We start from the raw sequence: 70,132 nt of genomic DNA, 5'->3' as shown, positions 1-70,132 counted from the left end.
CCCCGCATGCCCATTCGGTCAGAGCAGATCTGACACGACAAGGTGGCAGGCGATACGCCTCGAGCCCAGCGACGATATCCTCAAGCCGTTTCCTTTATAGGTCCCGCAGGGTGACGTACGATGGGACCCGTCGTATTAAATGTCCCCACGCCTTCCTGCCAGGCGGTGGCAGGGATTGACGTACTCAGTACGACAGGTGTGAGGGGGGTTAGTTGGAAATGACAGGTCACGCTCCCTCTTAAATGCAGCATCGGGCCTCCCACCGATTGACACCTCACCATGAAGCCCTTGTGGGGTCCACTGGCAAGGGGCTTTTCAGGTCCTCGGGGAACTCTGGGTACTCGGAGATCAAATGTTCATAGCCCCGAGCACCCCTCCCAGAAATGGCTCTTCTCGGGTCCTCGGGGAACTCCGGATACTCGGGGGCCAACTGTTCATGACCCCAAGCACCCCTTCCGTAACTGTCTTTTCTCGGCCCTCGGGGGATGGTCCCTGAGGGAGGGCGCCACGTGGCATTGTGCTGTCCTAGCCTCGGGACTCGGGAACCCCTGATTCCCAGATCACCGACAGCCACGTATCTCAGTTATGAAAACTAAATCAGGTCACATACATAATGCTTAACATAAAGAACCAAATTCATCTGATCAATTTTATAATGGTTCCTCAGACACCGAATATTAAAATGTCCCAAGTTTATTGCCTTTAACAATAGGAGCAGGCGAGGCAGAGCACTTATGCATATTGCATTTCTTTAGTACTTTGTGAATATATGTCTTTGCACCTATCTTGGTGAATATCATTACAAAGAACGTAAGAAGCTTCACCGAGATCCTTCTTATGACTAAGATGGTGAATTTTTCTCTTCTAAATTTTACTTAATGCAGTTGTCAATTTTCTTATGATTTGAACCAAAACGAAAGGAATAATTAGTAAGTCCTTCTTATTAAGCGTTGTTTTGAACCTTTTGATGTTTTCCCTTAGAGTTACACTTTGTTGTGTAGACCCATTTACAGCCTACTGTCTTAGCTCTGTCGGAAGTTTCTACTAAGTCTTATTCATCATTATCGCTCGTAGACTTTAATTGATCATTTATGGCATTGAGCCACTCAGGCAAACGTTCTTTATATGAGTTAGGATTTTTTGGGACGGCTGAGGCCCATCGTTAGGTGCTTCATTAGGAATTTTAGAAACTTCAATAGCTCCCCCCCCCCCCATTTATGCAATGGTTAAAGTCAGAGGAGTCTAAAAGGGTGGAGAAACAGTTCCTTAATGAGATACTCTATCCTCCCTCTCGAAACGTGGCCAAAAAGACAACACCATAGTTTCAAACAAGTCTCGTTATTCACATCACAGACATTCAGAGATATCAAGAACTTATTCAGAGGAAGCAAGACTAAAAATTACTAAATTTAAACTTAATGATATAATTATTGTCTCCAAAATTACATTAATAACCATAATCATCTAATGGAAAAGCTAAAGAAAGATTCCTCCTGCTGGAAGGAACATGAAAATATTATTAAGTTGAAGAATGAAGCCGCTATCTAATATTAATGGAAGTGATCTAATGGCTTCAACCTCATCTTTCTTCTATTGACAATTCTAAGACTTTGCTCCCCCTCTTTTTACGATTCTTACGGTATGGAATGCATGTAATGAGTTGGCAACATGTACAATGGCACATGAGTCAATTCACCATGAGATAAGGGAGAAATTAACATAAGGAGATTCATTAATAGATGTTATTATATTATTACCCTTTCTTTCAAGCCACTTCAAGAAACTAGGACAGTCTTTCTAGTAATGTTCTATCTTGTTGCAGAAGTGGCAACCATCATCCTTAGTTTCTTCAGTGTCATGGGTAGAAGGACCAGGTGCCTGGGGTGCCCTCTGCGCTGCCTTGTTGTGCTTAGCAAAGAAAAATAACTTCTTCTTAGATTTATAATCCGCTTGGAATTTTCTTTTGTTTCTAGGGCTGCTTACTTGATTAACATAATCTTTATTTTCAGCCCTCAACCTCTCTTCCTCTTGGACACACATCGTGATCAAGTCATTCATGGTCAATTTCTCCTTCTGAGTATTGTAGTTGATCTTGAAAGAAGAAAACTCAGGAGGAAGAGAGGTCATAATGAAGTGGACAAGAAAACCACCAGAAATTTCCATATCCATGTCCTTGAGTTTGGCAGTCATGTCAGTCATCATCATTATATGTTCTTTTATGCTGCTAGACCCATTATACTTAGTGTTGAGAAGTTTCTGAATAAGTGCACTAGCATAAACCTTAGAGGTGACTTTGAATTGCTCCTCCACGGATGCTAAGTATGTCTTAGCTTTCTCTGAGCTAGGGATTGCTCCCCTTATAGCATTTGAGATCGAGTTCCTAATTATCGTAAGTAACATGCGGTTGGACCGCTCCCACTTTTTAGAAAGTGCATCATATTATTTCTTTAATTCATAATAATTCTACACACCAACGGTGGGATCAGTGGGAGTATCAACCCTGAGTGCATAGTCAAGGTCCAAAACACCAAGGATAATTGTAACTTTAGCTTTTCAAGCGGGAAAGTTGTTTCCCGTAAGTTGATCTATGCCATCAATTGTGGCGGCAATAGAGGAAGCATTAAGAGCTGAAAAAAGATTTGACAAGATTAAAGAATCATCATGAAATAATATTTTCACGAAATTAACCCTACGTTGGTCTAATTAAAAACATGCAAAGCTAGATTCCAATCCGTATCACCGTTGGACAGAAAATGGAAAAGAATTCAATAATTCATAAATGGCACATAATTATAATCAATGTTGGTCAGAAAGTAATTATGGATCTTCATAAAATTTAGCACATGATCACAACAACATTGGTCAGTATACAACATTTTGGCCAAAAATAACATCAAACTTCTCTAAATAAATTTTGCTGTTGGTTCCAATTCACCCAAAGAAATGGTCGTAAATTTCGGTGTATAAAATTTCATTATTTGGGCCACATTAGTCAATTAAACCAATGCATAAAAGGAAAACATTAAGTTCACTGGGAAAAATTGAATGCATTAAACATTATTTATTTGGGCCATCGTGAATTTTTGTACATTATAAATCATTTATTTGGGTGATAATCATTAATAAATCCAGTGCATAAATAGAAAACCTTAAAATTCACTGGAAAATCTCATTAAAAGAAAGCCCAACATTCTTTTAAAAATGGCCTAGCCGGCCTTTTCAGCCGCTTGGCCCATAACTTGTGCTTGACCGCGTGCGGCCCAGCGTTGCGAGCGCTGGCCTAGTCTAGCGAACGCATGGCCCAAAGGCGCGTCAACACCCATGCCGGCCTGAGATCGCGTCGCCAACCTAATCAACTCGCACGAGAGATCTCGGCCGCCCGATTCGATCCGACGGTTGTCCGGCGGATTCGGTCATAACAAAACCGCACCGAGCATCGGTTCCCAAACCCTAACTCCATTTCTTCCCTCGTTCCCCGATTTATCTACCCGCACCTGAGAGAGAGAGAGAGAGAGAGAGAGAGAGAGAGAGAGAGAGAGAGAGAGAGAGAGAGAGAGGCGGTCCGTGAATACTTCAGCGACGGCAAGCCGCCAGCCCAAAAATGAGAGAGAACGAGAGGAGAGCAGGGACAAGATGGATCCCTCATGGGTCGGTTCACCGGAGCACGCGTGCAGTGGCGCATGGCTCCGTCGACCCGATCCTCGGTGGTTTCATGAGGGCGGCGAGCACGTGCGGCGGAAAAAGGGATGTGCTCCGATGGATCTAGAGTGCACGCAAGAAGATGACATGGCACGAGGAGGTCCAGGCAGGAGGATACACACGCGACTGTTGCCGAAGGCAGGGACGAAGCAACTCCAGTGGCCCGACGGCGACCAAAAAACACCACAAAATTGTGAGTAAACCCACCTTCATTAGTTCTAGGATTCATGATTTTAGGGTTTGGGTGGTTCCCAATAGGAATTACGCTCGGACTAGGGATCTAGGGTTTCAGGCAAAAGGGGAAAATATGGGGTTTTCTTAAGTTGACCTCTCCCCTCCTTCTACATGCTGCCCGAGGCTGAAAGCATGCCCACAAGCCCTCAATCCAAGCTAATTAACACATAAACGCATGAACACATGCATGTATGCATGAAAAACACCTAATCCGAAGCTAAAACCCCTAAATCATGAACATGCACACTTGAACTTATCCCAATCTAATTAGCCCAAGTCTAATTAGGGTTAAAATAGGTCAAACCGAGACTTAAACACCCTAATTCATGATCATGAGCATTAACCCGAGCCTAATATGAACTTAAAATACATAATTGATCATCAATACACTTAAACTGATCAAAATTAAGACTAATTAACTACTAATTGGTGTCATCCGATCATAATACAACATCATTAACATAATTCGGTTTGATTAAGGCTAGTTAGGCTCTGTTACCAAATGTTAGACCTTAATTCTCATCTAATTGACATGATGCTAGCCATAGGATCAAACACGAAACATTAGAGCGGAAGCATGATTGGTTACCCGAATTCGGTGACGCCATCTTGATGGGTGTTGATGGTGAGGTGCAGTGCCAGCGTGATGGAGATGACCGGGCTAGGCGATGTAGTGGTAGCTAGGCCTAGTGAAGCGCGTTGATGTAGTCATCGGCGTGGTGGTGAGGATGACGATGGAGGCGGCGGTCTTCACCCCGCTGTTGTGCACGTCAAGACCAGTTTTTGGATGCGAATATGGTGGTATCAAAACCTAGCACGAACACACTTATCGGCCAAGCGCCGTCATCCCCTCTCTATTTATATTGTGCGGCATGGGATGGGACCGCAACTAAGAGTTGGTTGCGCTCCCAATAAGAGCACGTGAGAGAACGGAACTCCCCCTCTTTTGTCGGTCGTCGGTTAGGAGTTGTGAGGGGAGAGGGGCCTGAGATCAATTCCAACAGGTTTCAAACAAACATTTATATCTGCTCGTCAATCCAGCCAACCGCCCACAGCACACCCCACCTAAACATACATGCTCCCACTCTATAGCCCAAGTGTGCTATTCGGCCGAGGTAACGTGATGTTCGGCCAACAAGTATTTTTCAGATTATGTAATGTGTAAGCGCAATCCATTTAAGCGGTTTGACTATTCCAACCAAGGTATTCTCTTCTTTTCTTTTTTGTTTTAAGTGTGTTTCCTTCTTATTTACTCATTACTTTTTTTTCTTTGACTTTACTTAGTTCATGATTCTTTTTATGAAAAATTACCAACTCAAAAAAAACATTTATGTCATTATATGCATGGGCAGATCCAGGGGTTTGAGCCTCCACCCCGGGAACACTTGAGAGTCCCTCTAAGCCCCTCTACAATTTTTTGGCATGGAAGAAGAAGAGAAGAGGAGGAGGTAGAGAAAAAAAGAGGAGGGGAAAGAGGAAGAAGAAGAAATTGAACTCTCCTAATTTTTAGCGCTGGATCCGCCACTGATTATACGTGTTTTTCTGAATCAGGTTGAGTGTTTTCGGCCCATGCAGGCGGAAACGAATAGGCCCTGGCTGACTGGAGTTTAGCTCAACCTGATTCCAACACTTCGTGTGAAAATTTTGAGAAACTTTCAGAGGATCCCTACATTTCAAAATACATTCTAAAACCAGATCGACAATCTGAAAGAAGATGTCTCCGACCTTTTTTTCTCGCAAGGGTCATACTCTGCATATATCCCACATTCTTAAGCAGCAAGCTGAACTAAAATATTTCCTCGGTTTGCTGTGTCTTTGCTGGCTCAAGAAATAATAATACACTTACTCCGTGTTGTCCCTCCTCCAAGATCTTCCTTTGCCTGGAAGTTTCAGACATCCTAACATTCGTATTCTTGTTGCCTGGAAGTTTCAGACAGGTGAAGAGGATTCTGAAGATTTTGATAGCCAGGTACGTTTGTCTGTTCTTTCGTTGCCGTCTCTTATTTGTGCTTTGACATTTGTTTTTTGTTTTATGAAACGATTTGACATTTGGTATTGTAATTCTTGTTATTTTCATGTTGTTTTGCAATAAGTTTGTCCAACAGACGATCCTGAATAGTGAGCCCATGAGATGCTTGTCCCTGAAAAGACTAGCTATAGTAATTTCATGCGATGTTTCAGATGTGCATTCTCTCTATGTTAAGTTCATTTCAGCAAACATGAATTTCCTTTTCTTCTTCTCCGTTTTCGATGCCTTGTTTGAAGTTTGTCAGACGTACAGTCCATGACATTTAATAGCAGCTCCAGGTTAGTTCATGGCATTTCTTTGTTTCTGTTGCACGGTTAATTGCCAGCTTTTGTTTGGAAATGATCAGAAACTTTCCTCGAACGAAGCGGTCATTTCTATAATGGGCTGTTGAAGAGTCTCAGCAAATAGTAACCTAAACATATTGGTAGTGGTAGACTTTGAACCTTGCCGGGTGCACCGGTGCATTAGTCTGAACCCTAAAGTTCTGAGCTGTAAGCTACGAACGTTTTTTTAGATCAAGTACAACTTCTGATCTCTCTCTCTCTCTCTCTCTCTCTCTCTCTCTCTCTCTCTCTCTCTCTCTCTCTATATATATATATATATATATATATATATATATATATATATATATATATATTCTATACTCCTAGGAGTATGTACTCCCATATGCAATATACCATCTAAACAAACACTTTATACTCTTTTATCATTTTTAGTATACTCTAATACTAATTCTAAGATACCCCAATATGAGTTGTATGAAAAAAAATTCAATGTTAGCCTTTCATTTTTGCTATATACTCTTTTTTATACATAAAAGAAGTATATACGCAAATTAAGATAAAAATCATGGAATTTCATAAAAAAATTCGTGTGATTTGTATTGTAATATCTTATAATTACTAATGAAGTATATTTAAAGTGATAAAGAAGTATAACACACGTGTAAAAGTGGTATATGAGAGGTGGGAGTACATACACCCAGGAGTATGTACTAGTTTTCCTATATATATATATATATATATATATCAATTTTATAAACGTGAGCACCATTGTTGAGTCTGGTGTAGACAGGTTCCATCACAAAGGCCTAACTAACTAGGCAATGCTCCGTTCACAAGCTACATACGTACAGTTGTTCTCCAATGGAAGTCCTAGATCAAGGCGTATTTCATATATATTTTTCACTGATCAAATCGTAGTCTGTTGAGAAATGCCTACGAACTCTGATAACCCCCGGCTTTCTGAAAGCTCTGAAGTCTGGAACCAAGTGCACGTAACCTTGCCATGAGCCTTCCCTGACAAAACTCTGAACATTTCATAGGAAAACCGCGGCGACGATGGAGTCGGGAGAGATCAGAATGCGGTTCGGCCGGTGCCCATACTGCCGCGCCATGTTCTACCGGAACCCCAATGAAGTCATCTACTACTGCAGCAAATGCCGCACTCCGATCAGAGGTGCTGCAAGAACCTGCAATCTCAGCGCAACACAATATGAGGTTTTGTTCCTGTCCCGCACGTATCTGATATTCTGATGCCCTCTACCTCCTTCCTGTTCTGCACGGCAGGCAAGAACCCTGAGCCGAGGAACGAAACCGACCATGCGCTGAACAGGCTGGAGATCCTCTCGGCTGACACCGTGTCGGTGTTCTCCGACGTGCTCAACGCTTGTCACAAGCAGGCTTCGGTTCTCGATGGCGACGGCGACCAGCCTCTGTTGTTCAGCAGCTCCACTTCTTGTTCCGACTTCAACGCGCACAGCCAGGACGTTGCACCTGCATCTTCCTCCTCGTCGTCACCGTGCCCAAACGGAGGATTCAGTCCAGCTCGGGTCGGCCATCCTCTGAACAATGGCGTCCCTCTTAGTGCTCGATGCGACGATCACCGCATTGGCTCAAATGAGCAAGATGAGCTCCGGCTGTTGTCTCGACGGACGAGGCGCCCGTCCAGCTCTGACTCGAGTGTTCTGCGTTACGGCGTGTTCATGTCAACGGATTCGGAAACGGGGGAGGAATCCTCCACGACAACAAACGCGTGCGAGCGGTGGGGGCAGCAGCGCCGGCGATCATTCCTGAGATTACAAGAGCTCCACATGTCGATTGGCTTGTCCTGGCCGGAGCAGTCCGGCGTTTCGGCGTCGCCGCTGACGGACCCGGAGTTCCACAGGGAACTGCTCCTCGCGCTGGACAAACTCCGCGGCTTGATCGCCGCCGTCGTACCGGCATCGAGCAGTGGGAGAGCGGAGGCGCGGCGCAACGCCCGCCTCTTCCATCGGCTGGAGTCGCATCTCCCGCGGGCGCTGCCGCCCGTGGAACAAGGCCTGCACCGTAAGGCGAGCAGCACCGGATTCTCGTGGTCATCCAGCGGTGGCCACAGCGAACGGCAGAAGCACCACTGCCGCCCGGTCCTGGGCGGCGCGCCGTTCGCAGTCTGCCTAGGCTGCTCCGAGCTGCTGCAGACGCCGACGATTGTGCTGCCGTCACGGAGGAAGGTCGCCAGGCTGAGGTGCGGCGGCTGCGAGGCAGTGCTGGAGGTGAGGGTGGCAGCGGGCTTTGCTGCCTTGGCTCACCAGACGACTCGGACGTCGTCCGCGCCGCGGGCGTCCGACTCTGGCAGCTGCAACAGTGGCCTGAGTGGCGCCGGTGCGCAGGAGCTGCCGCCGCAGCCGCTGCACGTCGCGTTGGGATACAGTTCTCCGAGCCTGCTGCTGCAGAGCCGACGCTACTGACCGATGTTGAGCGTTTTCCATCTTCATCTGCGCAGCTTCTTCTGAACTTTTGGAAATGTACAAGTGCACACACCAAAACTCAAGTGTAGATACACCTATTATGTTCAGAAAAAAATGGGTAAATTCATGTTTAATTTTTGTTCATTTGGAATCTTGAAAATTATCCTCCTCATTTTGCATTCTTGTTCTCTAAATATTTTTTGCATTCTTTTTCAACGCCTATAATAACAAAGAATTATCTTGGATTTCTGGCACAGCAGGAGCTACTGGATTTCTTCTTGTTCTTTTTGTTAGTGGAAATCTCTAATATATATTGTCTAGCAAGGCTAGCTATTCCTAGCTAGTACGGGCAATATCTTGATAAGCGAGTAGTCATGTTTGGTTCGTAGGTGTAACCGCAAGCAATGCTACGTTCTCAACCACTTGTCGTCGAGGGAAAGCGAATTTGGCTCGCCGAGCCGTTCCTTGCCGCCGCAAGCTAGCTTGCCCTCAGAAGCCAGATTTTTGTAACGTTGCCAAGTAGCTATCCTTGCTAGGACAGTTTTTGCCATAAAACCAAACGCACCCGAATTCTTCTGGTTAAATTTGAGATATTTTTTTGTTGCAATCCTCAAAGGCGTGGGCTCTTACCAGCCCAAATAATCCATTTCGGCCTTCTGCAAGGAACCACGGCTGATCCCTGATTTGTGCCCTAGCCGTCCCAGCTCTATAAAAGACGCCAATGTGCTCGTCTTTCCACCCAAACCTGCCGCCGTCGCCGCCGCCGCTGCCTCCATAAACTCGCAGAAAAGATGATAGGCCTGAGCTCCTCCGCGGTTTCCTCATCGATCTCTCTACGCCCATCGTTCTCTGCTGATCTTCTGACCCACCGTTATTGATCCTTGTGGCTGTTTCCGTCTGCCCCTCTACCCCTTTTCTCTCTGTAATCCCAGCAGGATCTTGGTTTTTCCTTTCCCTGTTTTTTGTTGCGCAAATGGTTTCATGTGTTTGGAAAGCGAGGTGTAGCTGTGTGATACTGACCAAATGATCACAAGGTGAACACCGGAACCGGATCCTGTGACGTTCATCTGCTTCGTTCATCCCGGATCGGACAGCTGCAAATAAATGAAGTCAGAGGGTACTGTAGCAACACCAGAGAGGCCTAACGTCAGAGGATCTCGAGCTCTTTCTTTCCTAGAGGGAAGTAAAACGCAGGATTTAATGCTGGCTGGCCGACGCAAATGGCCGTCCGGTTTGGCTTTTCTGTGATACTAGCGAGGAGGCCCGCGCAAATTGCGTGGCTAGATAAGATTTTTCTCTTAGAATATATTGCCAAGGTTAAATGAATATTTTTTAAAATTGTAATTGTAGCATAAGTAGTATCAATAATTAGAACACTTAGTTTTTCATGCATGGATTATATATTATTTTGGTGTAAATATTATATGTGGACTTATAATATAGGAATGTTATTCATTCCTATAACAATCTGCAGTCACTCATATTGCATAATAACAATCTGATTGGGAGTATTATGGAGACATTTAAAGGAAGCAAGAACCTCACAGAGCTGAAGGTAATTACTCTTCAACCGCTAATTCCTCATGTGGTTGCTGCGTATCATTGTTTTGCAGGTTCCTAGTTTTTGTTTTCTTTCTCTTTTCAAATTTTTTAGTCTTTTTGCAGTGCCTGCAAATACATGAAATTATGTTATTGTTTTTCAGGTGACCATCGTTATGGTGCAAGCACTACATATAGTACTGGTACAAACTTCATGCAGCACTTGATAAAGATTTTTGTTGGCCGTTATGATGTTGTTATGACTATAGGTATGTTGAAATATTTAGTTTTCAAGTTCATTGCTAACAGATATTAATTTATGAATATTTGAAATTGTTACCTTTTTTGTTTGAGATTGATGATGCCTTTTGTGTTTCCCCGATGAAAATTAATCAGAACATCTCTTTGTGCACAATGTTTTTTGCTGTATCTTCACCTGGACATTCCATGTCGTTGATTAGCACCTTTAGTCATTTTTTGTTCATGACTCTAGATAACGCCACATATAGTTGTCCATGACAAAATACCTGTTTAAGTAAATATAGCCCGATTTTGTTTAGTGACTGACATTGGCTCTTATTGATTGTCATTGCGAAGAAGACTGATAAAGGATATTGTCTTCTTTTCAGCATGAAAGGCCACTTAGAATCGTTTGGTGACATGATGATTCGAGTATGTATACTTTATCGCCCACATGTGTTCCTGTAATTATTTTTGCCTCGATGTATTTATTTTCAAGTTGAGTGATTGTCATTCTTGTTCCATTGCATAAACCTGCTGACCGGTTGATGTTTCGAAGGAGCATCATCGGCAAGCCAACTTTCAGCTTCAGCTCATGGTTTGGTATTCCACGGAACTTCAAGCTGTTGAGAAATTCCGTAGGGTACATATGCTCCATTTCGTTACTGTTTGATGTTGCTTCGCAAACGGTGTCGGAGCTATGGTATGTTACTTCTTCACCTTCTATTTGGCTTATAATGTACTCATTATCTCCTTGTTTGTTTCATTTCTTGGGCATAGTATGGCTTTTTCTTCTAGCATGCCAGGCGATGGGATTCCTTGATGACGATAAAGAATGGATAGAATGCATCAATGAGGCAGCTAACTGGGCAACCGGAACACAGCTACACCAGCTATTCACCACCATATTGAAATTCAGTTTATTTGCAAAACTGAATTTCAATATGTTTGCGCTTAATAGTTAGAAGAATTCTAAGCATTTATAGGTTTTCTAACCGTACAAACACACTTTTGCTTTATATGCTATTACATGACCTCTGAGTGAATGAATGGAGATCAATTACAAAGGAATGCTGATGTTCAAAGGGCTAAATACTATACTTCATTTTTTTCCAAAATTCCTGAGATGCAAAAGCAAGAAACGAAAGGGGCCAGCAATGCTAAACGAACAGGAAGGGCAATGCCATCATAGATGGAATTGTTTTCTTGTTCTCCGGCACTCCGTCAGTGCCCGGACTCTCGGAGGCCGGCCAGGCCGCAAAGCGTTGGCAGTATACAGCTATGAGTAATTAAACATTGAAGTTGTCAAGTTACTACAATGATTAACATATGTTTCAGAGTCAGAATGCTAAAGGCAAAATACATCTATGAGTAAGTAAATTTGCGTCTAATTTTTTGTCAAAACTAATTTTAGAGAATTCATCTTTTACTTATTCAAATAAACTTACCAGTCAACAGGCAGAAGCTGGAAGACCACCAAACAGCCAGCTGATCAGGATGCTATACCATAGCAGCCAGATGGTGGTGGTGCAGCCAGGTTGATTCCGGCGAAAAACTTGGACAGAGGTGAGATTCAGAAAAACCGACACAAAAACCAATCTGACAAAAATAATCTGACTGATTCTTCTACAATGCAGAACCAATACAGGTCAATAAAAACTCAGCAAGGAAGCGAAACTTTCAGATACTTCCGTAATGCATAACCAATAAGAGTCGACAAAGATTACGAATACCTAGCAAGAAACCTGCAGCACCAATGCAGGTTGACGGAGAAATAAAAGCAATGTAGAATTTCGTCATATCTTTTTTAATATATAGGCCTCTCAACCAAACATCCTTCCAACCATATCATACTCTGAAACCGATTCGAATACATGTCTACCGTCAAACAAAATTAGCACGATCGAACTTGGACTCTTTGTTTACACATTTTCCTTACCGTTAAAAAAGAAAGCAACAGAACTTGGACTCTGAAACCAATTCAGTTACATGTGCTTACCGTCAAAAAAGAAATCAACATCGAACTTGGACTCTTTGATTACAAAAATTTGTGGTCTAGATCTTAATTTTTTTCTTTTGTTAACTCTTCGAATAAATTTAGACCGTTAGATGTTCATAACAATGAGTGGTTAGATCTTTTTCTTTTTTCCCGATTAACATGGTAATTTTATGGTATTGAGAGCGAACGTGGAAGCTCCTTTTGCACCTTAAATATTAAGATAATAGATTTTCCTTGTTCCTTGAAGTCTCCAGTTTAAAATTCCGAATTTAATCTCCACTTTTCCGATCTCCGAAAGCCTAAATGCACAGTAAGATCTGGTCAAATCACACGGACGATAATTCGATTCTTTCAAACACTAGATCTCTATTTTTCGTGTATAAAGGTAAGAGGTCGATGCTAATTGTAGACACAGCAATGCTCCAAGAAAATTGCAGACCTCGCCGCCAAAGCAGGCCGCTATCCCAATACGCGAATGCTGCCAGTTCGAGCCCTCTACATTTTGAACGCCGGATTTTTTTTCCCCCGAATTCTACATTTTTTTGCAAAATTTAATTAATTCCTGTACAATTTCTACGTTCCAAGCCCTAAATGAACTGCAGTTTTCCATGGGCCGGATGTTCACTTGACATGGTGGCGCCTGGCCTCGGATGTTGCAAAACTAAAAGTCGTACGGTGCCAGGCCTGATGGTCAGGGCCCAAATAAGGCCTTGTATAGCATGTACTGATGCATGGTTGCAGGAAGGCCCAAGGAAGACCTTGTCCGGCACGACAGATCAGATATTTTATGGCACCCCATGTGAATTATGGGCCTAATAAACTGGATCTTCCTGCCCAGGTCCAATGATTTGTCAACCCAACAACTCCACCAGGTGCCAGGTCGCTGAGAGTTTTTTTATATCTCGAAAATAAAAAGTTATAAAAATAGATGTTCGTTTGAAAAAATTATAGAACTAAACTATTGTCGCTCTTCTAACAAACAACAGTTTAAAAATAAAAAAATATTTCGTACCATTGATCTTAAACACAAAACACTATCGAAATAATCATGAATATTTTTATAGTGCAAAGATACTATGATCTAGCTCTCCAATCACTTAGAAAACACCTAGGAATTTTGTGCTGCAACCTCACAACGTTTTCTTCTCTATTCCTCTTATATAACAGCAAGTAGGCAAGTCTTAAACTGGACCTTAATGTGGCCTTAATGGCCTTAATGACCTTAATGGCCCTAATGACCTTAGCATATACGTCACATTGATCTTTAGGTTGGGCGGAGATTATTACCCAATCCTGCTGGTCCTCAAGCCGGATGAGCATCTTGTTCTGACCAGATTTGTCGAAAAGGCTTATAATTATCATATCTTCCCGTAACGAATCCATTTGGAAGTACTCCTCTTTGTCGTTGTTGATGAACTTGTACTCCAACATAATCATACCTGCCGGAATTAAGTTGAAGTATTGGTTATTCCATTGCAAAGTAGACCAATACACTATGGGCGTGTTGCATAGTTTGTAGACAAATTGGGCAACACTGGTAGGGTCTAATTCTAGGCAATAGCACCCAGAAGATGGGTCGATCAAGCTCCTCTTGGAAACAAGACGGCGGTTTAAACCGGTGATCTTATCTAGGCCAAACTTTGCACCAGGGGGCATGATATCAGCAGGGTAATCAAAGCTCTGCCATAAGATGTTTGAGGAGTTGGATGCGTCTCTAAGATGAGATCTCCATTCTCCAGGAGCACAGCCGTAGTCTTCTTCTTGGACGTGGTACTGGCATGGGTCGACCAAACCGTTGATTTGGTGGCTTGGCTGTAGATGACAAAGTTACTATCTTCGGAGATGGTGAGCTTTGACATTCTGTGATGGCATTTATCCTGGATGATGTTTTAGAACAACGGAAAGGAGATGGAGAGTGCTGGGTACAAGTAGCTTAATATGTGCTGATATCAGCTTTGGAGCCACGGCAACGTTACTACTCATTGGCCAAGTTCAGCGGTGCAGGTCGAACCGAATGACTTGACTGAAGACCCAGGAGTCTATATTCTGTGTTGACCCCCAGATTACAGACTTACCCACGCGTTCTGCAAACGGGAAAAGGAATGCATGTACTGGGGCCTAATTTGTGACCAGTTCCTGCTTCTGCACAGCACTAAAGTAACAATACAATGTGCATAGGCAAAAGGCAATATCACAAGTCATGGTTCGAAAAAACAGAAGGCAGTATCACAAGCTCTATCAAACATATGGAAAGCACATTGAGCATCTGTATCACTGTATGGCAGCTCAGCAGGGTCGGCTTCCAACCAGACCCAATGCTCAGAAATGTGTTTTGTTCCATGTGGAAATTGTTATGCAAAAAATTGATTACCTCTCCAGAAGAATGACAAGGCATGTTTTGGTCATATACTACGAAACTGTATTACAACCACAAAAAAAATACAATTCATACCACTAAAAGTTTGTGTATCAGCTCATAGACAAAGAAAGTAATATTGGAACACTATTGTACAAACCGTATCAAGAAATGCAAGCCTTCACTCTTCCAGGATATGGGTCGCCTTGTCAAGCACGGGCCCTCAGTTCCAGGTTTAGTTGGATCTTTTTTGGCTGCAAGTTGTTCAGACTTCGGAGTATCTTCTCTGTCATTTCACAAGGACATTTTAAAATTCTGTTGTTGGAGCTTAGTCATCCCAATCTACATCCCAGCCATCTTTGCTATTGGTCTGAGATCTTGAAGAAAGGCCATTTGCTGAGACACTACTAGCAGGTTTTTTATCTGAAGGTCTTGCAGGTGCTTCTTCATCGTCCCAGTCATCATCCCAGCCGTCTTCCCAGCCATCTGTAGTGCTTGTGGTGTTCTCTACCCCTGAAGTGTTTGGTGCCTGAGCACCCATCTCAAGCTGCTGATATGGGACTCCATCATTGCCCCTTCTCCTTGCAAACTTACAGCAGGCGCACACGACACCCACCAAAACGACAGTGAAAACAAAAAAAGAGGCTCCATATATTGGATTCAAACGTGTTGCATATGCTGCGAACTGCTGAAATTGCTGTTGCCAATCAGAAACTGATTGCCCTATGTGTAAGACACAGTCCCCATTTCCATCATTTAATGTAATATCCCCACCATCTGGACTGATATGTGTTATGCCCACCTGATGATATAAATTGGACAAAATTAGCATCCACAAGAAAATTGAAAATGACAGTGCACGTACTAACACTGCAAATAACCTAGAAAGGTACCACTATTGCATTAAGATAAACGTGTATTTAATCCTTTTGGAATAAGATAATCATGTCGTGCTTCTACAAACTCCTGAATGAGCACATGAGGTGAGGATGGAGAGCCATGAAATCTGTAACGCGCTAAAGCAAAACCAACTTTGAAAAATACAAATCACCAATTTTGACCCAGACATCAGTTAGCAGCTGCCTAAGTATCAGACTGATGGGTTATTCAGGTAACTCTCACTATCTATTGGAATAACTTGACTTCAAGTATGAGAGCATACTACCAGCATACTCAAGGAAACGAGGTGCAAATGTCATGACAAACTAACTTACATACCTGTTGAACGACACCTTTGGCAAGATGTAGCAGCTTATTATCAATATCTATATTTGATGGTGCTTTGACATTAACATTGATGTCATTCTGCCCTTCATTCAGGACTATAATATGTGATCCAATTGAAGCTGCAAGAATAAACACAAGATTATTTTTTAGATGCATGAATGTGTAGGTCATATATATGCTGCATAATCAATACTATGATTTCCCTCCCCATTCATATGTCTTGAGAAATGTCACCGCAACACAAATCAAGTAGTTTATCAGATAAACACTGTATCATTCCCCACAAATTATCAATTTATGTACAAATATTTGCCTTGATCGACTGTTAACACTGTTGGAGCTACCGGTTTTAGCAGGAGACAAAAACTACCAAACCTGTACGGTAACATTTGAAAATAACCATTAAACATTTAGTATGTAGCCTGATGTCTTCTAGTTTTTGGAGGTGTAAATAGGTGCATCCCTAAGTGCCATTGTTACCATATTTTTCTGTTTTCATTCCCTCAGAACGACCTCTGTTATAACCTTGAAGCCTTAATGAGGAAAGCAAAACCACTATATGTCAACTAAGAGTTCTAGTAGGACGATACACGTTGAGGGTAAACCATAACATATGTGGTGACACTGGTGAAAGCCACTTTATGGCCTCATTCAGTGGTGGGTTAGAGCATATTGAGTTTGAAATTGGATAAACTTTGAAAATTCCAAAACCTAAGCTCAGGGATATCCAAACCTGTAAACCATCTCATTACTTCTCTCCTTGTTGAGGCATCCTTGACTGGCTTTAGTTATGACGATAGTGTGAGGCATTTCTCGTCAAAGATTAACAAAAGTTTCTCTTCACTTCTTTCAAGACTAAAAGTAGTCCAAAAAATACAAAACAATTTCCAAGGTTTCTATCATGCCATAGGCAGAAGTATAGTTTCCTTATTGTTTAGTCACATATTGTTTCTGAGTTTCTACCAATCTCCACGTCAACTCATGTCCATGCTAACCTTTACGGTTCTAAACTTCTATGATCGATTTGAGACTAAAAGTAGTAGGGGGCGATACCAAAAAATAATGTCTGGTCTACTGTCAACACTATGAACAGGAAAGACATACCCATGAAGGAAAAGGGATATTCAGTACAACTATGTCTTTCCAGACTAGAATCTTCAAGAAAAATGTACTCATACAATCATATATGCAATGCAATAAGCTACAGTCTTATAATTCAGCTTATTCTAACAAACCCATGAAATGATTATGATATCCTTATCCTGGCAAAGAAACTGAGTAAAGTTAAAAGCAGATACATGGAACCTTCATAAGCTACTAATTCAAGACAACACAATTTTGTTTCTGACTCAGACATCACTAACACAGAAATTGGATAGAATCGTTAAATTAATAAATCAGTGACTCAAATGGTTATACACTTATACTAGTGAATTTCCGGTGTAACTAGCAGCATTACCATTATTAGAAACCTGAAGGCAAGCAGAAAATTCTCCTCCAAATGAACACTTGCGGGACGCATCACACTTCTCCATGGCCTCCTTCATTTTGCCTGTGGCATCTTCCTTCCCCTGGCTTCCTGTGTCCTCCCGATCCGTGCCACCCTTCGCTTCACCTCCACCGTTAGGTCCCGGACCTCCCGGCGGAGGACTCCCTTTCTGCGCATCCGTCTCCTGCGTCAGTGGTGGCGGCGGCGGCGATGCAGAAGCCTGCGTGCCACCCCCTTCCTGCCCCTTCTCTGCCGACGGTAGCTTCGAATCATTCGGTGTCGTTGGCGGCGGCGGCGCATTCGGTTGCCTCTTGCTCTCAGCCTGCTGCCCCGCAGCTTTCGACTGCCCAGATTCCTTCGGGGCGTCACTCTTTGATGATCCGCCTGCAGCAACGGTGGTGGGTGCAGGAGCGCCCTGGAGAGATCCAAACAACCTCTGAATCCGAATTCTCTTCAAAATTTTGACGAGAACGCTAATCTACCATGCTAACTTAGATGATAGGATATTTTCACCTCGCCGGTGCTGGGCTTCTCGCCTTCCAGAACCCTACCCGTAGCAGCAGGGCTAGGAAGCAGTGCCGAAGCGAGGAGGAGCACGACGAGCGCGGCGAGTCCGCAGGCGCCCATTGACCCGGGCCGAAGCTGAGAGCGGGGCAGGAGCGAGAGGTGTTACCGCGTTAGCCGATCCGTCGTGGGCTCCGGCGGCGCGGCAGGAGCGAGGATCGCATCGGCCACGGCACGCCGGCGGCTCAGCGACAGATCCGGGATCCCGAAGAGGGTAGGGGACGCCGCCGGGTGGGGATCTGGAGGGCGGAGGGGATCCGACCGACGCGTTTTCTGCAGCTTCGGCTCGAGATTTTGTGGGGCTCTATTCGTTGGATCGATGCAGGCGAGGAGGTCAGGTCGAAGCTGAGTGCGCGAAAACAACTGCTGGCTGCGCTGCGCGCAAATGGTGTTCGTTCATCGCGGTCAGAGTAGAGAGTAGACTCGCGGCGCTCGTGGTGGTTTGCTCTCGGTTCGGCGAAATTTTATTCAGGAAAAGACGAGTTGTTTGGGTTTGGACCAAACTGCGTTGAATTTTATCGTCCAATCTGGATTTTTCACGTGTTAAAAGAAGTCTGGGAATATAATTTGCTGGGACGTTATTACGAACCCACTTGATCAACACCGATCGACTCCAAAAATTCTTAAAGCCGATCAAGAAATTTTAATTTAAAGCTTTGAGCAGTTTGAGGTTTTTTTAAACTATCTTGTTCTTATTTTGAACTGAAAATAGATGTTTAAATCACTGAATACATTTATAAGTTGATACAGTTAGAAGAAACGGAATCAAAGATGAGAAGGTGACTGGGAACTAAAGAATCGGATTTGGGGCAATTTGGGGCAGGAGTAGCAATGGGGAAGAGGAGAGCGCCTTCATCGTTCTGTTCGTCTATGGCCAGCACTGCTGTTGTCTGCTCCTTTTGTACTGCTTGGTCACACGAGTTGGATAACAGCAACAGCCCACGGCCCAGCCCACAAGTGGGTCCAATGAGCCCGCCCGTGACAGACGTTGCTCCAATCAATTCAGAAATAAGGTGCTATCCACATGAATCTGCAGAACAAAGCGTAGATGGTAGAGTACTGCTGTTTCAGGAATAGCAAGTAGTACTAGCAAAGTACTTCTGTTTCAGGAATGGAAACGGCGTAACAATGGATCAGGTTGCTTGCAGTTGCAGTCTGAAACTTTACATTATGCTTTGCAAAAGCACATGGAATTTTCTTTGCTGGGGAATAAGAACGGCAGAGCCAGAATCTCGTACAATACTGTTATGGTACAGCCTTAAGGTAAGGTGTTTTATTCCTTGCGTATAGGTCCCTGGGAACACTGCAACTGTGTGAGTCACAACAGCTCATCACGCAACAAAATCTCAGTGCAGCGCACCGTTCATTTATGTTGAGATTTCTATTAAAAAATAGATAAAAAATATGAGATAGCTGAAGAAATTAACGGATAGATAGATCATGGGTAAGTGTACGTGGAGTTGCATTTCGGTGGACAAACTTTGTTGCCGTTCTAATATGCTACAGGTTAACCAAGCTGCATTTGCTATCATTGAACATTTGCAGCCATGCAAGACGGACCCCCGTCCTGAAACTAGCAAATATGATCAGCGCCTGGGTTTAGCGCCGCATTTTTTTCTTTGTAGTTCGATAATTCCTAGCGAGCCGTGCGAAACAAGCTCACTCTGCAGTGGACTGATCCCTGCCGTCCTTCCCACGTCAAGCGCGCGCAAACTTTGGTCCAAAATAATGGCGTAGCCGCGGCACGAAATGACCACACTGACCACTGCGACCATGGCTAAATACCATCCGTCGTCGACCGTGGCAACAGCCACCTGAACAGCATGGCTATGGAGGGATCATCGGGAGGAGCCGCGGTCGCTGGCGCCGACGCCGAGGCCGTCATGGCGCTGTTCAGCCTCGACGTGAGCGCCGGCTGCGGGGGGCGCAACAGCACGCTGCTCGACGAGTACGAGCGGCTGGCGTTCGAGGCGCAGCTCAACCGGGCCATCGTCCTGCGCCGGTGCTACTCCGAGCCGAGCCCCGTCCGGTTCGTCCAGCAGCCAGCTGATGGACCGCCGCCGGCGCCTCGTGGGGCCGATCAGGGAGAGACGTGGTGGCATGACGCGGTGGGCGGGAGGTTTTGGCGGGTCCATGACGTGGTGGCCCGGTGGCTCGGGGCGCTGAGGCCGGTGTTTCGCTGGCTCAGGAGCGCGTGGGAGCACCGGCGACGGAGGAAGGAGCAGGCGGACGCGGCGCGGCGCCCGCCACCCACGATGCCGCGGGTGCAGCTGCTGGACTACCTTCGTTAGTTGCTTGCTTCACTTGATCTGTGCACCGGTGATCGCGAAGAGTTCCGTGGGATCATGTCATGCGAAAGCGACGAACGGCGTTGACACGTTTTCGATTGATTCTCAACTGCCCCTTTGGGCTTTGGTAGTACAGTACTTCGTGCGTATGGTTCCCATTCCTGCATGAGGATCTGATTCGTGACTGTCCGGTTAGCATGCCAATGTGACGATTGGGCATTTCCAGAAATTAATCTAGTGGTGGATAGTAACACGTTTCACAAATATGCATGACAAGCGTAGCATCTTCTTCTTGAATGTGCAGAGCCAGATTTACCCTTCGAACGGGATCATCCTCTGCTCCAAATTATCATCTCTCCTCATTTGAATCAGCACTGATTCAACATTAGGGTTGTGTACATATGGTGTAATTCCAGAATATTAGGCACAGTCCTACGGCGAAACTTCAACTCCTGTTGTAGTACTTAGGGTGAAAACGGATCGGATATTTTCTGACCGCTCGAAGAGTTAGGATAGTATTTCAGTGCATAAAATTGGATATTCGGGAATTTTTCAAATATCGGAGTTAGAGTCAGATTTAAATCGAATATCGGATTTAGATATATGAAGACAGTTATCCGTTGGATATCTGATATCCGAAATAAAATCAGATATATTCAAAGACTATCCAAGTCATCTTCCGGAACTTATAACTTTTACATATAGAGTTAGATGAAGACGATCTTTATATGAAAATTATAGTTCTCGATAAAATCTGCAACTTTGTAGTGTAGAATTTTTTTATTTGAAATCATTAATGTATCTAGATAATTAATAGAAGCTTCAACAAGTATATTGGACACTCGTAATTTCTCGAGCTTAGCTCCAACATGACTCCTTCCAAAGGGAGTATATTGCTAATTTTTATTTTGAGCAAGTAATGTAGTTAGGTTTTGGACATATGGAATGGACAATAATGATAACATATATGATATATGTTTGTTGCTCTTACTCAATATCTAAGACCAACATTGTTTGTATATTTGATTTTGTATTTATGATTAAGACTATCCGCATTCGTATTTATATCCAACATGAATGTCTGACTTTGACTCCAAACAAGGAATATGAAATAAGATTTAAAATCAACGATATTTGTACTTATCCGATCTGATTACACCTATGTGTACTTCTTCACAGTGGTGAAAGTGACCCAGAACTTAGAACCAGTTTGGTTGGACTAAGACTTTTGTCTTTTAGTTTTTATGGATTTTAACTGTGCTTTTTTGCTATTAGCTTTTGTAATAAATTTTTAGTTTTTTAGTACGCTAAAAACCAAAAAAAACTTATCTCAACCTACTTATTAGCTTCTAATTTATTTTTCAGAAACTAACTTTTCAGTTTTTTAAAAATCAACTTATAGTTAAGCTATTTTGTTGGACTTTTAAGTCCTTGAAAGCAGAAACCTAGAAAAAAACTAATGTTTGACCTTAGTATTCACGCTCTATAACTGTCACTGTGGTTCGGCAGTCAGCTCCTCAGGGGCCGGTCGGTGTCTACACGCGTGTCGCGTGAGCACCGGGTGACGACGACGGAGCACGCGCCTAGCGGCTAGCCGTGACAATCGGGGTTGGCGCCACGGAGTAATCTCGACGGTTGCGGCAACGCGATCGCTTGCAGATTAAGGCATGCCATTATCTCGCAGCAACCCACAGCTGATTTGCACTTGGTCGTTGCATCGCGGACCAGCGCACGGCCGCTGTAGCGCTTCCAGGCGTCCGGCGGCCGAAACCCGCAACCCCCGCCGGCCGAGACAACGAGCGCACGGGACAAGGGAGCATGCACCAATGCACATGAGCTGATGGGCGTATTTGACGGTATGCCTACTCGTGGGCAACAAAATTTGTACGGCGCCGTCGAACACATACGGTGAACAATTGAACAACTGGTACATTCGACGGCTAGATGCTGCGACGGTAGCTATAGCAAGTAGCGACACCTGACGTGCAAGTGGCCCGACCGTCGCCGGATAATATCCGATCGAAGAGACTACATGACGAGGAAGATATTTTACAGAGATATTTTACACGAGCTTATCCACCGGGTCAGAACTATACTCTACCTTGCTTTGTTTTTTGCTTGTGTGCGTTCCGCCATTAGGCCGGCTTCGATTGCTCGGCTGCTTTCACACGATGACCACGGCGATGGTGTCGCTATCCGGCCGCCGGCTTCGTCCCACGCTGCCGCCGCCCTTCGCGGGCGCGCCGCCCATCACGGGTCGGCGGCACGTCGGGCACGAGCCGCGCGAGACCAGCCAGACGTCCACGCATCGGACGTGGAACCTGTGCCCGCACCGCGGCAGCACGCGCACCTTCTCGCCATCCGCGAACTCGCCGAGGCAGATGGCGCACACGTCCTCCTCGGAGTCTTCCTCCCCTCTACCGTACACCTCCACGGGGATGCTCCTCAGCGCGCGCTTCCTGACGCTGCCGACGCAGGATGCGCCGCCTGAGGACGCCCCCTCGGCGCCGCCAGCCGCGCCCCGGCCCCCGCACCGGAGCGCGCACCGCGCCAGCGAGTTGAGCACGATGGCGAACAGCAGCCCGAAGAACAGCGCCGCCAGGATGATCACCATGTTCGTGTCGAAGGTCGCCTCGTCCCCCGGCGCCGCGCCACCGTCACCAGTAACGTTCACGACCCGCCCCGCTGCGGCCGCGCTCGCCGCCGGCGCCTCCGAATCCCGATGCCCCATGACTCTTAGCTCGCGCCGCACGCACGCTCTGCTTGCACTATCACACTCACCCGATGCTCCTAGCCCCCGTGCGTGGCAAGCAAATGAGAGGCGCGATCGCGGTGCACGTTCCGGGGCTGTTGCGCGAGTGTACTTGTAAAGGACGTCCCCAGGCTGCTGCCTCGCGCTAAGTTGTTGAAGGGATAGGGACACGAGGGGCGGTGGCGCACGCTTGCTTTGGGGGCAAAGCTAGAGAGAGGGTTAGAATATATGGGATTGATCTATTATATTTGAGTACCTAAATAGATAGCTCATATTAATAATATGGTTAGTCTTATTATAAAAATTAGTGTTTTAGCTTTTTTTTCATGAGGTTAGTACCATTTAGTTACAAAAGTATAAAATTAGAAGAGATAAAAAAATATGTTAGTGGAAGAGAAAATTATTTATGCTTTAAACTTGTACTCGAATCGTATATATGTATTAGTTCGATTCCTATACATTCTGATCAACTGCTAAAATCGTTGTTAGATATAGACATCTAACCAAAATCAAAATAAGTTTATCTTACCTGAGTCATGCTTGATGCGACAAACTTTAGCTATACTATGCTTCTTAGTCTATTATCTTAATAATAATTTTGAATTTTTTTCATTATTTTCATTATGAATTTTAGCTATTGTTTAATTGTGTTTTACATTGACTCTTTATTTAAGTATTTGATTTTATAATAATTTGATATTTTTTCAAAGACTATATTTAATATGGATCCTTCTTTTTTCTATTCTAACCCTAATTTCAATTATTATTAATTTTATTTCATTTGGACTCTTTATTTTGATATTTTGCTTTCCAAACTATATGGAAATAGAATTGCTAATCTTCCATAATTTTTTATTCCGAATTTAGTTATTTATTAATCGTATTTGATAGTTATTGTATGGAGGCACAATCATGCTTGCTGAATTTTTATCTATTCAGTTATAATTATTAGTGATATATAGAGCCGAATTAGATACACTAAACGTTACATATGATGACGAAAAAGCGCATGATGTAACTTCCGTTCCAGTAACGTATAGTATAATATATGTTTGCGCATAATCAATGGCCGAATTATCAAGCAGCACTGCAGCGCTCTGATCATTTAGGTTGTCATGTTGAGTGTTTGTGGCGTGTTGGTCTGCTTTTGATCATGCAGGGCAATATTTATCTCTGTGAATTGATGAATGCGGAGTGGAATGCTTGGATCTGTCTGCTGCTTCCTTTCTAATGTTTTCTTTCTTTCGTTCTCCTTTTTTATTGTTACTGTTTTCTTGGTTTGGTTGAGAGAAGAGGAGTATAGAGTAAAAAAGATGACACTACTATAGAATGGGTCAAAAGTAATATCTCATCGATGTCAGTTCAATAGTAACTACAACAAAAAATATATCAGTATCGGTTCTTAATCTCCCATGCGCAAAAATGAGAAAGACAAATCAACACTAATAATATCAGTACTGATTGTTAATAAGAACCGGTACTAATACTTGCTTTGGACTCGAAATTTTAATTAACTCACGCTTTGGCTCGTTCCCTTACATCCGGCTCGAACTCCACTTCTCTCTTTGTTATCCTCAACCTTATCTATCCATACCTCACTCGATTCCACTCATCCCGTCCCAACCTGACCCGTTGCCATAGCTAATCCATCCTCTTGACCACCACCCTTATTCTCCTATCCCTCATATTATGTGCTAACACCCTCTTAAAATATGTTAGATTTTATTAGGGAATGTTTGTTTCAGCTGTAGATTATGAAAAACAATTTATAGATTGTAGACTGTAAGAAGCTAGATTGTAAAATATAGATAGTGTATTGTTACAATTCAGTGGAAGGCGAATTGTTGAATTGTTACAATCTAGGTGTTGAATTGTAACAATCTAGCTTTTACAAACAGTTGTTTACTTCAGCTTTTGGATTATGATAATAATCCAGTTTTTACAATCTAATTATTTATTTTAGCTTTTAGATTATGATTACAATCTAGCTTTTACGGTCCGAAACAAACAGAATCTTAAATATAAGGGGAATACCATTGACTAGAGACCGAAATATCAGCGGCCGGCCACAAAAGAAATTACGTACTGGGGAACATATTCCGGCCGGAGTAGAACATCACCCAGTCCTGTACCTGCTCTGATGCTAGCTTATGAGCTACCTTATTATCCAGCTTTTAGATTTTGGCACGATGTGTGTTTTCAGGTCGCCACCCTTATCCTCCTCTCCCTCGTAGATATGTGTTGCGGCCCCCCTAAACTCTTTTAGGTTTTGCCCTAGTGTGTTTCCCCTGTGTGAGTGTGGAACAAGTTCGTGTTTCTCGTGTCGACTAGACCAGCAGGGGCGAATTTTGAACCTCTTGTGTGCATACTTGGTATATTAGCATTATTTCAGATTTCATCTATACATTGTTCTTACTTGTTTCATGATTGATTGCAAGGATGAAACCTCATGTTCAGGTCAATCGTGTCTTGGTGTCGGTGATGGCTTAGCGATTGCCGGATCTCTTATCGCAAGGTTTGGAACCAGATCATCAAAGTCGCTCTTCGACAATTGACGTATCATCAAGGGGTCCACGCAAGAGACATCAAAGTATATATGTGTTCATTTATTAGGATCATCTAATCACATACTAGATCTCAGAGGACGCAGGGCTAAAGACAAACGTGATACAGGACGTACAGTTTGGCAGAACGTTCAAGGATCGTAAATGTGACAACATTAGAACTAGTAGAAGCAGCAGCCTACGGGCCCTTCTCGTGATGACTTCACCACGTTCGAGAGTTGAGACACCTCAGTTTATCCTGTAGAAAATTAGTGTCACGTTTGCGTTAAAAATCATGCTAGCTTGGAACCATCTCGTTAGATACAAGCGTGAGGAAAGTTCAAAGCCAGGGTAAAAATTCACGTACGCGTTGCAGTTCATGTTGGGGCTGAGCTTGTAGGGCAGCGGCACGCCGCACCTGCCGGGCAGCCCCGCGGCGCGGCTGATGTATGGCCCGCCCGCGGCGCCGGCCGCCACGTTCTTGAGGCAGGTGCAGATGGCGCGGCGGTCGTCCCTGGAGCGCCCCCCGGACACGAGCCGCTGGATCCCCGCGCAGCACGCCCGGGCCACCGTCCCGCCGTTCTGCACGTACCCGAGGCACGGCATCAGCGTGTTGTACACCGTGGAGCACGACACCGCCGCCCCCGCGCGCGGCGGCAGCGCCGCCAGCAGCACCAGCGCCACGAGGAGCAGCGCAGACGGCGCGAGCGCGCGGCGAGTCATGGCCCCTCAGGTCTCGTCGTGCTAAGGAGTTGAGAGTACGTAGCGGCTGTCGGTGCGTTCGCGCGGAGCTGAGCTGCGGAGGTGACACCAGCTGCTGGAGCTGGTTATATACACGCACGGCTTCGTGTTCGGAGAGACGGCCGACGACTTGGTCATCAGTCGCCGGGATAGTTTCTCCACTGTACGTGGTGTGGACACGTACTTTGCGAGGTCTGAACACCAGGTGGAATTCTTTTGTACTTCTGTTGTGCCGTGGAGACCGGAGCAGCAGAGGAGACTTGAGTCTAGGTCGTTGCCTCGTCGGCGATGAGAACCGCACCAGGCTTCCTGAATCAACGCTGCGTGTCTTGCTCGTTTGTGACGGTAGATTACCATGTGCACGGATGGTTCACACATGTAAAATTAATTTAAAATATAATAAATATTAAACTTTAAAAAAACATGTGTGTGGTTGTAAAAAGATAGCACAATGTTAATTTCTTGATTTGTGAGTGAGGATATTAAAAGTATTTTTAAAAAAAATAATTTTACATGGTGACTATTTAATCGGATTAGATGGACGATAGAGATTATTCGGAGTTGCTAAAACTTTTTTATTTTATAGAACTAGTATATATGGAAACCAGTTTGTACTCTGGAAGTACATACTCCCTACTATAATATATCACATAAATAAACTGAATATACTCCTTTTTATCACTATGAGTATACTTATATACTCATTCTAAGATACTATGATGTGAACTACATGGAAAATTTGAAAAAAAAGTTCATTAATTTTAATATATTTTGATAATACTTTTATATTTGTACTTTCGAGAGTATATACTCCCTACTATTATATACCATATAAATAAATTAGATATACTACTTTATCGCTATGAGTATATTTATATACTCATTCTAAGATACTCCGATGTAAACTAAAAAAAATAAAAAAATTCATGAATTTTAATAGATTTTGATAACACCTTTATATTTATACATAAAATATAATATACTAAAAAAATATATACAAACGACTAAAAAAATATACATACTACTTAAATAATCTTATATACTCACATGCTACATACACATATTATTTATCACATAAGATACTACCTATATTATAAAATACGTATGTAAAAATATATACTCCAAAGTACTAAACATGCTTACTATATATATATATATATATATATATATATATATATACACACACAGGAGTACAATGTAAGTTCCGTGATTTGGGTACGTATGGTTGCTGCCGAAGTAGTCCTTGTCTAGACAGACAAATATGTCCATCGGGTCTGCTCTTAGTCAAGTCGTTGTGGAAAGTGGAAACGCGTTGATGAGGTCAGTGAAGGAAGGCTCCCCTTCGTTTGGGCCTATGAGAGATGGAAACAGGCAACAGGTTGCATATGCATGTCGTCGTCCGTCAACGGCAAGGAGCAGTATATAAACTCAGTTTCATTATGGATCAATTGACTATGTCATTAGGATTGACTCAGTTTTATTATTTACTATTAATAAAGTTCGATTTTCACTCTATCTCACTAAAATACCATATTATCCACTTCATACCATCACCGTTACTTGACACGCCCGTTTTTCATCTGTTTGGCTATATAAAAAATTCATTATACCCCTGTCACCACGCAATTGAAGGTTCATACTATGAAGATTCACTATATACCACTACACCAAAAAATATTGTGTTCTATTGTTCTTAAAATTTAAAATACTATTAAAATAATTATAAAACTTCTGAAAAATATATGTTATAGAGGATCCTATTATCTAGCTTTAAAAAAAATTCAGACAAAAATATGATATGTACAATAAGAAATAAACAAGACAAATTAATGTTGTACAGACCGTGTACAATGAAATTTGTAGTCTATACAACATAAATTTGTCTTTTTATTTATCATTGTAAAAGTAATGTGTGGGTTGATTTTTTTTATCATTGAATTTTAAGAGCAATAAAACATAGTGTTTTTTTTAACCTCTTGCCTGTTGGAATGACGATATCTTTATTTTTTTTAAGGTGTCGTCCTCCAACAAGCAACAATAGCCAATTTTTGTATTTTTCAAAATGGACGTCTAGTTTTGTATTTTTTATTTTTGAAATATAAAAATGAAAAGGCCTTTTCCCAGTTGGGCCGGAAAGGTTCGGTTGATTTTAGTCAGGCCTGTAAATATTCTGTATCCGCTGGTCCCCTCCAAATCGGATTGTGAAGCAGACAACCTTTGTTTTCTTGAGGAAAATGAAGTAGACAACCTGACAAATAATCTCCTGCCCTACATTTCCATTCTCACACAATCATGCTGAAATTTGCAAATACTTTTGGGTGAGATAAGCTAAGAACAGTTAGTGCAATTTCATAAGTAGGTTGCCAAATGCTGATGGAAAAGTAAGCTATGAAAAAATGTTCTCTGTTCTACAAAGTTTCCGTGGTGGGCCCACTCTGCTATTTTTTTTCTGTTGCAAATTGTCTAATCTAATATATTATGTGGAGGGGTTTTCAGTTGGAGATCTTTAACGAACCCATGTTACCACATGCATGGTCCAACGATGCTGAAAGCAAAAGATAGGAACAAAAACCATATCAAAATTCAGACCGAAACGATCCATCCACATGAACGTGCCTTTCATCATCATGAGAAAGATCTGAGGTGGATAACGAAAAAGAAGTCTCCAGTTATTCCTACAGCTACTAGCTTTTGGGCGATCGATTCAGCATGACTTGTTCCGGCCCGATATCTGCATCAGTCGCACGTCAGCGATTTATGCAGACCCGTGATCCGTTACCCAGCGCACGAGCAATCGCTCAGGACCATATCTGCACGCATGTTAGTCCACTGCCCTTTATACATCACCACATGCCACTTGCCAGCCAGCCTGCCGGAGAGAAATGAAGATGAAACATTCAGACGCTCAGCTCAGTCATGCAATCTCAACGACTTTCAGCTACGAAAACGGTTCCTGAACGAATCAGATACTATGGCATTGCACATTCGGAGCATCAGTTTACCAAAAAGCTCTTGGGACATTGTTGTTTATAATCTCAGGTTCAGAAAATGACAGGAAAAACAAAAGCAGTGTGTTCGACCAGATCACCCATTTTCTCATGTCCAAACAAAGCATATTCCTGGCAATCATGGACCATCGCCAGGAATGCATGCAATGCAACTCTGGAAAGCTAACTAGCAGTATACTCCTAACTGTATAACGAACTCATCATCATTGTGTCTGTCCGAGTAAACAAGATACAGAGGGCGTAGGCCGCAAGATTCCCTTGGGCACATTTCATTCCTGGAGGATTTCGCAGAGATCCGATCCTAACCCGTTTGGAGGGACCTGGAGCCGAGACCGAGGGAGTTTCCTTAGCAGCGAATCCCATCACGGCAAGATCGCGCGATCTATTTCGGTGTGCACCCCCACATGGCTGCTGCCTTCCTCCCCCGGGAGGCGTCCCTGTCATATCCTCATGTGGTGCGTGCAGGAGGAATAGCTCCCGACTGTTCTGTTTCTTGCTCGCAGGCCGCAGCGGCTGGCAGATGACCGAGTGTTGATAAGTAACTTGTGGCTCTACATGGTCTGAAACAAAATTGCAAACTTTCTGAACACTATTGCTGCTGTACAGCCTATCAAACAACCGAACATTTTACTCCTACAGAGTCGTAAAAAAACAATTTACTACAGTGTTACAGGAGTAGTCATGTTGGAGTAAGCTGAAGTGTATCCGGGTAACTCGGTAAGATATTTTTTTTCAGACTGAACCTGCATGCATCTCTGTAGCAGCAGTGCAGTGCAAGTGTGCTACTCCTTGGGGGATGGGGTTAGGGGCAGCAGCACCAGACCAGAGCAGAGCAGACCAGACGATTCAGCAAGGAGTCAGCAACTGTTGGGAGCAGGACGAGTCCGAAGAGGAGGCTGTTGGTTAGTGACAGGAGATTAGCCGTAACGCCCGGGCGGCCATGTGCAACTAACGTGGCATTGGACCAGCGTCGACGGTGAGCCTAGGGAACTGTTGCTTTCCTGATATTGAACAGGGCAGGCAGGCTTGAAGGCAGCTACTTGACGTCGGTGGCATGTTATCCTTGGAAAACATGGGCAATGTAAGGGGGAGAATCAGACGGTGAACACAAAAATATTGGTAGGAATGACTTATCTAAAAGCTGATGTTGTTGGGTTAAACAAAAACTTAGGTCTGAATATTAACATGAAAATTTCACTAGCCCATGCGGACTCACATCTTGTCAAAACCATTTATTTATGTTAAAATTCGTATTAAAATGGTAGGTGAAAAAAATCAGAAGTACATAAAAGAATCAACAGGTGAATGAGTATTAGGTGAGAGATAGGCGGCCGAGAAAGACCATACGTGCGCAAAGAGATACGGAGTTGCATTTCGAGACATATGTGGCATAAGCTTGACTACAACTTCATTTTTTTACACATCTCTACTGGATACAACTGTAGCATATATTCATATGCACGTGTACACAATCCTCATACAACACACACCTTACACATACTACCTAGATTTATAACCATACGTAGCTAGAAGATCATGTTCTTATAGGGATCGAGCTTTGCTTGAAGCTGTTGGATTCATGCACAGCACAGGTCGTGTTTCACTCATCTACACAGTAACGCCATGTTCCACGCATGTGAGGTGTGTGACCATGTGACCCCCCTTGCAGGTGCAGAAGCAGGAGCCCACAAGCAGGTTTTGCCTGTTCACACATTATCTACCTTAATACGTGCACTGATCATTCAAGCCGGTAGCGTGTATTAGCTTGTTTAATCACTTGCTTGATGATTCCCTCCGTGTGGGCTGCTATTCTTTTTATCCTCTAGCTTCATGTGCTGTGTGGGCCGACAAATCGACCCGTGTTTTATACCCAATCAATTGTTGGGTGTACTCTCTGTCTGAGTTTAAACTATAGTAAGGTACCCTAGCTAACAGTTGAGCTTGACAGAGTAATTATCAGGTTGTCCCGAAGGTTTTGCAAGCTTCAGCTATCAGTGAACTTTCCTGGTTCACTCCGCTGCTGTGTGCTGTCGGGTTGGCTAATGAACACTCGCATATGAGCGTTGCATTGGCTTCCATGATTGAAGCATGTCAAATTTTTAATCCAAAATGGCGTCTCGTTGGACGAAAACGTTAAGGAACTAATGGATACTGTGGATCGTATCCGGCAGACAGCCTGCCCATGCCGCGTCCGCGCCGCGCGGCCGAGCACGGCGACACCGAACATGAGCGGATCTCCTCCGGCCCAGACAAGGCGATGGACAATCCCCTTCAGCGAACCGGCGAAGCTCGCCCGTCAGGTCCACAGAGTTATGGCGCTGCTGCTGCGACACATGCATGCTATCGAAGTCTGAATTTTTTTCATCAGAGTCCTAGCTAAGCAGCGCAGAGCAGGCTCGCGAGAGCCATGTGGGGAGTTGGCCGCGCGGGGCCGGGACCCCGCACCGCACACCAAACGCGCCCACGACACGAGCAGCTGGTGCCTGTTACGTGCGCCGCGCGCCGCGCGCCCGAGAGCAATCGCGTCCGTCCGTGGCCGTGGCCACCGGGCACGTCACTCAGGCCGTCCGCCATTTCATTTTCTGCTTTGATGGCCGCCTTTCCTCGCACCAAATCGCAAAGAATTTACACGCACGGCCCCGAGTTTTCAACCGCCACCAGCGCAGGAGCTGTGCTTTGGCTAGGCTATAAATAGAGTGGCTGGGAGGGCCAAGCTTCCTCACTGCCAGCCAGACGTTCCGAGGCCAGTTGATAGCAAGCTGCAAGCTAGCTTTAGATACCTCCTCCCTAGCTCTGAGGCTAGCTAGCCAAAAGGTCCTAGCATTAGCAATGGCCATCGCCGGTGCCCTCTTCCTCCTCTTCTCGACGACCTTCAGTCTCCTCGCCCCGCAAGCCACGGCCGGCGGCTACGGCGGGTGGCAGAGCGCACACGCCACGTTCTACGGTGGCGGCGATGCTTCCGGCACAATGGGTGAGTCCCCTGCCCTGCCCGACCGGCGAATGTATGCAGGATGCTAAGCCCTGACCAATGCTCGCGCTGACGGTGAATTCTCGGTCACAATTTTTACAGGCGGTGCTTGCGGGTACGGCAACCTGTACAGCCAGGGGTACGGCACGAACACGGCGGCGCTGAGCACGGCGCTGTTCAACGACGGCGCGGCGTGCGGATCCTGCTACGAGCTGCGGTGCGACAACGACGGGCGGTGGTGCCTGCCGGGCTCCATCACCGTGACGGCCACCAACTTCTGCCCGCCCAACTACGGCCTCCCCAGCGACGACGGCGGCTGGTGCAACCCGCCGCGCCCGCACTTCGACATGGCCGAGCCGGCCTTCCTCCACATCGCGCAGTACCGCGCTGGCATCGTGCCCGTCGCATACAGAAGGTGAGCTACATGCCGCACTGCATGTGTTGTTGGCACGAGTCAGTGGGTCACGTACGTACAGCCAGCTGACTCACAACTTCGTACCACGTCCTGGCTCGATCGCGCCGATCAACCGCGTCGGTCGGTTTGAAGGTTCGTGGGCCCCACATCCTGTTCGGTCCATTAGTAAAGTGGGCCACCCTGCAGATTTGATACGGTGCATGGGGATAGGCTCCTGTCGACGCGCATGTGCTTTGCCAGCCTTTTGGTCGTTCCTCGTAAAATCATCTCACGTACTGACCGTTGCGTGTGAGATCGTTCAACGAACTGACGACGAACGATCAACTAACGTTTGCACGAACAAACGCAGGGTCCCGTGCGTGAAGAAGGGCGGCATCCGGTTCACCATCAACGGCCACTCCTACTTCAACCTGGTGCTGGTCACCAACGTGGCCGGCGCCGGCGACGTGCGGTCCGTCTCCATCAGGGGCTCCCGCACGGGGTGGCAGCCCATGTCCCGCAACTGGGGCCAGAACTGGCAGAGCAACGCGCACCTGGACGGGCAGAGCCTCTCCTTCCAGGTCACCGCCAGCGACGGCCGCACCGTCACCAGCAACAACGCCGTCCCCGCCGGCTGGCAGTTCGGCCAGACCTTCGAGGGCGGCCAGTTCTAGAGACCATCGATCAGCTCCTCCCATCGATCACCACAAGCACCGGAGAGAGATATTAATCATTCGACAATTATCGATTTGTTTTGCTCATGCATGCAAGAGGAAGACGAAGCCTCTTCGATTATATTGAAGACAGAAGAGGCTTTGGGCTATGCTGAGGCTGCTAGTTTAGCACCCGCCTAGACGTTTCCTTCTCTGGGCCAATTAAAGGATTGGACCTCTAGCACTAGTACTTGAAGAAGAAATAATTGTAATTTTAATTCAGCTTTGAATTTGTTGTCACGTTCTTGTACTGCATCGGCCTTGTGTGGAAATCAAAATTTGCAAGGCCGGGCATCTAAGGATGATGCTCTGCTAGCTTGAGTACGTTCCTTGTTGTGGTCGGTAGGTGTGGTGACTTTTGGTGTTTTGTTGTGGTGTTACAACCCCAGGTCAGGCACATATCTTCTCCTCACATGGGTGGGGGCGAAGGCGTTCGTGGGGCAACGCATGTCCTGCGTGCCTGCGTTTCCGCGGCCACGAGCGGTGTCGGTTGCGCCGTGGTGTACTGTGCTACTGGCAGCTGCTTCAGTGTAGCAGTATATGATAATTGAGCTTTGTAATCCACTGATTTTTAAAAAAAACACCGGTAGACACACGTAAACACTCACACTCCTACACATATGCATTTATATAATACTTACTGAAGATGGAATATACGAAACTTGTGATTAGCCGATTTGATTATCCACTGTGTCGTCCTGGCGCTCGATCGATCTGCCCTTTCGTTCGCGGCTTTGCCTGCGCGCCTGGTGCGTCTCTCGGTCGATCGTCTTTTGCGTTGGCGCCATGGATGCTTTTGAAGCTGGCGAAGATGCAGTGTCGTCTGCTGCTTGCCGGTGCTGGACGCGTGTGCGGTGTGCTTTTGGTTAAAGTAGTCACTCGAGCAGGCAGGCAAACAGGTTGGTCATGTCGGAAGATAATGCAGAGCCGATGGATGTCGACATACATGGAGTGATGTAGTCTAAGAGATAGTAACACGTACTTTCACGGTTTAGCTGATCGGGTGACCCTGTCCGTCCTCGAGTCCAGCAGTTCGCCGCGGGGGAGGACGGAGAGAGTGACAGCACGGCGACGTGAAGCCTAAGTCGGAGACGGCGCGCCGTGAGGACGACACGAGGCGGTGGTTGAGACCGGGCCGGCAACATTACGTGAAAAAAAAAAACTCCATAACTCGTCACCGATATGACAGAATATATAACCGTCCGTTCGCCGGACGCCTCCACTCCATCGTTAGATTCGCTGTAAGAGGGTTTGCATTCCCGGTGGCGGCACTGGTCCAGTGGGAGGAATTTTTTATTTTTATTATTTTTCAATATTTACAAAAGTATAGGTCTATTTTAAAATATTACATATTTAGTCTATCATCGTCCGCTGGAAGGACGACAGCAAAATATCACCCGTTCAACTAGCGACACATTTTAAAAAAAAGTAAGATGTCTCCTTCCAAAGAGCGGCAACTTAAAAAAAAACACTACGTTTAATTAGTCTTAAAATTTAAAACAATATCAAAATAGTCATGAAAAATTCTAAAAAAAGTATGATGTATATGATGCTATAATTTATCTCTCCAAAAAATTTCAACTCAAACAAATACTTTTACAATGAGATACAAATTTGTATTTTTATTTCTTATTGTACAAATCATATTTTTGTCTAAACTTTTTTAGAGCTAGATCATAGCGTCCTCTACGACATACATTTTTCAGAATTTTTCATTACTATTTCAATAGTATTTTGAATTTTGAGAAGAATAGAACGTATTATTATTTTATTTTATTTTATTTTTTAAAAGGTGTCGCTCGTTGGATAGATGACACCTTGCTATCGTTTGACCAACTAACAACTTAGGTTAGATCTGCAATATTTTAAAATGAGCGTTTACTTTTGTAAATATTTAAAAATAAAAATATAAAGATTCCAGTGGGGCCCAGCGGGCTAGTGCCGTCTGAAGAAACTCGTCAACCGTATAACTGAAATGGGCCAAGAGCCCGTTAGTATTGCGTCAGGATCTCCATAGTGGCTGCGTAGCCCAATGAAATCATGCGGAGATGGACGGATGGGTCACAGTTTGATATGAGGGCCCATTACAACACGAGGGATGTTTAGCCCGGCATGCTTGGTTTCCTTCTCAACCTTATCTAGCATTGCTTTTGGGCAAGGCATGGGCCGGACAAAGCTAGGCAATGAAATAACTAGCTGTTTCCTGTTTAGTTGTTTTGCCAACGGGAAAAGCTTGCCGAATGCTAGTGCGCTGGATACATGTCTGTCCCGATTGAAAAAATTATGTCAACAGCAGAGGACTCATCGTCAGCCAAATATGGGCACGACTCCTGATTCTCAGCATGCAGCCTTTTCCTTCCTGCTCGCTTTCCGTCACACCACGCGCTCGCCTTGCTGCCGCGGGAGAGCCGAATCGGCTTGCCCCATGAAGCTAGCTTGCCAAGCAAAACAATTTTCTAGAACTAGTCCCAAATATATATCCTCGCTGGCTAGTTGTGGTTAGGTTAGGCTAGTGCTATCTAAGTGGGTCGTATTTATTGGACCGATCTGAGGTATGGTACTATAGACACGATTCAAGCGTAGATGAGCTGGATCGGTACGACATGGTATGACGGGTCGTTTCTGGGTCGAGTGCGCGGCACGTCGTGCTGGCACGTGCACAGTCTAGTACGGGCACGGACCACCCTACCCCACCCCGGTCGCCCACATCGCCTCCGGGCCACCCTGCCCACCTCAGACACGCCGCCGCTTGGCCTCGCCTCCGCCCTGCCCCGGACACCCCTCCTCGCTCGATCGCCCCGCCCTCGCTACTGCTCCGCCCGCCCCGGCCACACCACTGCCCCGCGTCCACCCCGCCCCAGATGCCCCGCCACCCCTCCCCACCCCGCCGGGCCACCGTACCGTAACCGTGCCCGGACTGGTCTGACACGGTATGATCGGCCACGGGCCGTACCGTGGGTCACGCCACCGGCTAGGGATGGCAATGAGTCTAGACCTGTCGGGTTGTACCACCCCATACCTATACCTGTGTGAAAAAATTACGCCCGCTACAATACCCATACCCGCACACGGGTACGATATTTACTTGTACCCGTACTCGTGCGGGTAATGGGTACCCAACGGGTTACCCACACCTGTAAACTCACCATCAACGATCGGAAGGGGCGACAGAGGGTGAGGCGACGGTGACGACAGGGAGGGGTGACGGAGGAGGAGGCAACGGCGACGGAAGCCACTGGGAGGGGCGGCGGAAGCCCACCTAGGCTCAACTAGCCCGATTAGGTACACGAGTACGGGTAGTAGGAGAACGGGTATGGGTAGTAGGAGAACGGATCCGTACCCGCTCCACCCGATGGGTGACGATTTTCCCCATTAATAAACCCGCGAATATAAAAAGTGGTACATACCTAGCCCCTAATGGAGTAACTATCCACCGGATTTCGGGTTTCGGAGCCCATTGCCATCTCTACCACCGGCACAGCACAACCCGATTGTTTAGCCGGACTTGTCAGACCGTACCTTAATCGGATTATACTAGTTGAGCTTGTTCCAGACCAGTCCGATAGACCCATTTAGATAGGTCTGGTTGGGCGAGTTTTTTTTATTTTTATATTTTTTCGAGTTTAAATTTAAATAAATAGATTCTCGGCGAAAAGATTTGCAAAAGTAGGCGCCCACCGCCCTCTCAGAGGGCGGGTACGGGTGCTAACCGCCCCCTGAGAGGGCGGTAGGCCTTTCCGCCCGGGCCCCACAGCTAACCGCCCCCTCAGGGGGCGGGTAGAGGTCCTTACCGCCCCCTGAGAGGGCGGTAAGGGCGCCTCCCGCCCGCCGCCCCGCGCCGGCCCCCTGCGCCCTGAGTCTATATAAACCCCGAAAATTGGAGAAAGAACCAGAAAATTCGGAAAAAAAGAAAAATTGAGAAGAGAGAGGAGAAGAGAGGAGAGGAGAGGGGAGGAAGAGAGATCGGCGAAGCCCTGCTGCATTTGGGCTGCGAATTTGGAAAAAAAAATCAGGTCAATCTTTTTATCCTTTTTATTGTTGTTAATTAGTGCAGTAGTAGTATATGACATATATTTTAGATAGTTAGATCTAGGGTTTAGAAAATTGTAAAATTTAGTTAGAAAATTAGTATATTATTTTCAATTTGTTACCTGTAGTATATTATTTGTAGTATATTATTTTTAGTATGTTGTTTGTAGTATATAGTTTATAGTATATTACTTGTACATGCAGACGTATGAGTCAATAGTAGATGATAATTTACGAACCTAGGGTAGCATTTAAAAACTATTTTATCCGATAATCAGAAATATAGTTTGTTGTCTTAACATGTGTTATGTTTGCGGGTGTTTCCAGGAATGGGAGATAAATTAATTTTTCAGATATATTATGGTGAGGGTGAAATTATGTACGGTCCCAACGGTGTAGATCTCTCTGGATTTCGCTATGTTATGAAGGGGCTTAGTAAGGCTAATGAGAGGACTATTGTGGGGGTGTGCAAATGGCTCATGCGGTTTTTCCAATTGGATCCGCAGCAATATGAGCTGAAGTTGAAAGGTGTTCTGAGCCGTGCTAGTCATGGATACTTTGGTGAGGTTGTTCTCATCAAAGCCACATCAACTTGGAGGCAGTATATAGATATATGCTGTGAACGTGGCATGCCGCTTATTTTATTAGCTGCGGCGTACCTGAAAGATCAAAATGAGGTGAACTCTGAAGAAGCAGTAGCAGGACCAAGTGAGGCAGTGGAAGATGAGTCAGAGGCGGCTAATGTAGGGTCTAGAGAGGAGGTTGGTGATGTTCCAGACCTGGAGCCGATGGGTGTAGCTGATGAAGGGGAGCACATCCCTAGCATCATTGAAGATATGGATTTGGAGGATGAAGAGTTGGAGGAAGGCCTTGCCGATGGGGATTCTTCTGATGAGGAGGGTAATGCTGCAGTTCCTGCGGAGTGGTGGGATCAAGAATTTTCGAAGTTGGTGGTTAGCGAGGCTGACCAGACACCGTGGCCATACCATGAGAATGAGGTGTCACAGGGTGCTATGTACCCTACAAAAGAGGCAGTTATTGATGCTGTGAAATTCTGGTCGTTGTCTCTTCATAGGCAATTCAAGGTTGTTAAATCAAGTAAAAGAGAGTACGATGTGAAGTGCTCGGTTCCTGAGTGCCCTTGGCGGGTGCACGCATTTAGAGGGAAATGGGTAGACTACTGGCAATGCTCAATAGTTAAGGAACATAATTATCATATTGAGAAAATAGAGTTCGCCCATCGGAACATGTCTTCTGCTTTCATTGTAAATGTTATGTACGGAGAGATTATGGACAACCTAAGGTATGAGTCACGATCAATAATCCGTGCTATTGAGCAAAGGTTTCAATACACAATAAATTATGCGAAGGCATGGAGGGCGAAACAAAAGGCTATTGAGATTAGGTTCGGTACATATGAAGATTCGTATCACAATCTACCTCGTCAATTAGCCACAATTTGTGCAAGAAATCCAGGCAGCTACTATGATATCAAGCATTACCCCTCTACTGATGTGGAGTACAATGGAAAAAGAGTGTTGCAGCGTGCTTTCTTTGCATTCGGTGCAACTATCAAAGCATTTAGATATTGCCGACCCATCATATGCCTAGATGGAACATTCCTAACTGGGAAGTACAAAGGGCAGATATTGTCTGCAATAGGGGTCGACGGTAACAACCAAGTGCTGCCACTAGGGTTTGCGTTCGTGGAGAGTGAGAATGGGGACAACTGGTATTGGTTCCTAGAGCGGGTGAAGCATGCAATTGTTCTTGACCGACCAGCTGTGTGTCTCATTCATGATAGACATGCATGATTGTTGCAGGCTTTGCTGGATATGCAACACGGTAGCGTGCGATGGGGTGTACCAGTAAGTGGCCAGATCTCAAAAGCAGGTGGTGCATGCGCCATATGGGTGCAATCTTATACAGACAGTTTAAAAACAAAGAGTTAATGAAGCTCTTCAAGAAGTTGTGCAGTCAGAACCAACAACGTAAGTTCAATGCATTATGGGCAAGACTTGATGAACTGACTCTTAAACAAACTGCGGAGGCCGCACCTAACCGTGAGGAACCAATAGCTCTCGGTCGGCTCCCAACCGATACTCCGCAGATTGTACGGAGATCTGGCTCATCTATTAGGAGCTTTTCACAGTGGATACGCAATGAGCCTAATGAAAAATGGGCTCTGCTGTAGGACAGTGGTGGTGCCAGGTATGGAGTGATGACTACAAACCTTGCAGAGGTTTATAACTGGGTCATGAGAGGAATGAGGTCCCTACCACTAGTTGGAATTGTAGAAGGCATTTTGCATGGCACCTGCAAGTACTTCATTGATCGGTTTGCAGCTGCTAAGGTTGTAATGGAGGACAATCGTATGCTTTATGGCCGGATGCTATATGAGTACATGGAGAAGGCAAATAGGAAGGCCCACATGCATCGCGCAAATCAAGAGGGCACAGCAGAGCACAGGTTCAGTGTCCTGTGTCGGGATAAGGGTCAGAGTGGGGGGGGGGGTAGACGTGAGCGGTATGTTCAAGAGTGTGTGCTAAGGAGTGGGACATGCATATGTAGTTGTCAGAAGCCACAATTACTCCACAAACCTTGTACACATGTCATAGCTGCGTGCGCGTAGCACCATATGCTTCCAAGGCAATATGTGTCACAATATTTCATGAAAGATCAAGTACTGAACACCTGGAACCAGGAGCTGTATAGTTACGGTATTGTTGACACTTTTACAAGTAACCCAGGGCCTTCAAGAATATATGTGCCTGATTTGGGAAAGATGAAGAACGCATCGGGCCGAAGACAATCTCGGCGGATTCGTAACGATATGGATGAATCCGAGGCTGGCCCTAGGATGCAGCGATACAGTCAGTGCAATGAAGTAGGTCACACTTACAAATATTGTCCCAAAAGTGCAGGCGGTGATGCACCTGTTGTGTAGGTCAGCTAGTTTTGTACTTTGTATTAATATGTGTTAATTTCGCGTATGGTTAATTTGCATTCGAAGTTTGTTGTTCTTGTATTTATTTCTCAATGTACTAATGTACATGTGTTTCAAATGCAGAGATGGCTCAGCCTTCGACCCCAGAGCTTTTGGACCCTGCCGTGGACAAGAAGCATCGCAGCTTCTTATCCGCCGAGCACCAGACGGACCTAGGAGTGTTTCGCCCACGAGGCCCTGGAGAGCTGCTGACGGTAGACGAGCGCTGGACCCACAGGTACTTAGAAAAGCTGATGGTGTTACATATCATTTCGCTGTTGTTGTTACATATTATTGATGTACTGCAATACTTATAGGTTGGGAGCGGCCGGACTCCTACCGCTTTGCCGGTTGGTCGAGGCCCGAACGACAGAGGACCCCGAGGTTGTGGCCCATCGTTTCTACTTCGATCGGTCGCTGATAGCAGCACTGGTCGACCGTTGGAGGCCGGAGACACATACGTTCCACCTACCGTGCGGAGAGATGACCCGACCCTGCAGGACGTCTCCTACCTCTTAGGCCTTCCTTGCACGGGAGCTGCGGTTGGGGTGATCGATATGCAGGCTAACTGGATGAACGACATGCATCAGCGATTTGGGCCGGTGGAGCGAAAGGCGGATGCACCCCCGTACGTGCCTGAGTTCTTAGCCGATGCACGAGGGCCAATGAAGAAGTGGATCCTACAGTTCCAGGTATGGTAACATGCAACCTATCGATTCCTAACAAATTATGTCGTAATGATTATTTCTGACACCAGTCATATATGCAGCCGACGTACATCCACCCACAAGCCAACGCATACGCGGTCTCGAGACATTTGGAGGCCTACCTCCTTTGGTTGTTTGGGTGGGTGATGTTCACTAGTGGCCAAGGCCAACTGGTTACGAGGACCCTTGTACTGTACGCCCGGTCGATAGCGGACGCACATGCAGAGGATGTACCGCAGTTCAGCTGCGCATCAGCTGTTCTTGCTGCGACGTATCGGGCGCTCTGCGACGCATGCATGAAGAAGGAGGCGCTAGCCACTTTTGCCGGGTGTCCACTTCTTCTTCAGCTATGGTCGTACGAGCATTTCGCCATAGGTAGGCCGGTGGTGGATCGCTCCCCGTACCCAGAGGAGTGGTACGGCGAGATGGAAGAGGACGCGCCGACAATGGCCTCGCTGTGGTGTCGTCGACGGGTACGCAATTTACATTAACAGTTTCGTTCGTACTATGTTACTCTCTAAATATCTGTATTGATGTTTGTCACTCAGTCACACTGGGCCCACGAGCAGCCTCGTAGCACGTACGAGCATTTTCGTACCCAGTTTGACATGCTACGTCCTAACGATGTGGTATGAGAGCCATACAACGTTCGGGCCGTTCATACACGTGCAGGGTCGGGATTGTCACCCTTGTGCACCCGTGACGAGGAGTACTGGCTCACCAAGGCACCCCTTGTCTTCGACATCTACGTCGAAGAGTACTCACCGCAGCGCGTCATGCGGCAGTTTGGCCGTCACCAGGCATTCCCGCTCGTCCCCATCCGTACAGTCCCCTTGCACGTCCACAGGTACATTTGATAAATTTTTGTTTGAGCAACCTTCGTTTCAGTTTGCCTTACATTTACCGTAGTTTCAATGCAGGTACACGCGGAAAGGCCAGCCAGCTGGCCACCTCTGGGCGGACCGCTTGGCCCCTTACTTGGCCCAAGCGCTACAGGACGTCGTTGATGAGGCGCGTCCCCACACCGAGGGAAACTTTACGGAGTACCTACGGTGGTACGTACCTCGTACGCGGACTCGTGTCACCTACACCCCTGATGATGTCCGGGGCCACGTCGCATCGACAACGGAGACATACCCGGTGCATTGGGACGAGGACGCTGCTTTAGCAGTAAGTCATTTTCTGAAGTCCGTACTACATATTGAATGAACATAACCGTATAATTTAATTGTTTACTATTGTTCGTATCCGCAGACAGATATCATTTATGATGTAAATAGGGATGCAGCTGTTGCCATGGACCGCCTCCGGCAAGGGCATCACCTAAGTGCGTCGGATGTTGCGAGCTTCATTAGACGGGTTTTCGATAAGACGACGCGCGCCCTAAAACTCACCTCCTGCCGATCTACCACAGATGCAGCAGGGCCGCCTCCCAGGACGAGTGGTGCACACGCCGAGTCGTCTCGGCCGTCAGACGTGCACCGACGTTCTTCAGTGTCGGCACCCACACGACCCCTCCTATCACGTCTTGGAGGGTCCGAGCAACATGGTACAAATTATACTTTTGAAAATTATTGATCAATATCCTTTACTTATTGTTATTAAACATTCATTATGTCCGTCTCCACAAGTCTCGACGCAGCCTCGTAGATTGAGCCCTGTACGTCCACAGTCAGGTACTCCGGGAACCCTTCTTCCTAATTTCTAGTACTTTTAGCAAAATAAGTTAGAATTGTGCTCAGGTTACTTCGGTGACGAGGCCGGTCCGTCTTTAGCGGCCCCACACCCTACCCCCCCCCCCGCAACGTACTACGGCACGTCAGCGTGGCCTTCTTCTGCTGCACCGTCGTACCACGCAGGTACAATTATATATTTTTTACTACTACTTTCAATACCATATTGTTCGTATCTAACGTGATTATTTGTTCACAGGCCCCTCCAGCCAGTACACATGGACGCCTGCCGAGCCTTCACAGTCCTCCTACCCTAGTCAGGAGGATGAGGCTGGCCCCGACACCGCATACGACATCGTCCGTGACTTCTTCGGGGGCACACCTGACTACGACGTCCTTCAGCGGTCCCAGGTTTCCAGTGCACCGCTTCGGACCCAGCCCACGCATGACGAGCCCTCGACACCGGTGGTCCCTACTAGGCCTAGCAGACACGTCGGCCCACCTGACCCCCTCACCTACTCCAGGGGTCACGTGAGGGTTAACCAGCGGCATCGGGACCACGATGGGGCGCACAGACGACGGCAACGAGGGAGGCATGAGTAGCATTTTACATTTTTTGTAACTAACATATGCGTATTCGCTTCGTGATGTGCTCATATGTATTAAGACACGTTCACTTTGTATGGTCGACTTAGCATTTCGTAAATGCATTTCATATTCAGACACGTTCAATGAACAAGTGACCACACCACTAAACTTTAACCATGACTTGACAACACAATGTGACAACACTACCTAGCTTTTTCAAATCAGTAAATGACAACACGGGTACCAATAAACGTGGAATCTCTGACCATGGGCAACGACAAAACTGTCCTATTCTTCAAGATGGAATCCGATGCTCCTCCCGCCAGCTACGCCCATGCCCTAATTCCTTTCTTTAAGAGCGAATCCAATGCTCCTGCCTCCCCCAACTATAAGTAGCCAAACCTCCTTACGGAGAAGCATCGCTCATTTCTCATATCTCTCAGGTGCAATGTCTTCCTCAGCTCCATCGAGCCCACCAAAGAAACATTTGAGGACTACCGTACCTGAAGGTCTCGAACCATCAATGTGCTTCTGTGGTGACCTTTGTAAGCTCCGCGAGTCGCAGGACATCTCATACACCTATGGACTACGCTTCTTCATGTGTGCCAACTACGAGTATGACAAGCCTCGCAATGCAACAACTGCTTATCGACCGGTACGGTAACAGATGCCCGCCTCATCTCTTCCGATTACGCACCCTCTTTTACTAACCGCTCATCTTGTTCCATTTGTTCAGTCCCCTCCACCGCTCCGTGATTTTATTCAGTGGCTCGACAATGAGCAAAATGACTCACAGAAGCTGTGGGTCGACATGAACATGAGGTGGAGAAGGGAAGCGTACGCACGTCGGGAGTACGAGCAACAGCAAGAGGAACTTCGTCTCAAGCGGGAGGAAGAAGAGCGCATGAGGAAGGCGGCGCACGACAGTACCGTGGCTCAGGCTCGAGAGGCTGAGAGGGAAAGGAAGTGGGAGAGAGCCCGCCGTGCTAAGGCGGCAGGTCCCGATGCCCTCCGAAAGGGAAAGTATCCTAGATGCACGCAGTAGAGAGTACCTAATGTAACCCGACATACTTTCCTTCCCTAAGGCATGTTATGATTAGGATCGACGCACTAATAAGGTCTTAGTGCGAACCGTACATGTCACCTTTGTTTTCGCATCGTGTCGTCGCGGTTACAGTGTATTGTAATGTTTTCATCATGTGTTCAATACTATGTTTGTCCTCGTTCGCACCCCATACCCACGTAAAATGCTGCAACTACTAATTACTGATTTTTTCCTCCCGTTATTACATAACCTACTCCAAATTTAATTTCTTAATTTCCTTACACCCCTTCTTTTTTTTCCTTCAATTAAAAAATAATATATTTTTATAGGAAAAAATGGAAAAAAATTAATTTTACATGAAAAAATCCCCTAACCGCCCTCTCAGAGGGCGGCTAGGGGCTAACCGCCCCCTGAGAGGGCGGTTAGCCCCTCTTGCCGCCCTCTGAGGGGGCGGTTAGGCCTACCACCCTCTCAGGGGGCGGTTAGCACACGTACCCGCCCTCTGAGAGGGCTACAGGCCTCTGAGAGGGCGGTGGGCGCCTACTTTTGCAAATCTTTTCGTCGGGAATCTATTTATTTAAATTTAAATTCGAAAAAATATAAAAATAAAAAAACTCCTGGTTGGGCAAACGATCCAGACCCTAAGTGTCCACGTGACCCATTCGTCAGTATCTGCTCATGACTGGGCAATAAGCCCAAACAATACGGTCCAGATAGTTTTCTTGTTCCCAACCCGCTGTTTATAAATCCTCCCCCTCCCCATCTGCGAGGAACCCTAGAGGAGGCGCACCCGGCGGCTGGAGCTACAGAGCTCGAACTCTTGCGCTGCCGCCACCTCCGATCCGCAGCCATGGTGAGCGCTAAACCACAAGATTGATCTCCCTCGTTTTCCCATGGAACTCCCAGCTAATCCATTTGCTCCCTTGTTCTCTCCTCAGACCTTCAAGCGTCGGAACGGCGGCCGCAACAAGCACGGCCGCGGCCACGTCAAGTACATCCGCTGCTCCAACTGCGCCAAGTGCTGCCCCAAGGTGCGTAATCACATCTGCACCTCCCTCGCTGTCTCTCTGCATCCGCGCGCTGATTCGGTTGTGGTTCTTGGTCGGTGCCCGTCTCAGGACAAGGCGATCAAGAGGTTCCAGGTGAGGAACATCGTGGAGCAGGCCGCCATCAGGGATGTCCAGGAGGCGTGCGTCCACGATGGTAAGCGCGTCGTCTCATGCCGCCTATCTGTTTCGTCAAGAAAGCCTCTTGATTTTGTTGGCTAACGAGCGTACAAATGTTTTTCTTGGCTCAGGGTACGTCCTCCCCAAGCTGTACGCCAAGGTGCACCACTGCGTCTCATGCGCCATCCACGCTCACATCGTCCGCGTCCGATCCCGGGAGGCCCGCAGGGACCGCAAGCCGCCAGAGCGCTTCAGGCGCAGGGTATGAGTTCTGAACTGTGTTATCCGGCAGTTGTATATCGTTTTCAGATAATTTCACGGTGAAAACGCATCTTCTATAGAAGATCGCGAATAGATTTGTCAATGCGCATTTGCTACTTGTGTCCTGATTCGGTACTGCACGGTCCCTGTAAGTTGATATCCATATAGTTTTAGCTGATCATTAGGGATGGGTAAAAGTAGTGAATTGACTGAAAAATATCCTGAGCTGGGCTGATCTATTCCCTATTCGTAGTTATGCAATTTTTGGAATGACCGCAGTGGTAACTAGCATACCCAATTTTTGGTTTAGGCGAAGTTTTACCATGTTTGAATTTATGTTTGGTATTTGAAGTCTGCCCCGATGGCAATGACACTGTTCTGGAGTGATGAACTGGTTTCTAACATTTACTACCATTTCATTCACTTTGTCAGCTGTTAACCATATTTTCGGCCAATTGTTAAGGTTGGGAGATGTTCACACATAGATTACTCTTGTATAACTTTGCTGATCTTTCAACTGCCATAGTTATTCTTGTTTTGTGCCTGACTTCGGCTGGAATTTGGATTTTATGTTTCTTAACCACTTTTCTGTTTCCATAGGATTCTATCAGGTTTCTATTAGGCTTTCCAAATGCCCCTATGGCTAGTACACTGTGCCCGTGGGATGAATAGGTCCCAACATTTACTTCCATTTACTTCAATTTGTCAGCTAAGATACATAGTTCTTTAGCTGTTCATTAAGAATGGGAAACAAGTATACTTTTTGTACTAAGGTATACTTACCTTTTGAGCTCGTTCATACTTCGAATATCATATGTTTGGGACTTCTATGTTGCCCCGATGGCAATTACACAGTGCCTGTGGGATGAACAGGTCCCGATATTTACTACCATTTTGCTCACTTTGTCAGCTAGTATCCATACATTATTAGCTGATCATTTAATAATGGGAAATGTTAACATGTATACGAAACATATATGTCCAATGTGTTATTTTTGTTCCCACTTTGATGAATATTTATGCCCTAATTTGTTAGGCAACTCACAATGTAGAGCTTTGTATGTTTCTTATGTACAGTATGTAATGCGGCATCTGGAGTCTATTTTTTCCTCTGTTCTGTTCCATGACTCAGTTATTCAAATTTTCATCCAGTGACATTCATGTACATTAGAATTTGAATTCGTGGTGGCTGATCTGTTGCCTTCTGTTATTTCAGGAGGAAAGGCCGGCTGGGCAAGGCCCCCGTCCTGGTCCTGGTCCTGCTGGTGCTGCTCCGGCACCAAACGTCGCTCGTCCATAGTTTATCTGCTCAGCTCTCGAGTCCTTGACAATGTGAAGTCTGGCCTGTTGGTAGCTATGAATCTCTTATTCATGATCATTGTCAGTTAAGGGAGTGTGAAGTTTTCTGGTGGAAGGGGAAGTAGGAATATTCGTAAGAGAGTAGCGTCTCATTTTGGTGCCATTTCTACTTTTGCGCTTTTGCTGAAGAGGTTCCAAAACACTGATGAATTCTACCTATGATGATTTTACTTCTCTGATTTCGTTTTTCGCTGAGCTTCGTTCCTTCTTTGTTGAGATTTTGCCCAGGCTGTCGCCTATTTCTCGGTTCCTTACGTTTGTGTCGCCCACATCCCTCGGTTCTTTGTCGCGGCAGTCTGTTTCCCAGGTATTCGGTCAGTTAGACGCATTTGTGGCTCAATCACGTCGGTAATCAACAGCCTAGTACACCTTGGGCGACTGGATCGCGCACCCCGCGGCCCGCTCATTAGTCGGCCCAACTCATCCGACACGCTGCCCGGTAACTAGCGAGCTCAGGCGAAGGGCCACTCGGGGCAGCAAAGGACGGCTGGCGGAGGGGAGAGGCCGGGGGAGAGGGTGCTGGCGCGCGATGGCCATGCTGACGCGGTGACGCCGGATGCGTAGATGAGGAAGGAAGTGCGACAGGCGACTTGCGGTCGCCCTAAGCGACCTATAACAACATTCCCGCGCTAGGCAGGCCACGGCCATTTCTGTATGGACCATTTGTCCCTCCGCCTGCATTGTGGCGCGGACCTGTGCCGCCGTGGTCCTCGAACCCATTTCTGCCTTCTTAACCGTGCCAAAAAGCATAAAGCTGAACAGTTTTTGGTCCGGTTCCAGCCCATGATCTGGCCCTTCACAGCACCGAAAATCGCACAAATCTTTTACGAAGCGTACCGCGATCGTGCACGTTGGCAGAACGTGCCCCCCACTCTCTAACCAGTCCTCTCCCTCTACGGACGTACTGGCCACATTTGGCTCTGCAGCCAGAAGGCTATAACCCATCCAGTAAGACTGACACCAACTGATCCTGTCGCGACAAAGCAGCTGTGTCAGGCCGATACGTTCCGTGCCGGCCGTCCCTTTCACCCTTCATCATCGATCCTGTAACACCATCACGGAGAGAGACCGAGTCCCTGGCAGAAGAACGAGACCGTGAATCAATCAACACAACGCCTACCTATCCGTGCCCGTCTCTCAACAATTAAACCGCAGGCACGCAGCCGTCAGCAGCAGTCCCGGCTTGTTGCAGCCCTTGTTGCGTTGCGCTGTCTTGCACTGTCTCGCGGCGAAGGCGACTTCCCGCGGACGTCCCGCCGTCGAGTCCTCGGTTAATCGCTTGGAAAGAGCGGCCGTTGCATGGCGTCGCGCCATCGGCCGTGGGGGCGCTCGTCGCGCAGCGCAGCTAGCAAACGCGGCGCGCGTCCCTTGAATCGGTTGGGGCGGGGCGATCGTGGAGCGGACCACCCCATGCGTCGGCCTCGGCGCACGGCCAAAGAAGGGCGAGGGCGCTTTGGAGAGAGCGGAGGGCATGATCGATGCCACTGCCGGACTGCCGGTAGCTGTCCCGGTCCCCGCCTCCTGGTGTGCCGATGCTAATAATTGTGATTTTGCAATCATTCGCGCCAGCGGCATCTTTGCTTCATATGGTCTTGGTTTTTTTCCCCCTCTCCCCACCACTTTTGTTTGTTTCTTTTCCATAGTCCAAGCAAGGAATTTCGAATTAGAGTATGTTTGGTAGGGATTCAGATTTTTGGGAAATGTTTCAGTTTCAGATTTTTCTTAAAAATATTTCTCTGGTAAATTAGAATTACCGAAGGAAACCGTTTGACTAGCTGTCTGAATTCGAAGAGGATATTGCTGTAATTGACCATTTTACTCTTGACTGACGTGCTTTTATATTTGACTTTTCTTTTAATATAACTATTATTTATTTCACTTTTCTTTTAACACAAATAATATTTCTCTTATCTCCTCCCTTATCCACTCATCTCCCCCCTCTCTCTCGACAGCATGGCAGGCGGGCGGCGCGGTGGGTGGCAACCGAGTGCGGTGGTCGAGCAGGCGGTGCGAAGGCCCGAGCGGGCAGTGAGCTTCAGGTGAGCAGGCGATGCGGTGGCCCAGCAGGCGGCACGGTTGGCGTCGGGTGAGGGCAAGGATGGAAACGGGATTGGAGAATCAACTGAAACGCCTCCCATCCTGTTTCACCGATTCTGCCTGATTTGAGGAAAAGATTCTACTGTTGCCTCGTTTGGCAACTGATTCTCCCGAATTGGGAGAGAATCAGAACCGATTTTGTGTGCCAAACGGGGCCTTAGGTAAGTGCTAGTGTTTCCTTCCCACTGTGCACTCACTGTTGATTTTTTAAATCCTTTTTTCCTGTTGAAAATGACCAATTGTTTCTCAGGATCCGTTTGTTAGAGCTCCCCTGATCCAAATTTTCTGGGGACAGTGATTTTCTGTGAAAAGTGATTTTGTGATTAAAAGTGATTCTTTAATGATTTGTTAAGGTAAACTCTATAGAGTAAGTAATTATATAGGGTAGTGAATAAGAGAAAGATGATTTTTTTGAGCTCACAGCATCTAGTTTATTTCAGAAAATCAATCTACGAGTTAAAAGCTGCAAACTATCGTTTAAGTAGAACTCGCGCTGATTTCACTCTAAAAATTAGTCTAAAAATTATACCAAACAAACTCTCAGTTCATTCGTTAGTCTCCTGCACCCTCATTTTTTTCTACCATCTGCTGTAAAACTTCATGTTTCATGTGCAATCACTTTCCTTCGCATTTGCTTTGCTAGTTTGCTCCTGTCATTTCCGCTCACTGTTCATTATGCAAGATACCTTATGTCGGCGTCGTCAACCAATTAATCGCTGAGCCTGAGCAGCACTGCCGTACAAAAGACAACCAGAAAGCAAACCGAATCCCCATGTAAATACTGGCACAACTCGCAGTCCCTTTCACCCGAATCAGTATTCGGGTCCGGTCATATTCAATGTACCGATTATCTATTTTAATAAATACATTCATATATATTATTTAATTTTGAATTTTGCCAAGCAGATCCGGTGCTGACTCAGCCGCACGAACGCAACCATTTGCCGATGGATATACGATAGACGTATCACCTACCCGTTGCAAGTTGCCACACGACACCATATTTGTGCATGAAAACTAAGCACGTGATAGTGATAAGTTCTCAGTTTGATCGTCTATACTGCAGTGGTTGCTTCGTCAGACGACGCGACGCGTTCTGCCTTTCCGTTGCTTATTGTTTGGGTCGAAGCAGCAAGCTGGCGAGACAGGTTGCTGTGTGCCCCGTCATTCCTGATTGACCTGCGATTCTTTCGACTGTGGGGGCGTGACCTCCCCATGGAAGTTTCGGCCTGCAGGGATCTGCCTGCACTCTATGCTCCCAAGACCAAAGATATCTGCAAGATCTACGCAGGACGCTGCCTTCTCCCTGTTCACCACTGTGCATGTACGTCTGTGTTGACTCGGCAGCCCTGCCAAATGCACGAGACAAAGCTTGAGCAATGTGTTCATGGACGGACATGACGCGGGGGGTGATTTGGCAGGAGCCACGAGGGAAAGATCCGTGCAGCTTGGAGTTGGAAGCATTCATGCAACAGCTAGCGTCCAGTACTATAAGTGAGAATACCCGACTGTCGAGCTCTGGCCACTCTCCACACGGTGCTGCACGAGTCCTTCCACCGGAGACGTCAGATCCGTGGAGGCTAACCGCTGGAGACACCGTCGAGGCGCAAAATCCCAGGGGGGTGGAGGGGGGGGGGGGGTGTGTTCAAACGCTATACATGCCGGATCTGTGTGAAAGAGGTTGCTCCATCCCCGTCGCACCACGCGTCTACTACTTCATCACACCATACAACCGGCTGCCGTTCCATCTGGCCCCCTTCGCCAAGACACCTGAGGACCGACGCCACCTTGCGATTGGAGCGCAACGAGTTTACCTGAACAGGAGGAGGCTCCCGCTTGTCATGGCCATCCCCTCCGCCAGCTTACTCTGGCTTAGCTCCCAGTCCTCTCTGTCTCTGTCGACCTACAGCTGGGCAAGCTTGCTCCAAGCCCGCCGCCTGCCATCCGTGGGAACCAGTTGCTCGTCGCTTCCCTTGCCCAAGCATGTGTCACTCTTCTCCAGTTCTGGTGCCACCCACGTTATCGGAGACCAATCGCAATCATCTCCTCTATCAGGTCCCCACCACTGATCTAGATAAACCGATCTACAGGCCCTAACTACGGCTCTGGGCTCTGGCGCAGCGAACGAATCCCCCATCCCCCTATCGCCGCTAGGGTTCCTCATGGGCTCCTCGACGTCCCTCGAGACATGGGTGGTGTCTTCGCCTCTGTCGTTGTCTCTCCCACCGTTGCCACCAATGCCACCAGCTCTCCACCTTTACTGGCACTGCCCACCAACTCCATCGAGGCACTACGGGTGTTGGTGGACTCGAAGGGTCGCTCTAGAAAGGATCCATCTCTACGTCACGCTGAACAGCTATTGTGTAACAGCCCAAATGGCTTAATCATGTCATTAAGCATCATAAACATCATTGGCATCATGCTTAATTGTTTTGGTGAGCCGAGTCGTGCCGTCGCCGTGCTGTTTCCGCCGTGCGCTGCCGCTCGCCGCCTTCTGGCCATCACCATCGACGACGTATACCCCAGTCGAGTTCGCACACCTCCACTGATCACACTGCTATCCTCCCCGGCCCCCGGCCTTGAGCCATTCGCCGTCGGCGAACCGCGCTAGCGCCGCCCGCCGTGGTTGGCCTGGGCGCGGGTCAATTTTGACCTGTGGTCAAACCCGTCGGGCCCGCTGTCAGCCTCAGTGGCTAGCCGGCCGGGTGAGCAAAAAGGATTACGGGCTATTTTTAATTCAGATATTCCAGAAAATGCGAAATTAAATTTTGGTTTAACACATAATTCGACTGAAACTTGTAAAATACATAGAAAATTGTACACAAATTATGAAACCAATTTTGTTAGGTTTATATGATATATCTACATGTTAAAAATACTGGAGCTATGAAATGTGTATTTAAATTGCATGGGTTAATAAAATAGGTTTGAGCTTCATTAATCCATAATTAAATATTGTAAATCTTATTAATTGATTCCCTGATCATTAAAAATAATCACCCTCATGTTAGGTATGATTAAATTCCTATTTAGGGTTAAGCTTTGTGTTAAGCTTAATTAATCCAGGAAATGATTAGATGCTTAATATTAATCCAAATTAAGAAAATCTTGAGGCTTTAAAACTCATGTCATGATGCATTGCATCTCCGCCTTGTCATGCACTGTGGAGCATCTGTCTTTGCATGTCATTTGTGTTCATCATTGCATGCGTTCTTCAGTAGTGAACGAAGAATCGGAGCGTGACACGAGTGTGATCGAGGGCAACACCGAGGCACACCACTTCTGCGAGTTCTATTTGGGAAGTATCGGGCAATATCTAGAGCAGAAAGGCAAGCATCTAAGCATACTGCACTCTTTGTTCAATTTAAATAGAGTCTAAAATTGATAAATTATGCTTTATATATGTTTGCATGTGTTGAGTCCAGCGTCGGGCTGATATGGGTAGAACCTATGTTGATATATTATCTCTATCTTGACTTATTGATGAATCCTTATCCTTGTAGCTTTGATGATATATTTGGTGTCTAGCTTCAAGGTTTATTCGAAATGCTTAGAATGCTTAGAATGCTTAGGTCCTCGGTAGAAGCCGAGCGACGGTATTGTAGTTGTTCCTGAGCCTAGGGTTTAATCACTATTCACAGATATAAAGATGAGGTTAAGATGTGAGATTGAGGCAAGATGTGGGCGGTGTTAGGGGCATCTTCTGCCCAGGAGGAATCCTCTGGGTAGTTCGGGAGAGGAGCCTGAATGCCATAGACCGTTTGCATCGTTTAAGGCCGTCCGTCAGTACAGTTGGCTCTAGCACTTACCGTACTCACCACATGTTGATCTAATGGTAAGGTAAGCCGATTATCAAAGGCCGTACCGACACTTGCCTTGCGTCTCTATGACGCGTAAGAGAAAAAGAAAAGGAGAAGCAAGGTGGCGAGGTGCCGGAGGTGTCCGGGACACGCTCGCGGTAACCCCAGTGCCATAGGGGCATTGCAAGTGGGTGGTTCCGGGTATAAAGGTTGACTCGAGTACCCCTTGTGTGTACTTTCGTGAGTAGCACAAGTTGAATGGTCCTCGAGTCGTGTAGGTAAAGTTGTACCCCCTGCAGGGTGTAAAAACATTTCAAAATGCCACGCTCTCGGTCATAAGCATGCTATTGTTTCATTTGTATCAGTTGTAGAGTTTACGAATGTGGGATAAGGTTATGGTATGATGGTTTTGGTTGGTGGTTTGTTGATGAGATACTATGGTTACTATACATACATGTTTAAGTTGTGGTTTACAGGGCAGAAAGGTAGTTGTTTTTGGAGTTAAGTATAGATGCTCACACATATGTGTCTAGGTTTCTTACCGCATATATTTTACTTAACCTTGTAACATACTCTTGCTAACAGCTCAATGCATAATCCTTGGAGTCGAGCTACGTATATGTGCTCTATATGGATTAAGTCTTGCGAGTACATTCGTACTCATGCTCGCGCTTTCAGGTTCTGCTGGTGAGGGTGATACGGTGTTTGGCTACTTCGTGTCCGCCGATGCAGGTGGTGGGTAAGAGTAGTGCATCCTACTCTGGTGAGGCGTAGCTTTTGGGGTGGAGTCTAAGGGTATATGGCTCCACTCTCTTTTTTTGTTATTGTTAAGGTTTTAATCTTTTGCTGCGTAGTTTCTCTTTGTGTAAACTGTTGCAAATGGTTGCATGCTTAAAACTTGTAATATAACTTTAATTACTCGTTCTTTTTTAAGATATGTTGTGATGTGCATGTTGGAAAGACATGTATTCTGATCTTGAGCACAAAACACGTGCCGAGACTACCGGGATGGTATTCTGGTTAATCATTGAGGTGGTATTTACGAATAATGATCCTCCTAATGATTAATTAGAATACTGTTTGGACGGTTCCTCACATATTACCACTATCACTCACAACACAATCGGAGTGTAGCCTCGCTTTTAAAAGGTGGGCTCTAGGAAGATGTTACTGCTGTCTTGCACATAACCACCAAGTTAGCTCTTGCCAAGACGTCTTCCATTGCATCTGTTGTTGGTGCCCTGGGCATCGGGAGCGGCAATGCTACTTTTGGTCCATTACTCCTCTTGGCCTGCACGCCCCCTCCCCATCCGCCCAACTTCACCATTCATAGCCAACTCAGAGCTGAGCGGAGATCATGGCTATGACTCTGTATCGTGGACGTCGCTCCCCGTCGCCAATTTCACCTTGACCCTTTGCTAAGTGTGGCAACGATGTCGACTCTGTCTCCCGCGACATGCGGATGATATGAGCGGATGCTGCTGCCATAACCCTCAGGGCTCGACCGCACTGGACCTTTAGTCTGTGCTTACATGCCTGGTCCTGTCGCTACGCTTCCAGTAGCTTATTGCAACTTGCTTGGAGGAAGTGATGCACTCTCTTAGGGGTGAGGCTTCTATCACTAAGATATGGTTGGTGTGTGTGGCCAACCAACTAGAGCGTGCAGAGCCACCTAATGAGGACCCCTCCGATGTCAACATGGTTGGCCTATTTGGTCCCTCCTCTTTAGGGATGGCAACGGGTTGGGTCAGGGCCGAGTGGAGCAAAACCACACTTGACCCAAAACCCGCCAGTCGCATCCCGACCCACATCCAAAATGAAAAACGAGTGAAAACTGGCACCCGTCGGGTGCCCATTGGGTTTCGGGTGCCCGTTGGGTTTTGAGACTCCATCTGCGCTGCGGGTGGCAGGGAGACGATGGTGGCGGAGGGATTCCATCTACTGATTAGCCCGAGCGTAGATCCACCCCTGGTGACCCCTAAGGAGCATGGATGATGTTTGTTGTGACCTTATCTGACCTCTGACCATATCTCGCCTTCCTCTCCGCAAAATCGAGCTGCCGCCACCTTATTCCTCAAGTCCAGCACCCCTTCCACCACCCGTTGTCACGCCACTATTTCACTGCTCCTCCACCACAGCTGAGATCTTAGAGAGATTCCCTGGGCGGTGGAGAGGCGACGGTTACAGCGTCTTCCAGGTGGTGACGGTGGTTGTCAGGCGGTGGGGAGGGCAAGTGGCGGGGAGCAACGGTGGAGGGGAGGCGACGAGGAGGCGGTGGCCAGGAGGCAGGAGCCCGATGCGAGCATGTGGCTGATGGGCTGAGCATGGGAGGAGGCAGCCGCATGCGTGCGTGAATGTGTCATGTGTGCAGTGGGCCATGGGAGTTGGGTTGGGCCTCTCATGGCAAATCTATGAACTGTAAATTGATTTCGGGTGACCCGTGGGCACCCATGGGTGACATTGAAAACCCGAGCCTGACTCAACCCATTTTTGGTACCCGACCCGTCAGATCCGTGGGGGAAAAATTAGACCTAAACCCAGACCCGTTGGGTGCAGAACCCGTGGGTACCTGGACCCACGGGTCCAATTGCCACCCCTATTGCAATCTGGTTCGACACTATCTGGCCCACTCATTCTTTTCTTTGCTGACGGCTATTTGCACGCTTCCTAGATACTCCTTGCTCGTTGTCGTTGTGGACCCGAACTGTTGTGAGTTTCCTATTGTCAATAAGGTGGATGACGCGCCGACCACCTTTGCTGCATAGAAGCACCAGGAGTTACTCATGAATCAGTCACAGAAGCACCAAGATCTATCCACAGAGCAAACATTGTTCCAAGTTATCACCCTTATTGACCCTTTGGTCACCACTGCCCAATCAACTACCGAGGATCCTGGGTTGCAACCCCAAGTTCATGCCACCAAGGCGGAAGATGGATCGACCATAACACCTGTAGCCATGACCCTCCGAATTGCGAGCAACACACGATGGCTCTGTTCCTCCCTGCACTTGAGCCAGAGACTCTAGAGTACTATTGTGGCTACTCAGGGATTTACTTTCAATAGTTGGAGGCGGCGTCCCCGATTTATGAGCAACCGTCCGAAGCTTACCTCCTCTCACTAGCAACCACCTCCACTTGTAGTACTACCGTCCGAAGTGCTCACCTTGCCTTGAAGTGACTAGCCAAGTTTGATGGATCACCTCCTCCAGCACCAGAGGTGCTCTCTCGGATGGATCATTTCGGTTGTTGGCCTTCAAGCTTACATGGGGCAATAATTCGTCGATCTTGCGAGCCGCTCAGGGGCGGTGCTGTTACGATTCTTTTTCTGTTGACTCTTGTAGTTGTTTTGGTTGTAGTTTATAGTGTTATCAGCACTGCCGATGTAGATGTCTTTTTTTTCTCATGTACCTAACCTACCAGGACTCCTTACTTGTATGCATGCATGATTTATTTAATAAAATTGGCACTGTCTTATGCCATTCGCTCAAAAAAAAAAAAGGAAGTATTCATGCATGGACATGAACAAGTGTCGTCACTAGAGTACTAGTTCAGTGTGACTCCTGATTGCTGAATCAGGATGATTTATTTATGTTTCTCACCTGAATTCAGAGGGCATTGTTCGTTCAAAAAAAAAAGAATGCAGAGGGTATCTTCAGTGGATGCCCTGCTAATTACAGGAAGCAGTTACTCGGATCATGCGTTGCTGCTCTTATATATGCTGCCGGTGGATCAGAGCAGCTGTTGGGCTTCCAAAATTGGCGCCCTCGTGCCATTCAAGAGGCAGCATCCCATGTTTTTGGCGACACAGAAGAAGAAACTATTCCTCATACACCTCTGCGTCACCGGCCCCTGTGTTCCGGGCTATAAAAGGGCACTTCACGACTTCATACGAGCGGTGAGGTTAAGTATCCATCTGAACATTTCAAGCGAAATTGACGTGAAAATTTGCGGTTCGTTTTCTGAAGATTACCACAGAAGAGAATGGAATCTATCTGCACTACTGCACATTCCTGTATAAGTTGAAACGCATATAAAGTGCGACCGCTCAGTTCTCTTGGTAGGCTTTTGTTACTCAGGAACTGCTGCATTCGAGTCCTGGCTACCTTGCTGTATCCACAGCCTGTGACTTGTAAGGATAAACAAGATCCCAGTGATTGCAAGGCATCAAGATTCAGACGTCATAATTAGGACTTGAGCTGTGGTGTTGTACAATATCTGTTGGTATTTACAGTATGAAACAGTAGCGACTGTAGCGGAAATACAGATCACGTGCATGGATGAAGTGTCAAAAGTAGCAGAACACAAGAGTGGTCACTCAAGATTCAAGGTTTATTGGGCTGGACCGTAGTCTGTCGGATGCTTTTCTTTTCATTGCGCGTGTCCTGCATACGGTTGTTATGGCCTACGGTCTAGAGCTATGAAGCGTGATAAGGCATTGATATCCTTTATTTTTGTTTCCAGAACGTTCACCGCAGATCTACAGTGCCACACTAAATACTCCCTACAATCCAAAAATAAGTATATTTCGGGTTACTACAACCAACTGTTTTAAACTTTGATAACAAATTATTTTTTATATATTAAGTTTGAATATTTAAAAATTAATACGGATAGATTTATCTTAAAAAATACTTTTGCTATGTTTTATTAATGAGAAAAATTTGTTTATAGGACATCCCACAAATGTGGCTTTGTCCGTGGCACACTGCAAAAATTAATTAGGTCTCATAGACTCCGGAAATACCTGGTTTTTGCCTGTACTACATCGTATCAAATAAAATAATATTGCAAGCAGAAAAGAGCATAGAGAGGCATGGAAAATGACTTTGTTACCCTTTGGAGCGGGTTGTCGAACCTGAGTTTGTGTGGTCAAGTGTGACCAACCACCCATTCCGCCGTCAAGTGAGACCAACCACCCATTCCGTTGCCACCTCATCCCCTCTAGTTCTGGAGGTTTCAGCTCCACCACCGCCTCCACATCTCACCCAGGTTCTGCCTCCTCCACATCCCACCAAAATGGCGTGCTGAGCTTGTGGAGAACAAGATGGAGTTGCAGAGTTCCTCGCACTGCTACAGAACCAGCCATAAATAGAGGCTCATCACTACCGGTTGTGCAAGAACTGGTAGTATAAATGTATCACTGATGGTTCTTAAACTTCCACGTCCAAACCATAATGGAGTCACTAACCGCCATAGATACCGAGTATCAGTGGCAGTTCTAACCACGAACCGCCACTGATGATGCGGGCCCAAAATTTTAGTTCAATCGGACTTTGGCTCACGTCCACTTACTGACTCACATCCACTAATCCACGCACTGATATTTTTGCCCCGCTCGGTATCCACCTTCCTCTACAGAACCTTACTCTCTACCTCTCTCTCCGCACCTTATCTCTTCCTCATCTCTCTCCCGGCCTATGCGCACGCTGCTTCTCTCTCCGATGCATGCGGGCGTGCAGCAGAGCTTGCGCGGCGACCGACAAGATTGATGACCCAGTGACTCTAGGAGAGCGTGACGACGAGCATGCAACGGAGCTTGTGCGGTGGCGGGCGAGCGCAACTGCCGAGCGGCTCTGGGCGAGCGCGACAACGAGCGTGTGGGCAAGCGATAGCGGGCGGGCATGACGACGGGTGAGTGGCCGAGCGGCTCTAGGCGAGCACGATGGCGTGCTAGCGTGACAGCCGACTGGCTCCGGACGAGCGTGATGGCGGGCGGTCAGCCGAGCGCGGTGGAGATGGAGCTCACGCAATGGGGGTAGCCGAGCGGCGGGCGTGAAGAGAAGGTGGAGGCCAGTGGAGGCGGAGCGCGCTAGCAGCGGGTGGCGGTGGAACCGGCAGCCGAGCCCACTCGATTTCGAGCTGACTCGTTTCTTTTTTTTGGCTTCAGTCCACCCATCACTATCGGTTCGTGGCTCGAACCGGTAGTGATGGTTTGTTTTTGTGCCGGTTTCGGACCCAGTACTGATAGTCATTGACTATCAGTGCCGAGTAATCAGTGGTAGTTCAAAACCCGTCACTGATGGTGATTTTGAACCGTCACTGATGGCATGTTTTGTAGTAGTGTCGACTCCCAAACGTGGCGTGGGATGATTTCGTAGCACTAACTGTCTGAAGAAAGGTGTGAATTTTTCATGAGTTCCCGATGGGTAAGCTTCAAATCCTTGGCTAGATTTGTTTCCGTGTGCGTGGCATTTTGCCGTAGATTTGAGGAATTTAGGGATCTATGGTTTAACCTATTTTTCTAGTGTGATTGCGATTTGTTTCCGTGTGGTTAGGATGGACCGCAGCTCAACGTGCAGAGTTGCGATTTGGATAGCAGGATATTGGGAAAAAAGTGATGACAGTAGTAACGAGTATCATGTTAGCAGAGATGTTAGATGGGTTAGAGACAAGGATAAAATTTTGTGGATCGATTTGTTTGCTGACCTAGATGTTGAGATCAAACGTGTCAAGAACCAAATCTTCTCGGTGACCTACTGGTGAAAGTGCATCTAGTCCCTCTAGTGGGTTTTGGTGGTTGAATGCCAAAATAATTAAAGGACTAATAAGTTTGTCAAGCTTGAATAGGTTTTTACTTGCAAATGAAAAAGTGAAGCTCATGTCATTTAAAGTATGCAAAAGTAAAGAAATGACAAGCAAAGATTAAAAAGGGCAAAAGAGACAAGTATGCAAGTGCAATTATATGGTCTCATTGGTTGTTTGCTTGCATAATCAAAGGAAAATTGAAAGTGCATCAAGATTGCAACACTGAGAACAAATGTGATTAAGGGCTTAGTAGTTCAAGAGCTTTGCAAATCAAGGAAGATTTAGTTGAGAGCTTGCTTGGTCACAAAATTTGTATCTTGATCAAGAAAGAAGACAAGTGATCAAAGACTTAGTTGATCAAGAAGAGTTTATATGGAAGCTTGCTTGGTCACAACATTAATATGAAGAAAGATATTGAAATAAAGATTAAGTTGAAGAAATAGAATACATGAGTGCATATTAATGATGAAGAGATATGTGATCAAGAGCAATGGTAAATCAAAGGGAATTGCAATGATAGGTTGTTTGGTCACATGTATGGTATTCTTAATCAAGAAAGAAGAAAATTGATCAAATGCTTAGCAATTCAGAGAAAGTCAACATGGAAGCTTGTTTGATCACAAGATTGATATAAAAACAAATAATCAAGCAAGGATCATGCTATTGAAGAAATGAAATTCAATGAATGCATATTGTTGATGTGAGACTATGTATGACTCAAGATGGCAATATGGTGGAGGGGTGGCAATGGCTTGGCTATGAATAACCGTGCGAGTGGAGAAGGGCAAGCACATGTCTTGACGCTGAGAGACCCATGTGATGGAGAAAGAGCAAGTATTGGCCTAACACCGAGAGACCGATCAAGGCCATAAGCAGTCATATGTTATCAAGCATCAAATCATTATTGAGTCATAAGGTTTAAGGTGACTTGAGGATGTCAAGTTGATTCTTGACCATACGTGTTTAAGAATCCCAAGTCACAAGCTTAAGGAGAATGTGCTAAGAAGAAGAGACAAGAAAACTTTGCACCCTCATAAAGTGAAATTGAAAAGAAGTGGAAAGTTGAAGTTAACCAAGCTCAAGAGGATGAAAATATATTTCATATTTGACCTTGAGTATAGGTATACCGCTCTATCAAGAGGGATGCGATATAAATGGTTTGATAAGTCTCGGTGCTCAAAGTAACTAAACCCAAGTGCTAACTTGAGAGAAACACATGTCACAACACTTGCACCTGATGGTCTTAGAGCTTGTTTTCGGTTGGGATGGAAATCCCTCCCAATAAGCTTTCTGTAGAGTCTAAGATCATCGAAATCGAAGTTCTTACCTGGGATGTTTTGTTAAGTTGCAGAGTGTCCGCACCTTTTTACGGATAGTTTGTATTTTTATGGAGGGTCCGTAAATTCTAGGTCTAATGGCTAGTTTTTTGAGACAACAGCTAGTTGTGTTAAAGTCCAGAGTGTCCACAAATTTTTGCAGAGACTCCGGACCTTTCTGACTGCAATGGCTAGTTCTTGTGTGTGAGGTATTTATACCCCCTTCCCTTCATTTGGAGGAGGTGTTGATGCTAGTGCTGGTGTTTCTCTCATCCACAACTAGGCAAAGGCTTATAGAGCTCTTTCCAACCCCTCTTTATGAGGTGTGTTCGTGATTTGTGAGAAATCCTAAGAGTTGGGTTGAGAGATTGGTGTCTAAAAGCACAAGAGAGAGCAATCCATCCTTGAGCACTTGCGGGCTTCATCAAGCAATTCGTGAATCATGTTTTACTCTTGGAGGTGAAGACTCCTCGATGGCTAGGTGTCGTGGTGAGGCGTGGAAAAGTTTGTGAAGGTCTATCTCGCCTCCACAAGGGAAGAGATCAAGCTAGTGGATCGAGAAAAGCGGTTGAAAGAGACCTGACTCCTTAGAGCTTCCTCAAAGGAGACGTAGGATTCATGGTGGTGAATCCAAACTTCAGAAAATAAATCTTTGTGTATCCACTTTAGTTTATTTACTTTAGAGTTCTTTCTTTGATTTGTGCTTTCCACTAGATCTACTTGGTTGTATGTACTTGTAAGTGCAGGTACTTTGTGGATCTGCTAGTTGACACCTCTAGACGCATATCACCAAGTTTGGTTTGAGCTAGAACTCATTAGATGTAGTTTACATTCGAGCTTCCTCAGTTTTTACGGAAGGTCTGCAAAAGTGCAGAGAGTCCGCAAAATTTACAAAGACTCTGCTTTTAACTAATCTGTTGCAAGTTTGTTTGAATTACAAGGAATCACCTATGCACCCCCTTTAGGTGACATTTCGATCCTTTCAACTGGGACAATAATGAAGGTCATTATAAAGAGATTGATTCTGACTCTATCTTACTTGACGCCTTTGCCATGTACTGGAAGCTAAGAAGACTCTCGCTGACTGTGGTAATCATAGACCAGCCATGTTGCAAGGCCAAGAGTAGTGTATTGACCCGGGTTGAGCAATCTAGCATTGAGGTTGAAGCAGCTTCACAGCTAGAGCCTCCTGTTTTTACACAGCAGAGCACTACCTCACAGCAACCACAACACCTTGACTGTACACACCTAAGCACTGCACAACAACCCAGTCCTTCTGAGCATGTAGGTAACTCTGAGGTAGGTCCTTATAAGCTTGTAGGTAACTCTAAGGCAAGTCCTTCTAAGCCTGCTGCTAAGGTTGATGCTTGGGGTAAGAATGATGAAGTGGAGTATATTGGTGGAGATGATGAGCACAACTATGTTGACTTGGTGTCTGATGATGAATGTGACTTAGATTACATTCTTGATTCTGACGATGAGGATAGAGATGACTTATCGGTAGATGATAAGGATGGTTGTCAAGTCAATGTGCATATTGATGACTTAAAGAACCCTAGATTGTAGTTGGTGTGACTTTTGAGGATGAATATACATTCAAAAGGGCAATTTGGTAGTATGAAATTCTAAATGATATTGAAATTGCAGCTCCTTACAGTGAAGCTACCATGTACATAGGCTACTGCAAAGCTAAGAAATGTAAGTGGAGGATACATGCATCTAAGCTGCAAGATGGAAGGACATGGATGGTATGCTATCAACTGAATCTGATGTATTTTTAATTTTCAATTTTATCCCTTTTTCAATGTGAAGATGTTAAACTTTGCCTCTTGTTTTGCACATTAAGAAGATATCTTTCAACCATAAATGCATAATACAAGTAAAGTGAGAGCAACTGTATGGCTAACCAATTTTGGGTCAGAAACAGGGTTATTCAATGGCTCAGGGATGATCCTACTGTTGGTGCTACTGCTTTGCAAAAGAATATGGAGGAGAAGTATCTAATTAAACTATCATACTGGATAGTCTGGAATGGAAGGCAGCTGGCTCTTGATGAGGTAGTAGGGAAATGGGAGGATAGTTTTGATTATGCCTTTGATTTCAAGGCAAAAGTGGAGAGGAAGTCACTGGAAGTGCAGTAGAGGTCTATTATGAGAAGGTTGGTTCCAAGATGAGGTTCTTCAAGATGTTTGTTGTTTTTAAGCCATGTCTAGATGGCTTCAACAATGGATGCAGACCATACTTGGGCATTAACTCTACTGTGTTACTTGGGAGGTGGAAGGGTCAGCTAGCATCTGCTGTAGGAATTGATGGCCACAATTGGATGTTCTCTGTGGCATATGGAGTGTTCGAGTCAGAGTCAAAGGAAAATTGGGGATGGTTCATGGAGAAGTTAGCAATGGCAATTGGGTCACCACCTGGACTAATGATTTCAACTGATGCTGGGAAAGGCATAGGCTCGGTAATGGCCAAAGTGTTCACCAATGCAGTTGAGCATAAGGAATGCATGAGACACCTTTTCAAGAACTTCTAGAAGAGATTCCATGGTGTGGTGTTTCAGAGGAACTTGTGGCCAACATCAAGGACTTACATAAGGGAGGTGTTTGCCAAGCATTATAACATCATGAAAGCGTCACCAAAGGCCATTACTTGGATTGAGGAGAAACATCAATATTTGTGGGCTAGATCTTTCTTCTCCACATCTAGCAAGTGTGATTATGTGACCAACAACAATGCAGAAACATTTAACAACTGGATAGGGCATGAGAAGTCATTAATTGTCATGGAGCTCATGGATACAACTAAGCAAAAGATTATGGACAAGCTTTATGTTAGGAGAAGGTTGGCCAGCAAGCTGACAAGGAGAATTCTACCACACATCATGAAGGATCTCCATGCACAGAGCATGGGTCTGACTAGTTATGGAATACACAAAGGTCATGATCACACATCAGAAGTTAGTGGTGTCCATAGGGACTTGAGCCCTTGGGGGCATGTTGTGGATCTAAAAGCTGCCATGCACTCATGCAATTAATGTTATATGCTCTTACGGAACTCAAGATCTTGAAGATTATGTCCACCACTACTATTCAGTTGCTAAGTTTTAGGTAGCATATGAAGGATGGATGGTACATATGCCTGACAAGACTCAATGGCCTCCAATCGACATGGGATTCAAGCTATTGCCTCTAGTGCTCAAGAGGGCAACTGATAGATCAAGGATTAGAAGGTTGAAAGGAGTTGAGAAAGGAGGTCCAAAATGAAGAGGCAGAGATGCAAGAGATGTCATCAGCTTGAGCATATGTAGAAAACTTGCAATGAGCTTGTGTATGATCCAAATACACCACCACCTGCACCTCCAAAGCCTAAAAGGAAGAGGACCAAAAGGAAGCATGTTGCACATGAAGAAACACCACATGCAGCAACTACTGCACTTGGGCTCCTACCAGGACCTTCAAGCTCATTGGTCCTCAACAACAACCCTGGAGCACTAACTATGAGGTAGACATATCTATACATTTTTCCTAAATGCACTATTTGTTATGCAATTCACTAACATCACTTTTGTGCAACAACCAAAAAAGAGCTCTACTGATGGAAGGCAGCCCTACTTCTGGAGGAAGCCAAGATGGAGACAAGTCCAAGAAGCAAAAGTTGGACATGAGCAAGAAAATCAGAAGAAAAAGACTAAGAAGTAACTCTAGTACATAATCTGTTATTTTTTGTGATGCCAGATTGTAATCCGTGACATGTTAAGTTGGTTTGTTATCTATCATGTTACCAACAAATTTGAACTTGGTGTGTGCTAGTTAAGCAGACTCTATCGTATTATCAATGAAGTATATGAATGATATCTGTGATATAAATGTATGAACTTAGTGTGTGCTGGTTAAGCAGATTCTGTTGCGTTATCACAGTTTCTATGATGTTAAGTTTGTTTGATTTCTGTCGTGTTATATGTGATATACAGATTCTATCATCTGAACTTGGTGTGTGCTTCATGGATTCTACCTTGAACCTTACACTGAAATTTCACTATCATCAAGAGGGAACTTGTTAATTTCCAACTAAATAGTCAAGCTAAAATGTTTCATTCAACTTTTTAAACAAGCAAAATGCACATTCTCAGTTCATTCACGACATTATTAGATCCATCATTCCTTACATCTCAGTTCACTACCTCACATACACTACCTATTTAAACAAAGCTACAATTAGGGCAACAACAATTAAAATGAAATTCATGCCAACTAGCAAGGTGATCATCTCCCGGATTCCAATTGAGACTTTGCGGCCAGCCTAAAGCTTTAGTGCAGTAACCTCAACTTTCATCTCCCCCATGTAGCATTCAATTGGCCAACGGATCCCTTTATCTCTGTAACGGTCTGAAGAACATGGCCGCTGGCAACACCAGGAACCCGAGTCTCAACAGTAGGAACACGAGTCTCTATCTCCTCTAGAAACCCACCCTCCACTAAATGCTTCATGTACTCATCTTTCCACATGAAGAAACTGCAAGCACTGACCGTCTACAAACAAAGGCAGAGCAAAAAATCCGCAATTACAAACCCTAGACCTCGAATCCAACTTAACCAAATCAACAAGGCATAGTCAAAAGTATCTTATCCTCGCACCCTTCAAGCATCTGTAGACCTTCCTCCCATGATTTCAGGGAGTATTAGCTGTTAGCTCAACCACATTGTGCTCCGAGTGATACGAGCACTCAATCAAGGGCCAAGAGCTCCTTCTGACCACATGGTTACTAGATCTAGACCGAGCTCCAGAACAAGACCATGAGGGCGACGCTACCATCCTACCTTCCTCGACACACCTCTTCTGCCTCCTCTCGTCATTGATTTGGCTGGAGCAGGCGTGAATGAGGTTGTGCTAGGGTTAAAGGCTGAGACAATGCAGTCAGGCTACGGTTAAAGGTTGGGGCTACTAGGCCTGGCAACAGGGCGGGTCGGGGCCAGGTGCAGCAAGAATGCACCCGACCCAAAACCCGAATACAAAAGCCTGACGGGTGTAAAATTAACTCCGAACCTGAACCCCGCGGGAACCTGAAACCTGACGAGAACCCGATGGGGACCTAAAATCATACAGAACTAGGAAAATTCAGCAATTCAATCATACATGACCTAAAGGCTAAAATCTATACAGAACCTGGTAGGAATCAACAATTCAGCTACAACATGGTTTAACCATAAATAATCATTTCAACATTCAGTCATAAAAGATTTGCAACCATCAGGATTCAGGTTTCAGGATCACCATTTCAGCAAGCTATAATACAACCATCCGGATTCAGGATCATCATATATACTACATATATACAACCAAGAATCATCATTTGATATTTTTATTCATTTCAGCATGCAGTCATACAGAAGTGCAAAATGGTTCGACCATAAATCCATAGTAGCAAATCATCAGGATATAAATTTAAGAATAATAGTTACAACATGGTTTTATCACTTATCAACATGCAATCATAAAGGAAATGAGTTGCTGCCTTAATATAAGAACTCATTACTCATTAGACAAACAAGTAAACAATGAAAGCAAACCATCAAGTTGACACTTGACAGACAAATAATAGCCTAACAAGACACTTGACAGTATATATGCAACTTGGTAGCCTAACATGTCAGAGAAGAACATCTCAATTTACATGCATACAAAAGTACAAAACATTATTTTATCAACATCCTTACATAATAGCAAACCATCACTTCACAGTCCTGATCCACACATTAGTACATGACAGGCAAATCACAAATAATAGTTTCACACTTGACAATATTGAAAGGTAAGCATGGGCCACTGAGCCACAAACAGATTATAGAGCTTCAATTCTTCTCCAATTCTTCATTCAATCAATAATAGTTGAATCAAGTTCCTCCTAAATAGAAGGAGCACAATTAGCACACTCATGTGTTAAGTAGTAAGTATGGATCACAATTTACAAGAATGATAGAATGATATTACCATTTCTTCCTCTTCATCCTCAAGACAAGTCTTCAATGTGCTTGGTCCAAATTCAGCACTCAAGAACATCTACATTGGTAAATAGCAATCAATTTTTAGCACTGATTATTAGACCATTGCTTATGTGACAATTGCTTTACATATATCATAACATGTTTGAAAATACAAATGCTTAAAGCTTTTCATCCACATGCAGAATCAATTTGGCCGGATCAATTTGTCAATTTGTCACCTACATCTGCATCTACAGGTAAAGCTTGTAGAACATCCAAGTATTTAAAAATTGTAGCTTTACATGTACAGAAAAATCTTACATAGAAGAACATCTACATGGAGCCGGATCAATTTGTCAGAGAAGAACATCTACATGCAGAGAAAAAAGGGTACATGCAAAGTCCGAAAAAATTGGTCAATGACTAGATGGAGAATCCTCCCCGCCGATCAAGCAGCAACGCAGCTCGCGGCTGCTGGCTTGGGGTGCTGGTGTCGGTGACTCGTTGTTGGTCTCCAAGCATTTGAATCAGGTCGATGATCAGCAAAACGAGAGCGGTCGGCGGCGGTCAGTGCCAGAGGAGGCGGTACAGCTAGATCTGGCGGTGGCTCGGCCAGGAACCATGAAACTGAGGTAAGTAGGGAGAGTGAGAAGAAAGGGGAAGAGGGAAGGAGAATGAGGCGGTGCCGCGGTTGACTCATCGGTGCCGGAAGTCGGGAAGCCGAGATCCACGCTAGGCCACAACCCACAGGAACGCTGGAGCGGGTGAGCGCCAGCCAGTCCGCCCAGGCAGGTGGTGCGGCTCGTGGCCTCGCGCCAAGGCAGGAGGCACCACGGGACAGCGGTCGGAGGGCGGGCTAGCGACGGAGACACTGGGAGCGCCGGAGCGGTGGCAGAGGCATGGTGTCTGAGCGTGGCGACCGCACGAGGCACATGCCACAGGCAGCGCAATGGCATACATCAGCTAAGGTTAGCAGTGGGGTGTGCGTTCGTGGGCTGCTGCATCGGGCACATCAGCTGGTCGTCTGGGGCGCCAGGCGCTGGGCTGTTGCATCGGGAGCCCGTGGAGGCCTAGGGGTCAAATATTGCCCCCGACCTCGACCCGACCCGTGAGCCCCGTAGGGCAAATTTTGCCCCCCGCCCCTGCCCCCGCAGGGTGCAAAACCCGCGGGGATCTGACCCGACTCATTGCCAGGCCTAGGGCGACTGGGTGAGATGCGGCGGCGGCGGAGGAGCTGAAACCGCTAGAGATGGAGGGGATGCGGCGGCGGTGGAATGGGTGGCTGGTCTCACTCGACCATGCGAACTCTGGTTCGACCACCTGGCCCAAAGGGTAACAAAGTCATTTTCCTACCTCTCTCTCCTCTTTTCCGCCGAAAATATTATTTTATTGGGCGCGGTGTAGTACAGACAAGAACCACGTATTCCTGGAGTCCACTGGACCAAATCGACTTTTGCAGTGTGCCATGGATAAATCTACTTTTGTGGGATGTCATATAGATAAATTTCCAATATACTACTAATAAAAGTAGCAGTTAAAGTTGTATTTTAAAAAACATATCGATATCTAAAATGACACTTATTTTGAACCAGAGGAAGTAATTTTTATATCATGAAGTCAGTTTATCAGGCTACAACACCCTAGACAAAGTGCTCAACTTTAGATCAATGCACTCTAAATCTGACGTAACAGTACTCACTAGATACTATTATTGGACTGTTTCACCTGGATTTAATTTGCGGCTGGAAGATCATCCATGTTAGTAACTGTAATAACTGATGGTGCAGTGCAGCCTGTAAGTGTCTTGTCTACTGGTTACTGTGTCACACGACACGAGTGACGCTCAAGACAACAGCGCACCACGCGACCAAGCATTCCAGAGAGAAGAATCAACGATCGCGAACACGGAAAGAACCAAACCTTTTGCAGATTGAGCCGAGATTTTTTTTCTTTGTTTTTCTTTTGTAGATTTCTTATTGCTGCCATTAACAACAAGTCAAGAAGTAAGCTAAGTAATCTGCAGTAGTTGGCAATGGATGTACTGAGCAAGCAGTGACGCAGCAGGAGCTAGCACGATGAGTGATGATGATCTCATGGCGTTTCTTCACGGCTGGACGCTGGCGAGGCTCGTCCAAATCTGCTCGAACACCTCGACGATGAGGTCGTGGTACTCGGCGGCGTTGAGGGCGAGGTAGCACGCGAGGAGGTCCTCCAGGTCGGCGGCGTCGCGAATGCCCTTCTCGGCGATCATCTCCTCCATCGACTCGCGGAAGTCCGTCCTCGGGTCGGCCGACGCCTTCACCACGGCGAAGCTTTCCGCGAGCGGAGGCGGCGGTGCTGGCGTCGTCTTCCGTGGAGCCGAGGTCGTCGGCTTGCCCTTCCTGCATCTGGACACCAGCCGCGGGCTGTTGACGCGCGTCTTGAGGCGGCGCCCCGTGGACACGGACGAGCGCCTCGGGTTGCCCTTGCTGCCCTGCTCCGAGGAAGAGCTGGCTCTCGGCGTCGTGTCGGCGACGTCAACGTGCCTGTCCTTCAGCTCGTACCGGACAACCTCCCTCCTCGCCGGCCTGGTCACGATCTGCCGGAGCACCTTCTCGGGCGTCTCCTCGGCCCGGAGATCGATGATGATGTCCGTTTCCGACGTGATCACCTTGCCGCTGGGCACGTCATTTGCAGGCGCGGTCACCGTCTGCTTCTGGAGTTCCCCGGCGTCCTCGCCGCCATCACGCCCGACGTACATGTCACGCCGGCGCTGTGAAGCGCCCGGCACCTCAACCAAGGGCTCCAGCACGCGTCCCACAATGAAGGGCCCCACCTGGAGCCGGCTACTGGCGCTCCTCGGCGGCGACTGCGATTGGGGGAAGAACTGACGATCCTCCGTGGCTGCCCTCGGCCGCGGAGGCGGCGACGGCGGGAGCTCCCTGTCCCGGGTGGTGTAGTAGTACGACGCCCTGTGCGGGAGAGCCAAGGAACGACGCATCGGCGTGGCAGGCTGTGTGACAGCCCTTGTCCCCCGCGGCGACGACGACGATGACGGCTGCATTGCGCCGCCGCCAGAGTGGCCTCGCCCGCGGCGCATGTCGCGGAG

At 46.2% G+C, this 70,132-nt stretch overlaps 7 protein-coding genes and 3 non-coding genes across 10 annotated transcripts in view; 6 read left to right on the top strand and 4 right to left on the bottom strand.

The window, feature by feature from the left end:
- Positions 1-7,302: 7,302 nt before the first annotated feature.
- LOC133884119 (uncharacterized) lies at positions 7,303-8,690 on the top strand. The gene is made up of 2 exons (XM_062323488.1): positions 7,303-7,420; positions 7,531-8,690. Exons 1-2 carry the CDS (start codon positions 7,303-7,305, stop codon positions 8,688-8,690), a joined length of 1,278 nt encoding a protein of 425 aa, XP_062179472.1.
- Positions 8,691-14,657: 5,967 nt separating this feature from the next.
- On the bottom strand, positions 14,658-18,572 carry LOC133884765 (uncharacterized). The gene is made up of 4 exons (XM_062324313.1): positions 18,054-18,572; positions 17,511-17,955; positions 16,043-16,170; positions 14,658-15,626 (listed from the first exon to the last, which is right to left on the bottom strand). Exons 1-4 carry the CDS (start codon positions 18,165-18,167, stop codon positions 15,153-15,155), a joined length of 1,161 nt encoding a protein of 386 aa, XP_062180297.1. The 5' UTR covers positions 18,168-18,572; the 3' UTR covers positions 14,658-15,152.
- A 3,761-nt stretch (positions 18,573-22,333) lies between these two features.
- Positions 22,334-23,337, bottom strand: LOC133885113 (RING-H2 finger protein ATL74-like). The gene has a single exon (XM_062324762.1). It carries the CDS (start codon positions 23,121-23,123, stop codon positions 22,557-22,559), a length of 567 nt encoding a protein of 188 aa, XP_062180746.1. The 5' UTR covers positions 23,124-23,337; the 3' UTR covers positions 22,334-22,556.
- Positions 23,338-25,725: 2,388 nt separating this feature from the next.
- LOC133885340 (non-specific lipid-transfer protein 1-like) lies at positions 25,726-26,494 on the bottom strand. The gene is made up of 2 exons (XM_062325037.1): positions 26,055-26,494; positions 25,726-25,946 (listed from the first exon to the last, which is right to left on the bottom strand). The coding sequence occupies exons 1-2, from the start codon at positions 26,408-26,410 to the stop codon at positions 25,937-25,939; spliced, it is 366 nt and encodes a 121-aa protein (XP_062181021.1). The 5' UTR covers positions 26,411-26,494; the 3' UTR covers positions 25,726-25,936.
- Positions 26,495-32,135: 5,641 nt separating this feature from the next.
- On the top strand, positions 32,136-33,835 carry LOC133885339 (expansin-A4). Its single transcript, XM_062325036.1, has 3 exons — positions 32,136-32,407; positions 32,507-32,819; positions 33,169-33,835. Exons 1-3 carry the CDS (start codon positions 32,266-32,268, stop codon positions 33,470-33,472), a joined length of 759 nt encoding a protein of 252 aa, XP_062181020.1. The 5' UTR covers positions 32,136-32,265; the 3' UTR covers positions 33,473-33,835.
- Positions 33,836-45,256: 11,421 nt separating this feature from the next.
- On the top strand, positions 45,257-47,504 carry LOC133885930 (small ribosomal subunit protein eS26). Its single transcript, XM_062325704.1, has 5 exons — positions 45,257-45,392; positions 45,478-45,570; positions 45,658-45,742; positions 45,837-45,967; positions 47,183-47,504. The coding sequence occupies exons 1-5, from the start codon at positions 45,390-45,392 to the stop codon at positions 47,264-47,266; spliced, it is 396 nt and encodes a 131-aa protein (XP_062181688.1). The 5' UTR covers positions 45,257-45,389; the 3' UTR covers positions 47,267-47,504.
- On the top strand, positions 46,342-46,441 carry LOC133885973 (small nucleolar RNA snoR99). The gene has a single exon (XR_009903303.1). It is a non-coding gene; the product is annotated as a small nucleolar RNA snoR99 (small nucleolar RNA).
- LOC133885972 (small nucleolar RNA snoR99) lies at positions 46,620-46,720 on the top strand. The gene has a single exon (XR_009903302.1). It is a non-coding gene; the product is annotated as a small nucleolar RNA snoR99 (small nucleolar RNA).
- On the top strand, positions 46,821-46,922 carry LOC133885971 (small nucleolar RNA snoR99). The gene has a single exon (XR_009903301.1). It is a non-coding gene; the product is annotated as a small nucleolar RNA snoR99 (small nucleolar RNA).
- A 21,495-nt stretch (positions 47,505-68,999) lies between the features above and the next one.
- The window catches only part of LOC133885531 (transcription repressor OFP4-like), a 1,314-nt gene continuing 181 nt past the window's right edge, over positions 69,000-70,132 (bottom strand). The window contains exon 1 of the mRNA XM_062325260.1: positions 69,000-70,132. This exon is cut by the window's right edge and continues 181 nt beyond it. Within this exon, the coding sequence (XP_062181244.1) occupies positions 69,149-70,132 (984 nt within the window). The 3' untranslated portion in view covers positions 69,000-69,148.

The sequence above is a fragment of the Phragmites australis genome, chromosome 11 (genome assembly GCF_958298935.1).
Source record: "Phragmites australis chromosome 11, lpPhrAust1.1, whole genome shotgun sequence".
Classification (NCBI taxonomy): domain Eukaryota; kingdom Viridiplantae; phylum Streptophyta; class Magnoliopsida; order Poales; family Poaceae; genus Phragmites; species Phragmites australis.
Note: the sequence above shows the minus strand (reverse complement) of the source record. Positions and strands in the feature narration are given on the sequence as shown.

Excerpts from the sequence above, each read along its gene's own strand:
- LOC133885113 (XM_062324762.1), bottom strand. The coding sequence starts at position 23,123 with ATGGGGCATCGGGATTCGGAGGCGCCGGCGGCGAGCGCGGCCGCAGCG.
- LOC133885339 (XM_062325036.1), top strand. The coding sequence starts at position 32,266 with ATGGCCATCGCCGGTGCCCTCTTCCTCCTCTTCTCGACGACCTTCAGT. Across the intron at positions 32,408-32,506 it reads CGATGCTTCCGGCACAATGG|GCGGTGCTTGCGGGTACGGC; the intron begins GTGAGTCCCCTG and ends CAATTTTTACAG. Across the intron at positions 32,820-33,168 it reads GTGCCCGTCGCATACAGAAG|GGTCCCGTGCGTGAAGAAGG; the intron begins GTGAGCTACATG and ends GAACAAACGCAG.
- LOC133884765 (XM_062324313.1), bottom strand. The coding sequence starts at position 18,167 with ATGGGCGCCTGCGGACTCGCCGCGCTCGTCGTGCTCCTCCTCGCTTCG. Across the intron at positions 17,956-18,053 it reads AGAAGCCCAGCACCGGCGAG|GGCGCTCCTGCACCCACCAC; the intron begins GTGAAAATATCC and ends GGATCTCTCCAG. Across the intron at positions 16,171-17,510 it reads CCTTCAGGTTTCTAATAATG|CTTCAATTGGATCACATATT; the intron begins GTAATGCTGCTA and ends TTATTCTTGCAG.
- LOC133885930 (XM_062325704.1), top strand. Across the intron at positions 45,743-45,836 it reads GGAGGCGTGCGTCCACGATG|GGTACGTCCTCCCCAAGCTG; the intron begins GTAAGCGCGTCG and ends TTCTTGGCTCAG. Across the intron at positions 45,968-47,182 it reads CAGAGCGCTTCAGGCGCAGG|GAGGAAAGGCCGGCTGGGCA; the intron begins GTATGAGTTCTG and ends CTGTTATTTCAG.
- LOC133884119 (XM_062323488.1), top strand. The coding sequence starts at position 7,303 with ATGGAGTCGGGAGAGATCAGAATGCGGTTCGGCCGGTGCCCATACTGC. Across the intron at positions 7,421-7,530 it reads ATGCCGCACTCCGATCAGAG|GCAAGAACCCTGAGCCGAGG; the intron begins GTGCTGCAAGAA and ends TCTGCACGGCAG.
- LOC133885340 (XM_062325037.1), bottom strand. The coding sequence starts at position 26,410 with ATGACTCGCCGCGCGCTCGCGCCGTCTGCGCTGCTCCTCGTGGCGCTG.